Source organism: Haliotis rufescens, unplaced genomic scaffold, assembly GCF_023055435.1.
Source record: "Haliotis rufescens isolate VD_foot unplaced genomic scaffold, xgHalRufe1.0.p SCAF_124, whole genome shotgun sequence".
In the NCBI taxonomy this organism is placed as follows: domain Eukaryota; kingdom Metazoa; phylum Mollusca; class Gastropoda; order Lepetellida; family Haliotidae; genus Haliotis; species Haliotis rufescens.
Window position 1 is genome coordinate 595,145 of NW_025963807.1, and position 72,089 is coordinate 667,233.

General features: G+C 41.2%; 1 long non-coding RNA gene across 1 annotated transcript; it reads left to right on the forward strand.

Annotated features, from left to right (window-relative positions):
• Nucleotides 1–16,090: 16,090 nt before the first annotated feature.
• LOC125378550 lies at nt 16,091–41,699 on the forward strand. Its single transcript, XR_007220285.1, has 6 exons — nt 16,091–17,803; nt 20,012–20,161; nt 20,298–20,351; nt 20,630–20,712; nt 29,527–29,729; nt 39,845–41,699. It is a non-coding gene; the product is annotated as an uncharacterized LOC125378550 (long non-coding RNA).
• The last annotated feature ends 30,390 nt before the right edge of the window (nt 41,700–72,089 follow it).

Here is a 72,089-nt window from a genome sequence, read left to right on the forward strand (position 1 = left end):
CAAAACACTTCTGCAACAGTAATCTCTTGGACTAACTTGAGATCACATGTTAAACCAGTTTTGAAGTCCCTGCATTAGTTACAAGTGCATGCGAGAATTGTTTTAGCCCTTAGATTGTGTGTCGTGATAATAGTCGCACAGGCCTGCCGAGTACGCCAGTGCGTGTTGCACGTCATGTTAAAATAATTAATGGTGGCTCTGTGGCTGATAATAAAAACTATTGAAAATATGATCAACCATGACAAGGTACTGAAGTTTGCATATATCGAGTCAAAACCTGGATTTGAAAAGAATTTGCCTTTAAAATTAAAACGTATATTTAGCACCTGAATTCTCATTCCAAGAACTGACTATGCCCTAACTGGAAAACGACACATACTGCCATCATTCAGTCAAGTAAACATTGCTGAAAATTTGTTTGGACAGGAATGTAAAGTACATTGGTTCTTTTAGAATCGATCTATGGATCTATGTATGAATGTTTAAAAGATTTAATTAATTAATAACAGTGTACTCTTCAAATACCTACAAGCACAACCTGCCAATCTTTTCGCGATTTTTCAAACTTCAATCTGGTTGCCAAGCGTAAACAAACTGTGAATTATGAAGATGTTCAAAGAAAACCCATTGATGCCTACATTGTTATAAAAAACTCTGATCTAATCAGTAAATAACCTGGGGAACATGTTTTTTTTAAATTAAGAACTTTTATTGGTCGAAAAAATTGAAATAACTTGATCAACAATATGCTTCTCCTGAACAGGATTCCTTACTGTAAACGTACCTAATTCTACTGCGAATATTTAAAAATATGTGTAATATTGTGTGTATTAAAGGATAATTGGCAACTGAAATATAATACCATTTATGTTAATATTTATGTACAGTAGAACACAGATATAACGAACCAGGATATAGTGAACAAACGGATACAACGAACTGTTAAAAAATCCCCGATTTATCTCCTATATAGTATCCTATAAAATTTACGTATATAACGAACTCTCTACAGCAAACTAACGGATACAGCGAACTGATATCTGATTACCGACAAGCCCATCTATCACTAATTAGTGACGTGTATAGCGAACTGAGAAATATCACTCAGTGTCAAGTGTCACTGACAATTGGCCGTACGCAATCAGTGGCAAATCAACACAATGGCGGCGAATCAATACAATCAGCGGTGACGGATCAACCTTGTTAAATTTGCATTTGTGTTAATTTTACCTGTACATGTAATCTTGTCTGTAAAACAAACATTAAACATATACATTTTATGAGATTGTGTCAGTACACTTGCATATGCTATCATGGCGGGCAATAATAAGAGGAAAGCTATCAGTTTAGACACGAAATTGAGAATTATTAATGCTGTTGATGCTGGCAAAAAAACCAAGAAAGACCAAAGCTGACAAAACTTGCAGTGAAATTAGGCCATGAAAATTTCCTGTGTAACACTGCAATTACGTGTATTGTGTTTTGTCTTATCCAAGATGACGGACATTTCCGAGCGAAAACGGATATAACGAACTGATTTCTCTGGTCCCTCGTAGTTCGTTATATCCGTGTTCTACTGTATTTCCAGAGCTCCAGATAAGCTTTTGGTGTTATGGGTATTTTACCCATACATGTTAAAATCATTGGGTATCAGTAATTCTATCTGGGTATTCAAATTTCTGTTACCCACTAGGTTTTACACATGTGGGTATTTAAGTTAAATATTTAAAAACACTATTCATCTAGTCCCTGCAAACTGGTGTCGTGTGGGTTGAGAGCTTTATAGGACTCAAAAATACCACGATACTTCCACAAGAAAGTGTGATGACAAATGATCATGATGTAACTGTCATCGTGGAGTTTGGCAAGGTTGACGGAATGCCCGTCTATAATTTCAAAATAAGTTGCTGATTTGCTAATCGAATACGCAGGGTTACTTCACAATATTTTGATGATACGCACAAGTTTTATTTTTGTAGCGTATCTGTAATGTTCGTTGCGTATTTGATACACTTGGATTTTATTTTACTGCATATTTCTGCATTTCGTATTTTACGCAGATACGCAGCTTATCTGGAGCTCTGATTTCTGTTCATTTGTCCAAATCAGATTATTGATTGTTTAGCAGACGTGTTTGCCACGATCAGCTGTTCATTTTGTTGACTTGCTGGGACGACAATCTGACGCTCTCAGATTTCTAAGTCTTTGATAAAGTCAATGTGTGTTGAGAATTGAGTATTTTCAAGTGATAAGAATTTTGATTTAATTGCTAGAGTGACAGTTCATCATATAGTCATTAAAACTTGAATATTGTTCCAGGTTCACTCTTTTATTTTATTTATAAGCAACAATTAAGTCATTTGTTTCCAGCAGAAGGCGTCGTGTTTGCAATGTTCCGCAGCCAGAAAATGTTGACGGGTAACCGGAAGTAAATAATACTGTAGGCATTGTTTATGAGTTTCATTTGAATGATTATCTCACATTTTCAAATATTATGGACACATCTGGAAGTAAACATATCGTAGCATATTTTAAACTCAAAATTCAACTTGCTCTTTAGCCACAAGAAGTAGTTCAAAATTTGTAATTCTCGCATGGTGACCATTCTTGCAAAAGAGGGTACGTTCATGATAAATTAAAGGCGATTATCACCTAAAACATGATCGTTTATGATCTGACAATTGTATAATGTTGATGAGGAAGGGTTGCAGGTATGTCCATTTAGTTTTGTGTTTTGTTGTCATTCCAAAATCCCTTCGATATTTTGATTTGTAGGACATTGTTGGTGTTTTGATTTTCAAGCCCCGCCCCGCGAATGTCATATATGATGGAAATTTGCCTGCATGTTGAAACTTTACCTATGGTTGTTTTTTCTTGACTTCTGGTAGGATTTAAGAGATAAAAGAATTAAGATTTTTTAAGTTATCCTGCTTTACTCCTTAGTACATTTACTGCTTGTTCTTGACAGAAAGTAGAAGTTGTTCCAACTGGTTGTGTGGCTAACCCTATCACACAGCTCCCATGTGACCCTGGAAGTGATGAAGTCATGTATCACCACATTACTGCTGTCAAGCCCAGAGACAAGACCTGTTTTTTGGTCTCAGCATATGCTATTGAATCCTTTGAGTGTTTCAACACTAATTGTTATTCTTGTATATTCTTATTGCGCCTATGTTTTGTGACTCATATCTTTCATATGAATTATGCCATAGCATTATTATCTATTGCCTGGTGTGGTTTTTACCACAGTAAATATCAGGCATATTGTTGTTCCAATTGGCCATCTTGAATTCACATTGTGGTCATGTATTGTCGTGTCATGCGTTCTGTATTAATTATATTGCTTGGTATTGCAAATTAATGTCGAACCCTAGCAATATTATAGTTATTAAACTGGTGTTTTTTTGTGTTGCTGGCGTAACTTGTTATTCATAAACCTTCATGCCTGGCATAATGATTAAAGAATACACAATTATCTGAGGACGCATTTTGATAACACTCTGCTATCATTGCAGATACATGTCCAGTTGTAGCAAGTGTGATGGAACCCTCATCCTTTGTCTGATTTGCACCAGCATCTGCACCAAGACATCCAGGTGTAAAGTTTGTCTGCTCCTATTCCCTACAGCTTTCTCCAAACACCTGCAGGTATCACATAAACGGAAGACACAGCAGGCATGGAAGCGGCATCTCGGCCTCATAAGAATGTCCGACTCATCCGAGCCTACCATCCCCCACCGGCTACTACTGCCTCCCACTCAGGCGGGGTCCCTCCGATGTTCTCCTCCTCCCACCGATACAGTCCTGTCATTGTTGACGCAGGCACCGTCATCCACACTCTCATTGATATCCACATCCTCAACATCCTGGGCGATGCTTAGCATGGCGCTTCCCTCTACCTGCGTGTCACCAGCTCTCCACAGTGCTTCTGGCACATCCAGAATTTGGACACTCACCTTTCCTCCTGGTGCCTCTCCAGCTGCCTCAGATGCCCTCCATGGATCCAATATGATTTCATGTCATGCAGTCCATGTTCCAGTCCATGTCCTTGCCTCGGTTCTTAGCTCCTGTGCCGCCTTGATTGTCTGCCACGCTCTTGGCGCCTCTAGCATTATCAGCGCCTCTAGCCTCAGTGACGCCTCCGGCGTTTCAGACAGCGACCTAATAGAGGACATGCAGTATATTTGTACAGATTGGTTTGCATGCTTACTTGTAGGTCATACTGCAACCTCTGGACCAGACGCCTTTTGCTGGACATCAGCATGGCCAAGTCACTAACTACAGCAGACATTCGATGCCTACATGCGCAGTTACAGGACACCACACCTCAACTTCCCTCGATATACAAACGGGAGCGCCCAGGGGATGGAAACGATCACCTTACTTTGTACGGTACTTTCTCTCAGACCATTGAATTTTAATATATTCAGCCTGATCTACGAGATACATTGTTGAATTTATAATTCTTCCCACGACTGCTCTGTCTACTATACAGCGGAGTTACAAGGCACCTCCCTTCTTCATCACCTCGATATATACAACTACCAGGGAATGGAAATGATCACCTTACTTTGTATGGTGCGATTTTTCAGACCAAAGTTTTCCATATATTCAACCTGCATCTTCTGGATGCAGCTTCGACTTCCCCTACCCTTACGTCAGTGCCTCGGTGATCAGTTGAGGAATGGGTTTATTCCGTGTACATGGGATTTGGCATTGGTTCGCTGATGGAACACAATTTTCCACGTATTGTCATGGCACAACACAATCTTTTACGGTATCCCCCCATTTCATTTCAGTTGGTTCACGAAAGAGTCAAACATCTTAGGGAACGTATTAGGAAACGTCCCATCTGTTTGTTGATGCCCCAACATGTTGAGGTGTGCATCTAGAGGACCAGACAACCTTAGGGCTGTGGTCTGGCACACAGCACACTTGGCACGCAACAACTTGGAGGTGAAGGTGCTTAGGTGACATCACACTGGCAGAAACGTCTCTGGTACACTCAACCTGCCATCTCCACTGAAAACTTCATGGTGGTCTGGTGCCTGCACATCAGTGGATAACTCCCTCTCTCTTTCAACAGATGTTCTGGCTCTTACATCTGATTAATCAACTGTACCTCTTGTTTCAGATTCATCACTTTCCAGGTTGTCGCAACATCCTTGCGGAAGCCCTCTTCAAGCTAGACAGGGTAGCCCCACAGAATGGAAACCTCTTCCAGATGCCTTTGGTCTTGTCTGTCAACACCTAAGCAATCCAACATAGACCTGTTTGAACTCACAGAGAACATAGAACTCCCAGGTTCGAACCTTCATCTCTCCAGTGCCGGATCCGTAAGCCTGGGCAGTTGACAACTTCAGCATACCCTGGCAAGGATTAAAAGCGCACGCTTTTCCTCACGCCATTGCTCCTTCCCAGGGTCCTTCAGAAGATTAGATTGACCTGGAGCCTTGATCTGACTTTGATAGTGTCTTGGTGGCCGGCAAGAGGCTGGTTCGTTGACCTCAGAGAAATGTCCTCCACCAAACTCCCTCAAACTTCCAGACTAGGCTAACCTGCTGATCCACCCTCACAGCTGACTGCCACACCTGGCACCAGACAGGTAACATCTTCAAGCCGGGTCCATTTACAAAGAGCCTTAGGAGCCAAGGGCTGCTAAAGCCATCACCTTGGCACACAGGCCTTCAACCAGGGGCCTCTATGACGACAAGTGGTGTTCATTCGAGAGTTTCTGCAAGAAGAAACACCAGGATCCTGCCATTGCGTCACCACAATTCTTGGCGGAATATCTGCAATTCCTGCACCATAAACATCATCTGAAGTGTAGTACCATCACAACCTACCATTCTGGCAGTTGCAGAAGATCGAAAGATGACAGGTCTCCTGTCTGGGATATGAACGTGGTCCTGACATTTCTGAGAGGTGTGTCTTTTGAACCACTTCACTCAGCGTCATATGACAATCTAACCAGAAAGACCATCTTCCTTTTGTCTCTGACTTAAGCAACACGAGTGTGCGAACTACATGCTTTAGACATTGCCCGTGTCAGGTTTGAGCGCAGAGTGCATGGAACTGTTCACCTTGAGCTGTGTTGGGACTTCATTACCACGAATAAAATCCCAGGACAGCTGGATAGATCTTTCACCATCCCACCTCCATCTTCAAAAGTTGGGATTGAAGACAAACAAGAACTCCTATATCTGGTATGGGCACTGTGATGTTTCATCTGACGCTCCAAGAACCCTTGAGGAAAACGATGCTGCCTCTTCATGCTGATATCTCCAACATTGCAGGCATAAGTCAGCTGCAACACGATCGCCCTGTGGCTTTGGCCCTCATCCTTCAGGCCTATGCTGCCGTGGGACTAGATCTGTGACAACACTCATGAGATCAACGTGCCATCTTGGAAGGCTGATTATGGCGCTTAGACACCGTCTTTGCCAGCCATTGTCTGTGAGATGTCACCCTTGAAGGCGTGGAAGGCGTCCACAGTTTCAGGCCTTTGGTGGTTGCCCAGCAGGTCGCCACCACAGGTGTCACTGACGCTTTAGCGTGTCCGGGGCAAACTTTTGACATCTCCGGTGTTTGTCACCCCAGGAATAGAAGTTTACATACTGCACGCATTTGCTCGGTACATCAGTATTAGATTTTAACCCTGTTTAAGTCTTTTACTGCAATGATACATGGACATCACACATACCTAACTCTCCCTCTCCCGGCCGACAGGAATGGTCGCTCGATGCCGGACATCACTGTTGCTGATTGATGCAGTCTGTAGAGAGTCGGAAGATCACGTCTGAAGGTATGCCCTCCACGCACCATTAAGGAAGTACTGCAGGATAAGTTTAAAAATCTGGTAACATTCTTGATATTTTTAGCTCACCTGCTCCAAAGGACCAAGGTGAGCTCATGCCATACTGTGGCGTCCGTCGTCTGTCCGTCGTCCTTCATCCGTCATCCGTCATCCGTATGTCAACAGTTTATTCAAATGACTTCTTCTTCTAAACCACTAATTAAAAATTAACGAAATAAGCATCCCCAGGTGGTGGGGATTCAAAATTGTAGAAATGGTGGGGCTGAGGGGCAGGGCCAAATAGGAGTAATTGGCTTTATTACTTTAAACGACTTCTTCTCTGGACCTAAGAGATAGATATCAACCTATTTAGTTGGAAGCATACCTAGGTGGTGGGGTTTCAAAATTGTACAAATGGTGGAGCTGATCCCCAAAGGGACTGAGGGTGGGGCCAAATAGGGGTAATTTGGCTATATTGCTTTAAACGGCTTTTTCTCTGAACCTAAGAGATAGATATCAACCATATTTGGTTGGAAGCATTCTCCAGTGGTCAGGATTCAAAATTGGTACAAATGGAGGGGCTGACCACTCAAGGGGCCAAATAGGAGTAATTTGGCGTTATTGTATTAAACGACTTCTTCTCTGGAACCAACTGATAGATATCAACCATATATGGTTGGAAGCATTCTTTGGTGGTATGAATTCAAAATTGTACAAATGGAAGGGCTGATCACCCCCCAGAGCGAAATAGGGGTAATTTGGAGTTGTTGCCTTAAACGATTTCCTCTCTGGAACTAAGAGATAGATATCAACCATAATTGGTTGGAAGCATTCTCTGGTGGTCAGGATTCAAAATTAAACAAATGGTAGGGCTGATCCCCCCCAAGAGGCTGAGGGGCGGGCCAAATAGAGGTAATTTGGCATTGTTGCTTTAAACATGTTAAACGACTTCCTCTCTGGAACTAAGAGATAGATATCAACCATATTTGTTTGAAAGCATTCTCTGGTGATAAGGATTCAAAATTGAACAAATGGTCGGGCTGACCCCCCCAAGAGGCTGAGGGGTGGGGCCAAATAGAGGTAATTTGGCATTGTTGCTTTAAACGACTTCCTCTCTGGAACCTAGAGATAGATATCAACCATATTTGGTTGCAAGCATTCTCCAATGGTGGGGATTCAAATTGGAGAAATGGAGGGGCTGAACCCCACCCCCATCCCCGGGGACTGAGGGGTGGGGCTAACAAGGTAAATTCGGATTTTTGCTTTAAACGACTTTTTCTCTGGAACTAAAAGATGCACATGAACCATATTTGGTTACAAGTATTCTCAGGTGTTGGGAATTCAGAATTGTGCAAATGGAGGGTCTGACCTCCACATATACAAAACTGAATTTTGGAAAGACACATTTTGGCATTAATATACTGGCTTTGATTAAACATACCTGGTTGCACTATTCAACAGTCACACAATATATATCCTTGATTGAGTCCATGTAAGTAAACACAAATTAGTAAGTCCCCATGAGATATCTTGTACACAATGTCCATCTTGTAGGTGCCCGTGAGGCGGTTTCCGTATTGTGCAGGGTCTGCATGAAGATGGCTGTGGTCGGGTCTCTGTGGGATAGGCGTGTATACTTCTTTTCTTAGGTCATGTGCAGGAACGACATCTTGAAGGGGAAGTCTTAGCAGTGTTGCTAAGATATTTGAGCAGGGAAGGTTTGGGATCGGAGAACTTGTTCTTGATCAGATAGGTTCTTGTTCTTTCTTCAATCTTGTAAAGGCCGTTTCTTCGTTCTTGGTGATCGGCCTTCAGGAAGGTAGTATATCTAAATCCGAAACTGTAAAGGATTCCACGCTCGATGATTTGAAAATTATTTTCTGAAAACGACGGCAGCGGAGAGTGATATAACATTGATATGCCATAATAATAACAACAGAATATTGTTATTTGTCTGTCATTGAAAGAAGGACAATTTAGAATATTAAGGATTGTTGACTTTTGACTCCCCAATCTTCAGAACGGATAAAAGTAGGTACACACGTCAACTGGATGAATGTTGGGCCCATGTGATTTTGTACCATACTCACTCGCTTGTACCCAAAACAAAATTGTACCCAAAGCACTTGGTGATTTTGTACCCAAAAAAATTAAACTAAATCTGTTTGATCATATTTATTTTTTCATGTTTATTGCAAACAATGAGCTGAACGTTATGGTAAAACATTTCATCAGGTTCATAATATGACTAACCTAAATGTACGTGGTCCTTGAGTGTAGTCAAGTCCACATTGGCACAACTCAAATTGACTGATTGTGATAGGAAAGTAATAAATTTTTGTCACTGGAGAAGAGGCCAGTAAATTGGTAAACCGTAAGGTAATTGTAGATCTAGTGTTTTGACAGAAAAGTGATAATAAATTAACTTTTTTTCATACAACAAGCAATGTGTAAGTTTGAAACTACAAAACTGTAATACAAAAATATTCTGGGCACAAAAGCACATACCTGTTTGGGTACAAACTCTCAAGACATTTTACGTACAAAAAAGCACATTTCAAATGGATTTCGTAGAACAATGGGATAAAAAAAGATATCTAATCAGTGGAATTCCATTTCACATTTTAAACAAGTATTTGTTTACGTAACCAAGCTCAGGTAGACGGCTCATGTTTTGTCCTAAAAGTAGAAAAAAAATATGGACACCTCAGAAATGAGGGCTTTTAAAGTTATAATTCTATCTAACTTGTCAGATGGTTTGACGTTGGTCCATCAAAGAAAAATCCTTATGAAATTTAAAAAATAATTTATGACACTAAAAATTTCAAGCACTGATCCTAAGATTATTCAAGGACAAATGTGGGTTTTTTGTTATTGCAAATGCTTTTGTTTTTGGCATTTCTTGTTTCATGATGGCAAGGGCACTTTTATACACACCAACTGAGGAACTTGTGACACACCAGCTGATGAAGTTTGATAATGTGATTGCATATACAAGGGAAAAACAGGTTTGCAGCAGTACATGTATGCGAAAATTAACCACATAAGGTGACATAAAGTCAGGTGGCTGACAGGACAAAATACATCTGACAAAGGTAATCATGTATACAGGGAAATTTCTTTTCATTCCACCCAGAAGACTGAGACACAAAGAAATCAGGAATTTATATTCAGAAACCCATCAAAATGATCAAGAATGTCAGATCCAAAGCTGATGATGATCTGCATTTATTTTGAATTTGTGTACATTATATTGACTGAAGACGAAAACCTGTTGATCACATTTCACAATGGTTCATGTTCCTTCAGGGGACATGCATGAGTGTCACTGTCAAGCACACGAGAGCATACTGCAACAAACCTGGAAAGTCCTGCCACACTAATTGCACATTATTTCATTGGTGAGAACCCTGAAAAAATAAATATTTTAAGGTAGGATATTTCCATGTACATTTCTCCAACAGAACAGAACTGCAAGAATTGTCAATGTATGTATATGTGCCCTATTCCTTTTTCAAAAGATAACATTCTCTTATAAATATATGGCTAACTCACCAGCTTAAGTGCCACCCTGGTTCTTGTGATTAAACAAACAAAAATATCATGTTCTGTTACAAGAAATTAATTTATCGTATTCATATTACAATTATATTTAAGAATTAGTTTTTTGGAAACGAACTTCATACACAAGATTAATGTCCATATGAGTTGTGTTTGTATAGGTTCATATAAGGATCTTACCTATTTCTATATTTTTTTATGAAATACTATATATATATATCACCCACCTGCTTATATCCTATCATATTCAGCATCGCATGAATGCTATTTTGAAAAACGTTTTGTCACGCCTATTTTCGCGCACCTGTTGTGGGGTGTGATCGTTGCCGATCGACGATTTCTATGGACTTATTGCTTCACACACATAATTATTATAGTGAAAACAAAGTCATCAGCATGTACATCGCAAATACATGAATCATATCACTTTATATTCAACGTAACATGGAATGGTGATCCTCGTATATCAACAAAAAGTTCAAATAAAAGATACCGAGAAACTTGCATGTGGTGTGTTGATTCATCGTCTCCCGTTTCCGGTTCATGGGAGCATGCAAGGTCAAACGGATTAAAAAAATACGCCAATAATATCGTGAAAATCACTTTGTAATTTCATGTTAGTGGTGATTACTGATAATATGTAGTGATTTGTGTTTATTCTGTATAATACAGGCGAAATATTTCAAAATTGACTGTAATTGTTTTGTTTCGAAAGATTATCAGCAGACTACCCCTGTCTGTGACATCACATCTGGTGACCTTTGCACAAACTGAAATATTGCTGTCAGAATTTACGATCTTTATGTTCGTTTTTCTCTCGTCATATTAAACGGAAAATGACAAATGAAATAATCTTTGATTGAGAAGATCGTCAACTTTCCCCAAGGCATATACATGAAGACAGTGTAAACTTTGTTGATATTAAAATAGCAATAAGTTATGCCGAGGTCGGGCGAAGCGCGCCATGTTTGATGTTCGAACGTCTGCTAGCATCATGACACGGTACTTGTATTTTCGTATATCGTAAATATTCAACCAAAACACTTGAAATAAGGATTGGTGAATATTAATGAGTCATTTATTGTTTCCTGCAAATTTGATAACGTGACATGTTAGATTAACTCGAATGTTCGTATTTCTGCAACTGACATGGTGACCTCGAAAATTTAGTTTTTTTTCTGTTTAATGTTTTGATAATAAATTTACAGAAATGGTTCATAATTTACCATCGCGCTGTTATTTACCAATAAGAAACATCGAATTTATACTCAGTTAAAATAAAGATATCAGAGATCTGATTATTGAAATCAATTTGCACAAATTTAAAGGGGCACTGATCTAACGCAATTCCCCGGGACTGGTTGTTGCCTTTGTTATTGTTTTTTCCCAGTGAGTACCCGGATGTATAGCAGAAATCTAGACTAGTTCGCGACCTCTGCTGCGCCATTTGTAAGTGCATTAGTCACTTTTATGGGTAGTAATAAGGGCGTATGGTCACATTGATCAACAAAATGAAATACAGTTTTTGAGATAATAAGGAAATGTAGGTATCTTTGTGGGTAGCATCGGTAATGGTGACGAAGTTTTGATAAGTCACTTGCTTGGTAATTTTGCGATTTTCGTTTACACTATTTTGACTTGCAACACAAAGTAAATATTTTACCTGAGCATTGCTTTTTTTATAGTGTGTATATTGTTTTACTGTCAAATGTGTAACAAATTAATTAAACGTCTAAATATTCAGTTATTTTACAAAGTGACTGAAAAACATTTCCATCTGTATTATTATGATAACGAATTCCAAACATTTTGATGTTTAATGTCATCACCAAGAGACTGAAAATGTTACGTTGAAAAGTACATTTCTATGTTGTTTGGCTTCTAATCCTACATAATAATCTGTTGTGATGTTTGTAGGCCCTTTTGATCGTCTTAATCAATCTGGACAGATTTTTTAGAGAGAATCACATTTTACAAATTGAAGGTAATATATACACGCTTACAAAGGAAAAGACCTGTGAAAACAACGTCTATCGCGCATTGAAGAATTTCCCAACCAAGACGTAGAGAAACAAGAACGAATCGGTTCAAATGAAGGAAAACAAAATGCAAATATCATAATTACAACCTACCAAATTTATGGGTATAAATTTTAGGCAGCTTCCTTGTTCGAGGAATGTATCCGTGAATATCCACACAAAGGAACAATATCCCACTCGTCTGCAGCTGTACAAACAAACTTATTCAATGTCACGTGTCTCAGTAACAATCAAATATTTTAAAAGATATATATCGTTTCGGGATATTATAACCCGCGTTCGTTTCTCAACTGATCACTTGGATTGTTTCAGGTGTTTTACATAGGTGTCAAGTCTCAATGGTCGGCTGAGAAAGCCCACATGACAACTATTTTCATTACGTCCACGGTTCCTAAAAAATCCATTGAGTGATAGATAACAATGATCAATCAATCAACGTATTATCAGTTAACCCTTTGAACAAAGTATGTTGTTTTTACATCGGCACTTCACGCCATGATATGAGTGTAATTATTCCTTTTGGTTTAGTAAACCTAGACATGTAAACACTCGCTCTTGACATATCCTCTGTGCAAGATAACAGTGATTAATCAATCAACGTATTTTCTGTTAATCCTTTGATGACTAGGAACGATCCGTTGATTTACAAAAAAAAGTAAATCAACTGATCATTCATCTCTTGCTGGGCTGCCACGTGCATATTACATAACAAACATTTCACCTCACTTCAAACCTGGATTTAGATTGAATAATTACCCCAGACACAATAAATGCCAAATGAGAACCTTTGTCAGGTAATCTAAGTGGCGCTACCACTAATTGTACCTGTAATAAATTCATTAACTGAGCATCAAGTGAATGACGACAAATACACAAGTGTAGGGTTATACGAGAAAACGTGGATGACAACAAGGGAGTAGTAATCGTATTATCGACGCAAGCCGAAATCCGAAAATGCTTTCACTGCATGGATACTTTTTTAGTATAAACTATAACCATCTGAGGTATTTCCAAATGACGACATCCGATGAGCTCCGCTGTTCTTTTTGTCTGTTTGTTTAGGCTGAAGAAATTAATTAACATGCGCCCTTTGTCGAAATCTTTATAGATCACAGTTAACCAATCAGTGTTTATGCAAAAATGCGTAAAACAAACATTGCCTCCAGCCTCCAAGTTTATTTAGCTGTCATTGCAGACGGTAGCCCAGTCTCTGGTCACGCTCAGTTGCGTTGCGTATCATCCGGGTACTCACGGGGAAAAAAAAAAATAACAAAGGCAACAACCAGTCCGGGGAATTGCGTTAGATCAGTGCCCCTTTAACGATTTAAAAAGGTTCCTAACATGAAACGTAAACCACCTTCAATAACGTAATTCAGGCAAGATCACGAACATTATAAAATTTTGTGTTCGTTTTGGTCTTAACCTTGGTATGATTGAAAACATCAGGATTTTTTTACATAGTAATGTGTATTTTTCCAGAGACCATATAATAGATCAGTAATGTATCAGTTACATGCCAGACCGTAGCACTGATGGTTTATGATAAACTGTTGGTGAAGGCCTTCCCTCTATTATATAGTCTCTGATTTTTCTATCAGGAATAAATGTTCAAAATATTTCTTTAATTGGCCCTTGTATAATGAAGCACCAACTGTTTGAAATCACCCACCCTCTTTACAGCGCCTTATGCTAAAATTAATCCAGCAGGCAGGGCTAAGAAGTGTGAAAACAATTCAGCAGGCTAAAGGTTAAATAGCTTCACATTCAGTTGATGGTAACTGATTTTTTCAACAGTGTTTCTTCGCAGTTTCCTGGACATACTTATTACTGTTACTAGAACAAAATATGTCTCTCATCCGCTCAAATCTACATTTATGTTTGTTTCATTTTTATAAATTGCTTGAAATACTGTGAAGTTATTTCCCCGTTTAGGGTTTTTGTAGTTTTCTCTCTAATCAAATGAACAACTGTAAAATATCTCATTCACTTATTAAAGACAACTTTCTCTTAAAAACAAGCCATCATCTGAGTATCATAAAAGTCTGTGTGATGCTGCCTCCGTTACAGGGTGAGTAATCGCAATAAACATGACCATAATCGCGATAAACGTAACCATTTAAAAAACGTATGATGTCCGAAAACCTATGACGATGATGTACATATACATGTAATGTAATTAGGTTTTCATAATTTGTCATCACATATTAACAAATCATAGCCTTGGTCTCACATTAGTTTGGTTACAAGACCGGCTTTGTAATGAACTCTCATCAATCAATAATGTGAGTATGCAAGGTTACATAAATCACATTCCACTTAAATAATTACGTTCCATTCGCCACCATCATTATGTAATGTGTTGATCATCAGCAATGAATATCTGTTGTGCGCTCTTTCCTAGAACGCGGGGTCGGGATCTTGGACCCTGATATATTGAGGAATCACTAATATATATATATCTGGTGTACTAGGGTGGTCCGTTCAGGCTTACCTTCGTGTAAGTGTCGCCTGATTTTGGTTCTTTCCCGTGCTTCGTGCGTGTGTTGTTCTATGCACCATTTTGTTTTGCCACATTGTCATGTTTCAGTATGCCTATCTTAGCTCTTGTTCATATACATTTCTGTTCTAGGACTTAACTAAGTGCCAGATTGGATGGGGGACTGGTTGACTTCGGTTGCTTTCTCCCTGGTTCTGGATGTTGATAAAAGGGACACAATTTGGTTCTCCCCTACATCCATCCCATGGATGCCATGCTCACAGATTCCATATTGGCTTTGGATGACGAATTCTCCAAACTTTCACTCACTCCAGCTTTTAAGGTGCCTTGTTACAGAAAGCTTTTCCCATACATGCTTTCGAGACCGCGATTTGCCTTTGTTGAGACTGAGATTCGGCAGTCGCTCAAGCCTTTATCTGCATTGACCTCTTCAGCAAGAGCCATTGATCAGGATCACTTACATACTACGATGTCATTTCAACAACCTCAATCGACAATCTATGTAATCCTCTCCAGGTGGCCTTGACAGAGATCACCACCAGGCGCCTCGGTTATCTTGCTATAATGGATTGGAATTCTTAAAGTTCAAGGGGCAACTCCTACATGAGCCTTGGTTTGCATCCTCGCTCTTCAATGGTGCTATCTCTAAAACACATGTCTCCAGCTCTGCCTGTGATGAAATGGCACTTAAAGCACTTGAGCACATCTCTATCAATCCAAATCTAAACCATCTAAAACCTCTTCCTTTTGTGGCAAAAGTAAAGACCGTACAAAGCCACAAGGTATTTACCAACCTCGCCGTCGCTTGGGATCTCCCACCCGAGTCGTCCCAGTCATAGACACACCTGTAGGTTTGGAGATTGGGCAGGTTTGGGGCCAGTTGGACAATTCTTCAATATCCTTTTTATCACCAACTTCCTTCGTCAGGGGTACCTCCCTCATAGCAGACCCAACATTAACCTCTTATCCAATGGCAGATGCCCAGCTCCTCGTCAGGCTCAGCTCTTGCTCAAGACCATTCCCCTTCTGGTGCACAAGCAGGCAGTCGAGACTGTTTTCCGATCCAGTGGCGCATCCAGGCTACCGGTAGAGCAGGACATGCTTACCCTTTTTGCGAACATCTTGTGTCATCACTTATTTTCAGTGGTCTGTTCATATAATTTCCACAGCTTTTTGCCCTTTACGCCAAGTGGAATCTGTTTCTGCAGAAATTCTAGGCTGGTGATTCTCTTGCATTGACAATTTATATTCTACTCTCCAGTGTTACTGGTGCCCAAGAAGGATTCATCCAAATTCCTAATGATCCACAATCTCGCCTTCTTCAACGGGCATTACCTGGAACATCCTCATTACTTTCAACTGACTGCTCATGACCAAATTCAATGCCAACGATTTCCAGATCAGTCTCAACCTCAAAGACGCTTATCTTACCAGGGTTCTGCAGAAGATCAAAAACACACCAAATCTATCATTGATTTTGATTGCGCCTTGGTGGCCAGCACGAAATTGTTTCGTGGATCTCCGAGACCTTGCCAGTCACGACCCTCTCGAGCTAACCCAGTTGGCCACTTCTACTGGTGCATTCCCAGTCAGTTGCCGCACCCAGCTCCAGACATGTTTTGTCCTCACACTTGGTACATCTCCACTGGGCCCTAGGTGCCAAAGGCAACTCAGCCAGAACGGTGAAGGCTATTGCCTTAGCAATTTGATCTTCGACACATACTCTGTATGATGACAAGTGGTGTTCTTTTGAATCCTTCTGTAAAAAGACACAGAACCATATGTCGGCGTCACTGCAATTTATGGCCGAATTCTATCTCCGCAACAAACGTCACCTCAAGGGTAGTACCATAACATCTCTGGTTGCCCTCAATTCTGTGCTGGCAGTTCCTACAGATGGCAGAAAGACCAAGATCCTGGAATTTCATTCACTATTGTGGTTGTTTTTTCTGGAGGATCAACGTGCCAAGTTTTGTCCCCCAGCCTGGGATTTCAACATGGTATTGAAGTCGCTCCATACCGCTCCCTTTGAATCACTCAATTGTTCATTTTTCTTCAATGTTACCAAAAAGGCATGAGCTTGGCTTCAGATACGGCGGCTCAAGTCAGCGAGTTACATGCCCTTGACATTTCCTTAGTATGGTTCGAGTGCAGAGCTCATGGTCCTGTCCATCTTGGGCTGTGCTGAGATTTCATTGCTAAGAATCAACACCCAGGACAGCCGGACAGATCTTTCACCGTTCCTCCCTTATCATCGATAGTGGGTTCCGAGGAAGAGGGTGAACTACTTCTGTGCCCAGTTTGAGCCTCAAGGGTTTTTTCGTCCGTCGATCCAAGACAACGTGAATCTTGAAAATGACTGTTCATTCAGGTCTTGCCTCCATCCCATATGGAAGTTAGTTGTAACACTATTTCATTGTGGTTGCGCTCCATTATCCTGCAGGCTTACGATCTAGCCGGTATAGACACGTTTGGAGCCAACAACCCCCGTTGGATTCGAGCCCTTGCTTCTGTGGGAGGGTGTATGCCACACAACTGGTTGGTACAACAATTTCTGTAGCCAGGACCTCACATCTCCATCTTCCTTGTCAAGAACAGCAGTAAAAGCATTAAGGTAGTAATGCAGGATAAGTATCTTAATGTAAACAGTATTTACATTTTACTCAAATGAACACATGAATGAAACACACGTCGAATTAAAAAATTATGTATATATAAAGGCAGTGTGATTTGTATGTTTAGGTGGATCGATGTTCATGATGTCAATCACTGGATTGTCTCGTCCAGACTTGATTATTTACATACAGCCATCATATAGCTGGAGTATTGCTGAGGGCGGTGTTAAACAACAAACAATTAAACACCCAAACTTGGAGTTTGCACGGGTAGCATCTTGGGACCACACTGAAGGTGACAAACAAAAATGAAAATGTTATTTTCTATAATGATGTTCTCATTGTTTGTGTGCTTGTGAATGTTATATAAATAATCATTAAGCAATATAAGTACAGTTCTGGACATTCGATGTATGGTGAATGTATAAATTAAAGTTACTAACAACTTTATCTAATGTATTCTGTATGTAAAGAGAACAGATAAAACAAACAAACAACATAAAATAGAATTAATAGATGCATAAATTGGTGACAGATGTATTATAAATTAAAAAGGTAAGTGTACCCGCAAAAATCACTTTCGTATTTGAAACAAAACACAATTTTAGAATTAGTTAATATCAATGTTTGGAAATATATGCTCATTTTTCTCACAGTGAAAGTAGGAAGCTCACAATAAGTGTGAAAATGTTATGCTGTTATGAGGCCTTCGTTTTCAGAGCTAAACAGGCCTGTTATCCCCCTTAGATTGTGCCATAATTGGTGCCAATTTGGCTGGGATCCTGTCTAGTCTCAACGCAAATGATATTAAGTACCAGTTTATGGTGAGACATGGCATCCGATACATTGTCAGATTCCGAAGATCGAAGTTCCCTTCACCCATCAAAAAATCATAAAACCATACACTTATGAACCAAGACAAGGCAGTTTCGCGGTATTGAAACATTGAACGTGAAGTGGAAACAAGAGAAGACCCACATAACCAGTTTTGTCACCCGACTCGACATCTCCACAATCACCAGTAACACCGTGGTAAGAATAACACTTCGATATGTGTGTACCTATATGCTCATTATTATATTTTCAGAAGCGAAAACGTAATATTCTAAGAGAAATTTGTCACGCCTGGTAGCCTGCATGCTTCGTTAGCTGGCCTCATTACCCTGCCCCACCCTGTTACGAACCCTTTCGCCGGTATCGGCAGTGTCGTCAATCTAAGCTTGCTCTATCATATATTAGGTATAACTATGGCAACCACCTTTAGGCTACAATTCAAGGCTACTTGGCAATGTCAAGAAACAAATACGTTGTGACACCAAGATTAGACATGCATTGCCAGCTGATTGCAAGAGCTTTGAGTGACACGAAAATGGAGTACGTACCAGTATGTTTCTAAAGTCGATTGACCAGTGGAAACATACAGGGAAAAAGAGATTCTTTTTGATTTGACTTATATTTAATAGTCCTATATCACTGGTTATTGGTTTGTTCTGAGAACCATTCAAAGAAAATGCAATGCAGCTTGGCAGAGAAACTATTAGCAATCCAGCATTCGGCCAGACTTTTACAAAATGTTTGCAATGTTTACAAACTTTAAAAAATAGAAATGTTAAGAACATTGGGTTGTTTAATTGAGTTGACCAGCAATATGTAAAATGTTCACAAAAGCTCATTTACTGTCACTATCTAACATACTAGTGGTGAACTGGTGCCTTTTGATAGTTTGGGATTTAATTTTTTTTTATTTTTCGAGTTTCCATTTCAATGACTGATTTAGACTGAAAATGGGGGTAGTCCTCATTTCTGGAGCAGATCTTGAAAACCTTTCCATGTTTCTTCACCAAACTTGGCACATAATATCATCTCGCAGTATTGAATACATTTCCTTTCTTGTTGGTAAGTTCTGCATTGCTTGTGTGAATGTTCCTCCAAAGTGTCATGGACATGGTTGTTGCATTCACTGACTAACTTCATGCAGAAACACAAGTCATTATAAGTACAACAGTGTAACCGATCTTAACCCTACTCAATTGTATAAACACTGCCTCCTATCCTGTATATATTCTTGTCAACCATACTCTGTACTTCACTTGCTTGATAACAGTGTTAGAACCTACACCGAAATCATTGATCCTAATTGTAATAAAGAAGTTGTTCGTCCATATGTCTCATCCTTACTCATTACAAATTCAGTTACATATTCTATCATAAACTGCAGATGGCAAAACAACACCAGTAATAACTTTTTTTAGTGCTGCAATTAGGCCATTTACAAAAAGGCCCAGTGAACATAGTTCACAGGAGCTAATGCATTGCACACAACCTGACATGTCATATTGGCGGGGGATGTGAGTATTTCATGCTTGTTTTGAGTTGTCACTGAACATGCTTAATATGCTTCCTAATTCTGTCATATATGTTCTTAGAAATAATTAAATCATTGTGGTGATTAGGGTCAATCATGTAAATTAAGTTATATAATATATTAATAATAATGTTACAGGTGCACTTGTTACTGTGTGGGTATGCAGTCCGTGGCAGAGGAGTGCTGTCTGGATGTCCATCAGTAACAAGCTTGATACATGAACATCTGACTGCAACAGCTGCATCACCACTCACCTTGGCCTCCATGAGGTCTCCCCAAGCCAATACAGTACGTAGGCCTAATGCGATGATTTTGTTTACACCAGTGGACCGATTAAGATGAACCAGAGCTCAAATTTGATATGAAATATTCCCTGAAATCTTTGAATAAATTTTTTGCAAAATGAATGTAATGAATTTTCCAGGAATCAAATACTCAAGAAAAGTGGAAACCTTAGAACCCCACAATCAAGGAAAGGGTAAATCATATTATTCCACAATATTTCAATAAGTATTTAAACCAATAGTAGTAATAAACACACCATGTCAACATGAAAGAAAACCATTCAATGTTTTTGTTATCACTGAATTATTAATATGGTTTATTTAAGAGAAATCATGCTTATTTCATCATTATAAGTTGCTTCTTAAAAATGGATCCCTCCAGATTAAATGCCAAAAATACATATTTAAATGGTATGATATTTTTGTGATGTTTGGTTTTGTGAGACGAATAAATGCCACTTTTTCATTTCAGAATCTGTCTACACCTTGTAAATATTGTTCACTTTGGGGATTTGGAAGAATCAGAGGAAAGTTATTTCATCTTGAGTTGTCCAGGTGATTTGTGAATGATTTCCATCTGATGTATGTACTGTTTTTTCTATATGCTCACTAAAATAAACCTTTTTCATTGAATTCTTGTCTTATGGTCTCTGACAACAATCGGCTTTTGCTGTTTCTTTTCATAAGTTTCTGCAATAAAGGATGGCTGATGAGGGAGGTGTTGGCAACAACTGAGGCCAGGGGAAAGCTTCTGGAGAAAATAGCACAAGCACTGGCTAAATTGCTCAGTGGTAGATTGTCAGTGCATTGGTTGATTATTTCATGAAAATAAACATAATTTGCACACAATGAAAATGGATCTCAACATCAGGAATTTCTTCTGCCACCAGTGGGGCAGGATAATGCTCACCTTTTTGCAAACACCAGGTATCATCACAATATGATAGTGATTCATAAACATGTGTATGATATAGTCAGCATCATATAATTGACTCTGTTTTTGAAAGAGATTTCTTATGAATATGGAAAGGGTTTTGTTGCTTTTATTTTCTTTCATATGATCATTTAGGGACCTGAAAAATAAAACATTTTGTTTTTAATTTGTCTAAATATCATGTACACAGACTGAGTAATTGTAAAAGTAGGTGGTAATGGTCAACAGCTGTGTCAGGCATGTCATGCTTACTTTCAGCCTCACTGGGTGCCTGAATACAAATGTCATCAGTTTACAAAGTACTAATTGTATCAGATTTGTTCTTATGTATGTCATCCACACGATGCTTTTATATGTCATCCACACTACACTTTTACATCAAAAGACAATGACATTACAATATAGAATACAACAGATATACAAAATAGTTCAAAACAGAAATTCCTTGTATATAGTGTTTACATTGTGTGATTATTTATTGTCAAAATAGTATTTTATTACCTCATACTATGTTTCTGGTGTACACTGGGCAGCGACTGTACACCCATGATGTTCTGAGGCTCTTCCAGGTACCTGTAGCTTCTAGGCATCAGTGTCTGGTATGACTTGCTTCAACACTACAAATTTGAAAGATACAACATACAAACATGGACACTTCTGTCATCTATATCTTTCACTATCACAAAATAAAACATGGTAACATTATTAATTTCATATATCAATGTACAATAACTTGTACATGTGTGTAAATTGCATTAAAAATGAAATATGAGGACCAACCTTTTGATATTCTAGGGTGGTGGGTGGGCTGGGATTTTGTACAGAGACTGGATATTTTGTCAGCTACAAACCAGCAAAACTAGATATCTTTTTAAATAAAAAGTATATATAAACCTAAATACATTGTAAACAAAATAAACAACATGTTGCAACGATGTATTTTTGTGGCTTTTTGCGTCTGAAGCATAATAATTATACATGATTATTTAAAGAATGTCAATGAGTTTAAATCATATAAATTTTTTAACTTATCCTGCATTACTCCTTAATGCATTTACTGCTGTTTTCTGACAGAGATGAACTGTGTGAGATCCAGCTGCTGAAGAAAAGTTGTTCCAACCAGTAGAGGCAGCGCCCTCACACAGTCGGCGCGTGACCTGGAACTCATGACTTCACATCAAAACACATAACTGCTTTATCACCTCCACGGAAGGACGTACTTTGTATCCCTTGTGGAAAATAAAGCTTGTTGTTTCTATACTTTGCATGTTTCTGCATTCAGCGTATGCTGCTATATTGTTACCTGTTTATGGTCTGTTACCTTTGGGGTCTTCCCATTCGTAATTTGTAATGTTTATCGCCCGTTTGTGGCTTTAGTCACAGTAATTTACGGGCGTACTGTTGTCTTTTTCCGGCCATTTTTTCAATTCACCACATGACAACGTATTTTCATCTTCCACGTTTTGAATTCTTTATTTGGCTTGGGTAATGCACAAAATTTATTTATTTATATTTTGGCGTGCTTAAAGCTTTGCTTTTTCACTACCTCTTAGTGTAATTGTTCGCTCTCATAAACTTAGAATAAAAAGGTTTTTTTTGAGTTACATTATGCTTCCTGTACTTTGTGCTTTTGCCACATTGTTATGTTTTTGCTTAAAATGTTAATTTTTATATTTTTGTTTGTGCAATGATCAACATAGCCTTTCACCTATTATTAACATTAATGTCTACACAACAGATGTATATATTTGTCACCTACGTAAGTTTTTTCCCCTTTATTTCCAGTTGTCATTTATCATTCAGAATTGTCCGTGAACGATCACATTTCTTCTCTGTATCAAGTTATTGTTTTCTATTCCAGAATGCAATATTTTTTTCTACAGAGCATGCTCAGTACTATGGATGTGACGTCATTTTGTTTATCTATATTAACAAGAAGAGCCTCAGTGTCGTTTAGCTTGTTTCCATTGTTCTCTCAGCTCTCATTACGAATCACCGTCATCCAAGGAAATCTACAACAATCCTTTGCCATCCTGTCGTGTTATGCGGTATAACTGTTTGTATTTATCGTAACAATGGCTGACAGACGATCTAAAGCCAGATCTCAATCAACACGAAGGGTTAACCAGGATACGACCTCTGACCTGAATGAAAACAACAATGGGATGATGGTGGCAAAGCATCTAGCCCAGCTTCCTCTCACAGGAATGTAAACAGAAGCTCCCCATATTTGACAGCAGCTGATATTCAACAATGTCTGACAGACATGGGTGTCAATGTGCCCACTTCCTGGTCCAGACGGACATTAAGGCAGCTCTACAAAAAATCTGAGGGTGATGACGGGAACCTAGGATCTCTCAACCAGCCCACTACCACAGGTTGTTCGTGGCAAGAGTGGCAGCCTTTTCTGAGGAAGGCACCGGCATTAGGTGGGACATACCCGATCAGAGACTATGGACAAGAGTTTCATCTGGCCTCCGATCTCGTGCTTGTAATGTTTGCCATAGCATTACCCACAACACAGAATTGTGTCCCAATGTGGCAGACCCCAACAGATGACCACTTATAAGACCTTGGACTCATAACAACAACAGATCAATCAACAATCATCAGACCTACTCAAGGGGACGTCCACGTGTTATGAATCAGAGACGAGAAGTGTGTAACAATTTTAATGATTTTGGATGTACTCGGCACAACTGCCCATTCTTACATGTTTGTACGAAGTGTCAAGGCACTTCACATCGACAATCCAAATGCCATTGCCACGGCAGTAGCAAAGACAAGAACTGACTACCAGCCCCAGCGACGTCCCAATATCCATTACCACCAATCAATGTTACAAACTTGCAACTTGAACTTTCTTCTCATCCAGACAGGAATTTGTAAATTTTCTGATTCACGGCTTAGAGGATGTATTTTTCCCCATACTAAATTCTTTTCCCCAAGACACTGTTGAATGTAGAAACAACCTGTTGGCACGCAAGGCCCCAGATGTCGTCACTAAGGCAGTGGAAACAGAAGTCACAAGGGGTTATGTGATTGGACCCTTCGGGACACCACCATACAGCGTGTATAGAGTCCGTCCTCTAGGTGTCGCTGAAGGGAAATATTAAAAAAAGAAGAGACTCGTTCTGGACCTATTAGCACCTCATGACAGCGAGTCAGTCCCTAGTATCAATGAACTTATCGATAAAGAGACCTGCTCTCTCCAATATGTGACTATTGACCATGCAATTCGCATTATTAAAACCCAAGGGCAAACACCTTCAAGCAAATTCAGTTGAACCCTACCTGTTGGCCATATTTTGGATTCAAGTGGCTTGATGAGTATTATATCTATACCAGTCGTGCCTTTGGATCTTTGAAAAAGAAAGGGTACCAAGAGAGAACTGTTGTCACTATTGGGACATTTGAATTACACCTGCCGTGTTATTCTGCCTGGGAGGTCATTTGTGTCATACCTCATCCAACTCTCCACAACAGTGACTAATCACGTCAGCTTATCAAAGGAATGTCGGACCGATCTCACCATGTGGAACAAGTTCCTCACAAGCTGGAATGGCATTTCTCTTTTCCATGACAAGTTCAAGAGATTTCAAACCCTGGTTCCACAAGCAGACGTATCACCACATCAGTGCCCACCCAGCTCTCAGGTCATGTGGACTACTACCTCAATCACCTGTGGTCAGCAGCCATCAGCCAAGGTACCAGATCTGCCTACAATACTGGCTTTAACTGCTACATGAACTTCCTCCTGAAGTTTGGTCTTTTCTGCACCCTATCAAGATTCATATTGCCCCCAGATAACGAGAGCTATCTTCAGTATTTCATCGCTCATTGTTTTGGCGTTTGGCATGCTGCAACTGAAACATAACACAGCCAAATCATATCTAGCAGGCATAGCTTCACTTACCTGCAAGCTGGAGTGACAACTCTGTTTGACGAGGCCAGTTCTGGAGCCTTAAACAGACTGCAAGCCTTGATGAGGGGATACATGAAACTGACAGGCAACTTCTTACAGGAAACGCCTTCCTATCACCTATCCTTTATTAAGTAATATCGTGTACCAACTACATGCAGGTGTTTTTGGACCTTATGATGACTTTGTGATGGAATGTATGTGTGTGACAGCCTTCTTTGGCTTCCTTCGATGTGGAGAATTCACCTGCTCTACAAAGTTCGATCACCGAGTTCATATTAGTATGAGCGACACTGAATTTGATCATTATAAGAGAAAATGTGTCCTCATGCTGAAAGCTTCTAAGACCGATCCCTTCCGGAAAGGAGTATCCATTTCCCTGTTTGGCAACAGTACTGTTATTTGTCCATATACTTGCTTGAAGAGACTTCATCACATTCGCACACAGTGCCGAGCCAAGCCTTCAGATCCATTGTTTGTCAAATGCAACCTTGCACCCATCAGCAGAGTTTCTTTCCTGTCCTGGCTGAGCATAGCCTTAGCTAGGACAGGTCTTGATTCCAAAGAGTACTCTGGACATTCTTTCAGAATTGGTGCAGCTACTACGGCTGCCAGTGTGTGTATAGAAGACAACCTCATTAAGACTATGGGCTGTTGGAGTTCAGATTGTTTTACTCGATATATACGGACTCCAGAAGCCACTCTGAGCCAAGCCCAGAGATCGTTGTGTAGAATGTAGACTTGTCATTACTACGGACTCTCGTGTTACTGTGTTACTTTATGCAATCTGTTTATAGCCTACTAGCCCTTAAAGTATAGGAGTCAGCATTCCACTAATTTTTAGGATTATGTGTCATGCCTTTATGTTTGTGTACCATGGTGACTATCTTGTGTTTATACTTTGACTGTAGTCTACTCGATGCCGGACATTATGCTTATAACGCTGTGATGATCATGTGCAGGCTTAGGCCCGTATCCCTCGTACAGACTTTACAGGATTTACGTTGAGACCCTTCATCACACGGCTTCACAAGTCATTCCATGCCCTGCATACTGCATAGGAATGGCTTGTGGCCCACAGAGTACCTTTCTTCCAAATTTTCAGTCCAGGGCCGGCACGGTCTCAGGACTCGTTCATTACCCGTAGGGTAACTATCATTCACTCACTCAGGTTGGCACGGCCCTTACCTTTTCATTTATACCCGCAGGGTTTTTCATTCATACCCGCAGGGTATGTCCTTTTATGTAGCAACCAAGTAGAGGTGGAATTAAGACTGTTTCACCAGATACATCAGAACACCAGAAGAGACATTAAGGAAAGCCCAATGAGCATTATGCTATGAGTGACTCTTTCTTTCACTAGAGGCTTGACCAATGTGTGTGTTGTGACTTCCTGACACTGTTCAATATTGTTCTGTGACATTACCTGGATAATATAACTCATTGGACAGTGTTGGATTCAGTTTTTAATGTATTATATTCAACATTATCGTCTTATATCACTCATTTTATACTTTTCTTATCACTTTGGGGGCTCTCAGTTTTTACCTGGTTTTGGGCTTTGCAAGTTAATCATTCTGTAAACTATCATTATATGGCTTGCGGCCCCCAAAGTATTTTCATTTTCACTCATACCCCCAGGTTATCACCCTTTCTAATGACCCGCAGGGTCTCTAAATTACATTGCCTGCAGGGCAACCTGTGTTTTTTGGAAAGCGCATATTAATGTTCAATAAATCTTTTTTTACACTATGAATCATAAACAACTCTTATTCTTATATTTTTTTAAACTTTGAAGCGTGCAACGTTGATCGTGTTAGGTAGACAGAGCATGTGTACTGTTTTGTTTCTCATCTACCACCTACATCTCAACCTCGGTTAAACCGCTGATCATCTATAACGCTCATAAATTATTTGCACCCCGAAGGTAGCGTTGTAGTAGGGGATCACTGTACCAGTATTGGTTTGAAGATCCTCTTATTGATATTGTCGATCATTTCCTCATCTTGCTAAGTTCTATCCTGCGGTGGGATTGATAGCTTTGACAAAGCGTAAAATGAGATGCAAAGCAAATGAGGCCAAGGTCATTAGAGTGTATGGGTGTTTGCTTGTAGAGCTAATTGACTGGTGACCGCTTCCGGATTGTTAAAAAGTTGTGGTTGAAAAGGTTACCCTACTTCAAACTACGTTGTCATCATAGTACGATGTCCTATGCGAAACCACACAATGTATATTATACCCGATGGCATAACGTTGTGTCCTAAAAGTACTCATGGAAATGAAAAAAACCTCTTTTGATGGATTTAATAATCGACACAAAGCATAACGTAGATGTAAATACGAAATAACAAAACAACTGGAAAAGTACTAGTCTGGATTTGCTAGTTTTATCTCAGTGCTCCATACAAAATGTACTTTACAGGAGGTTATTTGTAGGCACTTTCAACATTCAAAAGTAAAACTAAGTCCAAATTGACATGTCAGAAACAGGCTATAGGCATTATGCAAATTAGCCTTGGAAAAAAAGTTCTCAAAACAACAACAAAAATAACAGCTATGTTTATGTACATAATAATAATGACATGTAAGTTGTTGTTTGAGAAGGGAATATGTTACTTTTACGTTCTGATATTTTGACGATGATTCACTATCCCACAATGCCACTCACAAATCACTAACCACTGACAAATCACATGCACATGGGTTTCAAGCACCTGTTTTCACCTGTCGTCAAGGTGTCATAGGTCATGGACATTCACCTTGATCTACTAACACCTAGTTATGCTCAGTTTCACAATAGTCTGTTTTGTTCATATTTTTACACACTTTTACATGTAAAAAGACATAAAAACCTTTGATACGCTGTATTTGTCCCAAGGCCCAATTAGTACTAACTGATTTATTTAAATATTTATATATTTTGTATATTAACTGCATTTATTTAAACTCTGAGATCGAAAAAACAGGTTTTTTTCATTTCCGTGAGTACTTTAGTAGCGTAAAGGGGTTTTCTCACTCATAGTGCAGTGATCCATCCCTAAAATCACAAGTTTGTCTTCTCACGTGAATGTGTGACAATCTTAGTGATTGAAGCATGTTTAGCACCAGCTTCCTCGTGTAAATCTCATGGTTATAAGACAAAGACAGGCTGGGGTAATCTGCGACCAACCATCCAACCATGGGATAAATGCATAGAGTGATGTAAGATAAGTTTAAAAAATTGTAAATTTTACAGTAAATTGTATATTTATAACAAGTATCCTTAGTCACACGAACTATGCCTGGTGCAAGACCTCATTGACAGGGTGTTCACCATGATGATGCAAGGGGTGTTTGGGCGAATGAAGCTTAGAAGCTGGCAACTTTGTTTTGGGACGTTTCCACACAAAGATCGGAAGAAGAAGGATGAGATTCATAGAGTGAGATAGGATAAGTATTATGAATATACAATTTACTGTAAAATTTACACTATCCTGGGGATATTATAAGATCTTTGTTTATGAGATTTAACCTGACTGGAGATAAATAGGATGACGTCACTGGAGGTTTATAAGTTGACAGCACATATGCTACTTGTTGAACAAAATTTTTGATGCCCTTTTTAACAAAACAAAGGTAGCCTCTTTTTGTTTGACCACGAGTGTGACGTCAAACATTATTTCAATGAAAGTATTTTGTTAGTTGTCCGAGAGTGGAGCGGGGATTTGTAGACTCACAGCTGACCATAGAGGTTCTCTCTGTAAATGGGAGTCTGGATCAGAAAAGGGTTAGAGTTAAGAGTTGATAAGAAGTACGATCAGACTCTTCTATGCATTACCTAGGTATGTGTTGTGCTTAAACAAGTCAGGCTACAGAAAATATCAGAGGACTTCTTGTGTGTAATAGTTAAGAATTCCATCAACAAAAAATCTGGCGTACTTTAAGAGAGCTACGACATCCTCGAAACCAAGGAGTTCAGAGAATCGGTGGCTCTAGGTAGAAGGGCATCGTACCCGACACCTAGGATTACATTATAACCAGTACATTTAGCTGTTCTTCAGGTGCTCCTCATCAGTCCACTAAATATCATCAACTAATTTCACTACCATTGACGAATGGAGGCTTTAGAACCATTATTCCTGTCTCTTCCATAAATTAGCACTTTTGATCGGGAATTCTAATACTTTTTACACCTATGATAGTATGAGGTATCTTTATTCAGAGGAAATGATTAAAGAAGATGTGTGTTGGTTTAAATATGATTTGTAACCAATCAGAAGTGCATTGGTAAAGTTTTCAAATCAATTGATTCATAGCTCCATGCAGTGACATGCATCAGCTGTTGTTATTAGTGAATTTATGAGGGGATATGATCACCACAGCTACCAGATTCTGTTTTGGTTTGATCAGTGCTGCTCGGTAAACCATGTACCATTAATGATCATTCAGTAATTGGAAAAACTCTTTGATTAGTTGCTATTGTCCCACTAAATTGCAAATTTCTTCCATGTGTCAAGGGTTTATTCTTTTACAGCAACTCCTCTACATGGCATAGTGGCTGTAACGACAATGGAAAAATATGAAAACCTTGGTTTAGTTGGAGAAGGGAGCTATGGAATGGTTCTTAAATGTCGTCACAAAGAAAGTGGGCAACTTGTTGCCATCAAGAAGTTCTTGGAAAGTGAAGATGATAAAATGGTGAAGAAGATTGCACTCAGAGAAGTGCGCATGTTAAAAGTAAGTATGGTACACGCTTGTGCTCCTAAGTAATGACCTAATCAGGTAAGGCTAACAAAAATATATTTTTGGTTCTCAGGCACCGCCACATCATCACAAAGTCCGCCGCACGTTTTGTTTTTGTCCATTTTAAATAAAAAGAAAAATCCTTAAATATTCCGCATCTCGAACACATGACGCCAACAGTGAAATGCTACTTTACTTACAAACAATGCGATCCAATATAACTTTAAGTTACTTCCCTTTTCATATGCACTGCTTTACTGCGCATCTCATGTGTTATGGTCATGGCGGCAAAAGGAGTTTGTGTGTTTGTTTTGCTGTTTGCAAATTTGGTCAATGAAAACATGAATTTTGCAATAAAACATTACTAGACATGATGATTTACAAATTCAATGGATATTTGTGTACTGTATGCAGGACAATGTTTCATACGGAGAGGTTAAAATTTACAATTACATGTGTATTTGTCTTTTAAAATAAGCGGGAAATCGATGCTAATTCATATACCCCCATATATAAAGCGAATCGGAATGAAAAAAAGCCGCCTGCCCGCACAATATTTTCAAAAGCTATTGCCTGAGAGCCAATTTTTTTTTTCAGCCTAAGCCATTTAGCAGCCCCATGTAAGGTCTTGTCAGAACTTGTCTCATACTTCTGCCACAATTTGTTTTTGAAACCATACAGTGCTTGGAAGTTTCAGGGATATCATATCAATTGTATACCCTTTATTGCAGTTAGAATTCTTTTTCTATACAGTTATCTGTCATTCTTTAGCATGAGTAAATTAAGAAGATCAGAGCCTGCAAAAACAATTAGAAGAATTTATTAATTGCAGGGCCCCGATAAAAAGACACCGTAAAAGTGGAGGTAAATTTTCTCAAAATTGCATTTTCCTGCAGATCATTAAGCTGTCCGCTTTGTATTTCCTCAATTTTGAGCTGCTGCAATTTGTTTTCTCAACCAGGTACTTATGACAGTATTTGTTTTTGGAATTTGACAAGAACTTGTATCTTAGTCCAGGGTCTCTATCCCACATCAACTTTTGGGTGACATTCATATAAGCTACGGGTCACTGGCGGTCAAAGTATGAAACATGGTTCAAATTTCACAAAATTTTGTTTTGATTCATGAAAAATCAAAGCATTGTCATTCACTCATCGAATAACTTATAGTTTTATAAAGTAAGTACTGGAAGTGTGATATGGTGATTTCATATGTGTAAGCACTGACAAAAGTTTTCATGGAATTACTGATCCCCAGGTTCACAATCTTACTGTCGCATATACATCAGGTGGAAATGGTTAAAGAATCACAATGTACACAACAAGACGGAACAACTTTCCTATGATTCTTCCCCAATTTCTGCCAAATCCAGGTTGTGAACAACTTGTATGCCAGGGGTCGATAGATTCTGAAATGTAAAATGCAGATAGATCCATATAGATGAAGCAACTTCATATACTATATACATATACAACTATATACATACATTTGACATAGGTTTTGAGAACTTTTAAAAATATATGTAATGCTACCATGTTGATAATTCAATAATGAAAAATAACTGTTTTCAAATTTTATCACATTGACATGGTCACTGTTGGTTTGCATACAAATTGAAATACAGTGGACTCATTTCAATATCAATAATGTACTCAAATAACCTTACAAGTTGTTCAAATAACCTGTCCTGTCAATATATATTGGTGGTTCTAGAGATTTTTTTCACTTGTCAGAATTGTTCTTTTACACGACAGATTGGCAACAATTTGAAAGATTGTCTTGAATAAAACAACTGAAGATTTATATTATTGATGAGTGATGATTCAAGTGTTCCTAAAAAAATTGTAATTGGATATTACATAAATCTGCAGGAATGTACTTTTTGAACATGTGTGTTTTAATTACAGATCCATTGTTGTCTGGAAATAAACCAAAAATGAATGATAAATGAAATGAAACTGATTTCAAACACTAAACACATCATTATAGTCGTCTGTTTCAAATCGGGCCAAAATAGCCAAGGAAGAAGATCACTCCAAAGACGAGTAAGAGGAAATCTAGACTTTGTTCAGCTTCAGACAATCCATACCCCGCAACCAGACCAGACGCTTTGGTTCACTCAGATGCAGATCCATGTTGCATGTGTAGATCATGTCAGTCATTGTCAAATCAGTCTCATATTGGGAGCCATAATGGAAGGTTTTCGGGTTCAGGGCGTCATGACTGCATGAGTCTGGGACCTGTGACTCAGCTGATGTTTGGAAGGCCATGTTTAACCGGACATGGACCCAGGGGAGAGTGAGGGATACTTCTACTCCAATGGTTCGTCAGCCATGAACCTAGATGAGAGGCAACCAAGTGATTATGAACCAGGACACTTGTTTCCTGAACTTATTGAGGAACTCTTACCGTCTCATGCCAGATTTTTAAAACTCAACATGCCAACTGATTAGCAGATTTCAAATTTTTAAACTTATCCTATCTCAATCTATGCATTTCTTCTTATTCTTCGATCCTGGTGTGGAAACATCCTTAAACAAAGTTTCCAGCTTCAAAAACACAATCACCCCAACACATCCCATACATCACAAGTCACCTCTGTGATCATGGGTCACACACCACTGTAATCCCATGCGACACGACCCCTGTGATCAGATCACCTGACATATCCAGCAGCCTCATTCTCAATTCTATGGCCTGTTGTCAAGACCTCTCTTGAACAGAGAATTGTTTATTTTGCTTTTTTTAACAAGTTAAATCCAAGAAAACGACGTATTTGTTGTGATTGTCATGGGGTATATGAGATTGCAACACTGAACAGTGTGCTAACTTGTCTGAATCGGATTTCAAAATTTACCTTCACAAGTGTTCTAAACGGTCGGCTGATCGTTGGTTCAAGGCATCTAAGGATTCCGAGCACAGTCTTTCCTCCGCGAAGAAACACAAGCGACTTGTGTTATCTCATGTGACTGTGCCTTCATCTTCTTGCAAGAAAAAAGGAAATAAATCTACTAAATCGGCAACAGTTACATCGCTTTCTGTTGAGGAAGATTTGCTATCGTTTTTGAATGCTGACGTTCCCGCCTTTGAACGGACAAAGGAATATGGGCCTCTTCCGAGCAACGGACATGGTGACATCTTCTGTTGTGGAGAAGATAGTTGATAGGAGGGGAAGTGTGCAACGGATAGTCAACATGAGCTAAATCCTTATCCTCCACAATAGCAAAAAATGTAGAACGCTTGGAGCGATATTGTGGATGTGGCCATCCAAATCTGGGGCCAATGAAATGCAGGACATACCATAGGTTCCAGTGTCTGAGTAGATGAAACGAAGGGGTTGTAACTTGCCCCTACGGCGGCGGAAGGAAGCAAAAGATCCAGATTCGGAACGGAATCTAGATCCCTGACGACGTTGATCCCAAGGAGACCGAGGATGAACCAGAGAAGCACGATGATCTGATGTGATATGATGGTCTCCAGCACTATAGTCCTGATAATTACAAGTAGAAGAGGCAGAACATGGATGGGTCCGGGAGCTACGACGAACATCACCCCTCCGATGTTCCCTTGAATGTCGTCGATCTAAAGAGCAGTGGAAGAATGATGATATTGTGATTGATGATGATCTGTGTGTCAGGCAGTTGAACTCGTACGAACGGTCTATTTCACGATCGGATGACATATCAATGTATCGATGTATCGATGTATCGATGTGTTGATCTGTTGAGATAGCGTTGATGAACAGGAGAGTACCAATAATGGATAAGCACAGTGATCTGACGAGCCGCCGGTCCATTGACCAGTTGATCTGTCGATCCCTTGATAGCTCACGATACAATGAAGGATGACGATACTGTATTGGAAGCTCCGTCGTCTGTCAGTGAACACTGGTTCCTCTTTTTAGATTTTCGTTCACATGGGCTATCGCCATTTTAAGGCACCCCTCTGCTGGCTGTTTAGACTTTCCCAATGTTTGGTCAAGGGAGACACCCATCTTCAAAATATGGGGGGAAGGCTCAGAGGACAGTACAGTCCGGTGGTCAGTTGAAAGCGGGATGACTGTAGGAGACAGTGAGCTGTCACATGCAAGTAGCGTGGTCCGTTCAAAGGCGGGAACGTCAGCATTCAAAAACGATAGCAAATCTTCCTCAACAGAAAGCGATGTAACTGTTGCCGATTTAGTAGATTTATTTCCTTTTTTCTTGCAAGAAGATGAAGGCACAGTCACATGAGATAACACAAGTCGCTTGTGTTTCTTCGCGGAGGAAAGACTGTGCTCGGAATCCTTAGACGCCTTGAACCAACGATCAGCCGACCGTTTAGAACACTTGTGAAGGTAAATTTTGAAATCCGATTCAGACAAGTTAGCACACTGTTCAGTGTTGCAATCTCATATACCTCATGACAATCACAACAAATACGTCGTTTTCTTGGATTTAACTTGTTAAAAAAAGCAAAATGAACAATTCTTTGTTCAAGAGAGGTCTTGACAACAGGCCATAGAATTGAGAATGAGGCTGCTGGATATGTCAGGTGATCTGATCACAGGGGTCGTGTCGCATGGGATTACAGTGGTGTGTGACCCATGATCACAGAGGTGACTTGTGATGTATGGGATGTGTTGGGGTGATTGTGTTTTTGAAGCTGGAAACTTTGTTTAAGGATGTTTCCACACCAGGATCGAAGAATAAGAAGAAATGCATAGATTGAGATAGGATAAGTTTAAAAATTTGAAATCTGCTAATCAGTTGGCATGTTGAGTTTTAAAAATCTGGCATGAGACGGTAAGAGTTCCTCAATAAGTTCAGGAAACAAGTGTCCTGGTTCATAATCACTTGGTTGCCTCTCATCTAGGTTCATGGCTGACGAACCATTGGAGTAGAAGTATCCCTCACTCTCCCCTGGGTCCATGTCCGGTTAAACATGGCCTTCCAAACATCAGCTGAGTCACAGGTCCCAGACTCATGCAGTCATGACGCCCTGAACCCGAAAACCTTCCATTATGGCTCCCAATATGAGACTGATTTGACAATGACTGACATGATCTACACATGCAACATGGATCTGCATCTGAGTGAACCAAAGCGTCTGGTCTGGTTGCGGGGTATGGATTGTCTGAAGCTGAACAAAGTCTAGATTTCCTCTTACTCGTCTTTGGAGTGATCTTCTTCCTTGGCTATTTTGGCCCGATTTGAAACAGACGACTATAATGATGTGTTTAGTGTTTGAAATCAGTTTCATTTCATTTATCATTCGTTTTTGGTTTATTTCCAGACAACAATGGATCTGTAATTAAAACACACATGTTCAAAAAGTACATTCCTGCAGATTTATGTAATATCCAATTACAAACCATTCCTTTGTCCACGACAACTTTCAGACTGTAATGTACCTCTTGTCCCATTGTATGGGTTCCCTTACTACCTTATGTAGCCGCGGTATACTCCAGTAGTGCCCTTGGGAGGACCATTTTAAGGCAGGATTGTATCAACTCCCTTGGTCTTCTCCCTTCCTGTTCGCCAATACGATTCACACTGTCGCGCAGGACGTCGCTAAGGACACCCAGCTGCAAGTTTCCGTTGACCTCCTCAAACTCCATATTGAGGATCAGCAGCTCCTTCATTGTCAATCTCAGTACGTCCCAGCCCAGAAGGAAGTGCGTGAGGCCTTCAGCAATTGATGTGGTTCCTTTTGTGGCAAGGGCTTTCGTGGATGTGGCAACCGTGGGACCAGATCCACCTCTTCAAGGACTGTGTCCTTCACTACTGGATTGCCCTCGGGTGAGTCAACCAAGCTGGTTGACTTTTCCTACAATTGACTTGGCTCAGAATTGGCACGACTGGGTCCTTCCGCCCTCAGCCACCCCGCTGTTCCACTCCTGTAGGTGGAAGACTTTTTTTGCAGCCAACTGGACTCTGCTGGATGACCCCTTTGTGACAAAGATTTTTACCGATGGGTACAGACCCCTGTTAATGTCTCCACCTCCGGTCACTCTTTATCCAAGGTCTACGCTGCCTGTCAGATGGTTGTGAAACATACAATAGAATGTCTTGGTCCCGCCCTTTCTGTTCCAAGGACAGTGGCAAGATGTGGTTGATCTTCAACATGAAGGACTTCAACTCTCAATACCTGGAGCCTCCGCCACACTTCCGCATGATTTCCGTCTCCTTACTACACACAATCATTCATCCAGGCAACTTCATGGTCAGCCTCGACCTTCAGGACGCCTATCTCTTTGCCCCCATTCACCGCAATCATTGTCGATACCTTCGCTTGTGCTCTCGTTTGGAATTTCTATGGCCCCATGGTTATTCACACGTCTCATGAAACCAGTCACTCGGTTCCTGCATTGCCGAGGCATTGTTTTCGAGGCTCACATAGACGACTGTATCCAGGCTCATGCCATCTCAGCAATGCTGGTGACACATCTAGAATTTACAAGGAAGCAACTTCATCAACTAGGCTGGTTGATCAATGTGTCCAAGTCGGAGATGACTCAGTGTCTCCAATTTATCGGTGCCCTTTTCAACACTCAGGGGGGAAAGGTGTTTGTTCCCCCAGACAGGTGGGCAAAGATACAGTGATATGTACCATTGGCTCTCAGACAGCTGTTACTTCTCCGGCAGTGGCAAGAACTCCTTGGACTTTTGATGTCAGCACATGCCCTCTCCTTGCAGGGTCAATTACACCTATGACCACTTCATTGCCATCCCGCCCTTCCTCATGAAGGATGACTGTGAGATCCAGATTTGCCTCCTGTTGACCCTCCACCATCACCTTCCGTAGTGGCTTCAACGGAGTCTCCTTGCTGCCCTTTGCACAGGAATACCACCTCCTCGTTGACGCCTCCACAGTCGGTTGGGGCGCTCACCTTTACAATCAACATACTGCGGGACGTTGGTCAAGTGCCGACAGGAGCTTACATATCAACAATCTAGAGTTCAAAGCTGTCATTCTCGCCATCACTCATTGGGCGGATCTTCTTCAATCATCACCAGTCATAATCCAATCAGACAATGCGTCCGTCGTCTGGTACATCAACAAGATGGGGTCAACCAAATCTGCCTCCCCCCTCAGAACGACATTCCAGTTCTTCACCCTCGTTGACTCCCTTCACATCCAGGTTAGGGCCAGACAAATTCCAGGGATCCAGAATGTGAGAGTGGATGCATTATCCTGCCCCAATTAACAATCCCCGACAGAATGGCGACTCCACCCTCAAGTCTTTCGCTGGATCTGCCACCTTTTTTTAACTCCAGGCCTTGGCCTATTTGCAACACGCTTTAAAAACCAGTTGCCGAGATTCATATCTCCCATACCAGTCTCCCGCTGACTCATATCCTCTGACTGGCCTCCTTCCTCGGATCCTGCAGAAGGTGATGACCACCAAATATCCTCAACTTCTTTTGTTAGCGCCATTTTGCCCAGTGAGAAGTTGGTTCACCGAAAAAAAGTTCACATGATATGAACATTTTTGTGTGAAAATGATCGTGTAAACTTTTGCCGGAACTACATTCCGGGGTTTGCCCCAATTCTTGATAGGTGTTTACGATCAACTCGTTTTTCTAGTTTCTTTTTAATCCCTGCATTTATCAGCAATATAATTCATTGAGTATTTTTACCTTGTCTTTCATTTCATCTGACTTATAAATAAATAAATGCTTTGGTTCTGGTGTTTGATGCCTTGTCTTTCATTTCACCTGACTTATAAAAAAGTAAATGCTTTGATTCTGGTGTTTGATGTTGTCTAGCTACTACATGAAACAAAATGGATTGTCTTTACGGTGATTTGGATATGGAATGGCTATCTTTCAATGCTAATAATGCAAGTGAAGAAAGTTAAACCTGTAAAATTACCGAGGTGAACAAAATTGATTTATTGAGCGATATTGACTTTGATGCCTTATTTTCAGAAATGACAGGAATCTAGCAACAATGAGTGAGTGAGTGAGTTGAGTTTAATGCCCCTTTTAACAGTATTCCAGTTATATCACGGCGTGCTAGCAACAATGAAAACAATGTCATACCCTACTCAGATGTGGCCACTGAAACAGAGCAAAAGCGACTGCTCCTGATCAATCCCAAACTAAAACCTGATTCAATATCGTATCAAGAGAAAAAAATAGAAGATTTTGAGAAACCATAAAACATAAAAAGGTAAGGAAAGAAACTTAATAAAACTTGCCTACCTGTTTTACCGTTTGCTCATCGGAGAAGAGGAAATATCCGTAGACGGAATACGAAATCTACTATTCCGGTTTCTGAGTTGGCCGAAATTCTCTGTGCATTCTAGGCCGAGAAGCGGTGGCACATGAGGAGTGATGGGGCACAGTAATGAAGCTGGCATCAGGTCATACAGTAGGTCCATCTCAGGTGACAAGAAACACTAGCTAAGCAAAGTATAACAGCACACGCGACACATCCCAAACTCTAAAAATAACACGCCCTGACGTTAAAAATTAACACAAAACACACAAGTTTCAGAGAACTCGGTTCAGTCCCCACCAGTCCATTCCGCATCATCCGAATTGGTTTGCGATTATCCAAACACAAGGAACACATTCATAAATCGGTGATATTTCCAATTTGCTAGTGCCATGAGAGGGTTCACACGTCAGGGTGTTTTCCATAACTGCTCCATAAACATCATTTTCAACAGCAGTAAGTATAAATTTCATCCTCATGCTCCAGTTCTACTCGAAATATGTAAATATTAATCCGCACTTGAAGGTTGACCTCGCCTCGGTGCATCGAGGTCATGTTTATGTTTTTGTTCACCTTCCTGTAACCTATTTTCAAGATTTGATTCATCCCAAATATTGTTTGTAAATTTGATACAATGTAATTCTTTTCTGTGGAAGACAAACATGTTTTTATTGTAAATGTAGGGATATGCCCTTGTGATGTGCTTCATTCCGATTCACCTTATGGACAGGGGTATATGTGATATTCTTTAAGGATGATTTGTAGCACTTGAACTAGCCCTAGGCTGTTGCTGCCTCCGTCGAATAAATAATGAAGAACGACATTCTGTGTTCCGTCTTGTATTTATTGTCATACAAACATGGGTGGTACATCCGGTAAAACAAGGGGTCCCGACGGCTAGGTCGCCAAGGGAGAGTACTCTAATACGTTATACACCATCACAGCCGCTAATGGCATAATGCAGTATGATAACAGTACAGTATATAAATTAGCATTGATTTTTAAGGCTTGTACAGGGGGGTTGCCTTATAGGCAGGATTGCTTTATAGAAGGCGATATATGGTAAGACAAAAAGTGTACACTTCCTCTTTGAGCTGGCTAGAGATACGAGACTTTCTGTGTTAAAGCTGTGTTGTATTGGCTATGTGTTTTCCCAAAAGGGATGTTGTTGACCAGAAGTATCATAACTTTGTTATTAAGGTAGCTAGAAGCATTATGTTTAGGATGGGGAAAGTTTGAGGCATTTGGGAAATGGCCTTGATTGGACTGTTTCTGCTTTGCATGTAATGCAAACACATTTCTGGTTGCATGTGATATCCTCCATGTTGCCCTGGCCGAGGACTGCATTTGTAGTCTTTGGTGCTCACTTTGTGGGTTCAAATCCGCCTGGCGACACGTTTTCTTTGAGAAAATTGTTTTGTAATCAAGGTGAATGTAAGGTGTAAAATAGTAGTTCCGTCATAGCCAAGTGGTGTTAAACTTACAATTTAGGTAGTTAATGCCTGGTCAAAGATAAAGTAGCCATGGTTTACAAGTTTGTTTTTAAGGTAGCTACAGGCATGGAACTCTCTAGATAACACTTGTACTGCACTCAGCTTAACTTTCTGAAAATGGAAGTGATGTAATGAAATCAGAAGTGTTTATAACTTAGTTATAAGGTAACTTGAGGGTAGCAATTATATTGCAATGGACATGCTGGATCATTGTAAGGCATTAGGCATCAAAGATTAATACAGATCAATATTGGTTTGGTCGACTGTCACCTGATTTGATTTGATTTGATTTGATAAATGAACATTTATAAAAGTAAATATTTATGTCTTGTTTGCTATCAAGAAGGAAGAACTATTGTTCAATCTGATCTGTACGTGTTCTGCAGAAGACATTTATGTTTGTATTTTCAGCAACTTCGCCATGATCATCTAGTGAATCTTATAGAAGTGTTCCGGAGAAAGAAAAGACTCTACCTTGTTTTTGAATTTGTTGATCATACAGTTCTTGATGAACTGGAAAAATGCCCAAATGGACTTGATGAAAATACTGTTCGCAAAATTTTATTCCAAGTTCTGAAAGGAATCGAATTTTGCCACACACATAATGTAAGTATAGAAAGAACATTTTGTAGGTACATTAGAACATATTTTTAGCTCACCAGACTGAAAGTCAAGTGAGCTTATGTTGTGTGAACTGTTCATCATTGTGGTTGTCTGTCCGTTGTAATTCCCTTGGTTTGAAAAACAGATATAGCAATCATATCTGTTCATCCATCTGTCTGTCCGCCGTCTGTTGTCTGTTTCCAGAGCAGAACTCCTGAACTGTCGAATATGTCTTGTTTCAACTTGCTGTACAGATCAGTCTGGTGGTGAACAAGTGCCTTTTTATATATTTCAGATTTTTATTTTTTATAACTTTTTATTATATCCGGCATTACTACCTTAATGCTTCTACTGCTGTTCTTTTGTCTTAGGAGGCGAAGCTGTGAGAGGTCCTGGCTACAGAAATTGATGTACCCACCAGTTGTGTGGCTTCCTTCCTCTTACAGCTACCATGTGACCAGAAGTGGCGAGCTCATGTATAATCACATCACTAGTCATCGGACTGACAAACCAGAATGGATCCTTTGCCTATCACGTTGACAATCCCTAAGTACAGTGCAATCATCACTAATGGAGCAGTGCCTCTCCTCCCCACCATCATCTATTGCTTTCACGCCCACTGTGTCCCCATCTACGATCACCTCTTTGTCCCTGACACGTCCAGTGTTGCTGCCTCACATGCCTCCGGGTTTTGGCCCATTCCCTACACTGTATTTGGATTCGCCTGGGTTCATTGTATGCAATCCATGTACCTGTCATCTGTGGCTTAGGCTTCCAGATCCAGATCCTCTCACTCCAGATGTGGGTTCCATAGTCGTTCCCTGCTTCGTCGACAGTACAACTATCATTCTGACTCTTCGACGAGCTCAGTTGGCTTGTCCTTCGAGGTGACGGTGCTTAGACATGCACCTGGGACTTAACCAAGTGCCAGATTGAGTGGTGGACTGAGTGACGCGGTTGCTCCCTCCCTGGGTCCAAGTGTGGATAATAGGGAAACAAATTGGTTTTCATCTACATCCATCCGGATCCCATGCTCACAGATTTGATATCGGCTTTGGATGATATTTCTCCAAACTGTCCCTCACTCCGGCTTATAAGGTGCGTTCGAAGCCGCAGACAATGCTCATACTCTGGACGATCATTAACATCACATGACAGGTTCTTCTAGGCCGACCCATCTGCGTATGCCCCATACTCGGCTCACATTTGTTGAGGCGGAAATTCAGCGGTCACTCAAGCCCTTATCTGTCTTGGACTCATCTGCCAGAGTCATTGATCAGGATCTTACAGAGGACAATCCTAATAGAGTTGTTCATTTACGGACTATAATGTCATTTAAAAAACGTCAAATCAACCATCTACGTAATCATCTCTGGGTGGCCTTGGGGGAGATTACCACCACCTTGTACCTCGGTTATCTCACCGAGTCATGTGGTTATACGAGACCTCGGCACCTGGAGAGGAAGGAAGCCACACAACTGGTGGGTACAACAATTTCCGTCTCCTGAGTCAAAAGAACAGCAGTTGTTACTAATTTCTCTTGGTTGGACTTACCGTATTCAACATAATAAATGCTCAGGACTCTCTCAAAATTAGAAATAGGGGGCTCTTATTAGAATATAATTTGGTGAGAAAAAAAGAGAGTTGAAAGATTTAAATTTCATGGTTTATGCTGACAGCCTGAAATGATACAAAAGAAAAATCTGTGTGTATTATACACGACAGATATATTTTCAAGAATTTAATTGCCCACAATTAAGGGTGCATATAAAATTGGGATTGTTCACTAGCCAATATATTAGCAAATATCACCGTGGGCGATTATTAGAGCGGGGTGCTTATTATGTCGAATACGGTATACTGAAAATGAGGGTAGTGGTCGTTTCCGGAGCAGAACTTATTCTGGATGAAACTTGATACACAGATCAGACTAGTGGTGAATTTATGCCTTTTGATGATTTGATATATTGATATTTTCTTTACTTGACTGAAGGTAGCCAATAGACTTCTTTTAATATTTATGCATGACCCCAAGGTCAAACTCCAAAATGAGGTTTTACCCGCATGGCGGCAAAGCAAACACTCGGAAGTGATTTATCGCTTGTCTCGCATGTGTCGTTCAGCTTCGTCGAGAATTTTGTTCAAAGCCAATCTAAGAGCGTACTGAGTTCCCAGTTCCCAAGAGATTCCAGTATAACAGCGATGGGCTCATCAACAGTAATAAAAGTAGGTATATTGTGATTTTACACTAAATAACAGGTCACCTTTCATGTCATTTATGCTGTTGTTTTTAACTGATTTCTATGGGCGTAACATGAATTGGCTAAGACAGACATAATGACTGATTTTCAACCCTTTAAATATGTGCAAGCCCTATATTATATTTTCTTTTCATAGTTGAATATGTGTATATGGTAATTATTATATTTCCAGCATTGTGCGATGGATTCCTGTGTCCTGACTCAATCAATGGGGAAGAACGAAACCTCACATAACTTAGTGGTAAGGAATATTTCGTATGCATGTTAAATTAATCAAATTAATGGGTTTGAATTGATGGGTATGAGATTACATTAAACTGCTACAATAATTCTGGGTAACTGACCATGCAGATTATCCTGTAAATGTGAATTATATAAGATATTTTTTGAAAAGTCAAAGTGTCACGGCACAATGTTTTAAGTGTTTAATAGTGGAACACTTATTAAACTGCATTCATACAATTGACATCTGTATGTATTTCTTCACAACTTCAATGTATTTTCAGATTTTTTTTACTAAAGATTCTGGAGTGAGGGTTTCTGCAACAAACTGTTCGTGTGCCATCATACAGAGCCAGTGCTTTGGACATCAGTTTAAATACAATATGTGTACATTGTGTGATAAAATATTTGCGTCTCAAACGATTTGACACTTTTATCTCTCACAGGCACTTTTAGAACAATCGCAAAGGAAACTAGATTCAAGCAACTGTCCACAGCTGATTGATGGTTTTGCAAATTCTGAACTCTCAAAGATGCTATGATTTGTATTTCTCCTATTTATTCAGCTGAAAACTGACCACAGTTAAATAGGAAAGGGGGAATATTGAGACTACTTCTTGTGTGCAAAGTAGTAGCAATAGTAAGGCCTTGGTCTGCCCTCACACTATCACCAGGTTGAACAAGTGCAAGAAAAATACCAAACAGCTTAGTCATCTCAACATCAGACATACCACCTGTAGACAAACTTGATACAAATTCCACAGCATCATGAGGGGCTACACCAATCAGGCTTTAGAGTGCATGGGCAGCTAGTTTTGTAATGAGTATAAAACATTAAGTTGAGGACAAAGGCAGATGGGATTTGAATTTTTATTTCAGTGCAGTCAACAGCATGGTCCTGGGTATCATTATAGTGATTTTTCACTTATCCTGAAATACTCCTTAATGCATATTACTGCTTGTTTCTTGACAGAGAAAAGGGCTGTGTGAGGGTCTTTGCTTGAAGAAGTTGCTCCAACTAGCTGAGAGGCCAGCCCATCACGCAGCTCCCACGTGACCAAGGGAAGTGACGTCATGGATCCTCACATTACTCTTGTCACTTGATGAGAGAAGACCTGTTCTTTTTTGCTGTAACATAAAACTGATTCAAACGCTCACGTGTTTGCTATCTGAGTTGATTTTGTTTTGTCTTTGTGTTCTGCCTACGGTTTGTATTTTGTACATTCTATGTTTGATAAACATGTGCATAACTTTATTAGACACTTACTGGCGTTTTCTCAAAAGAAAACATAAGGCCAGGTGTCTTGTTGCTCCAAGTAGCCATCTTGAATATTTTGCGTGCGTAGCCAGCAGTTTGTGAACTGGTTTGTGTTCTATATTCTTTTGCTTGGTACCCCACGATTAGCATATCCTCGCAAGTATTGTTTGTTTTGTTGTATGTTGTCTTACGTTTGTCGTAATATTTGTTTCATAAACCCACACAGTGGGATAAACAAATTATAGCATACGTTATCGGGCTGGGACGCATTGTGATTTTACACTGCAGATATCATGCCCTCCTGCTCAAAGTGCCGGCGTAATATGTCGGCGTGGGAGCCCCACCCCCTGTGCCTTAATTGTACATCTCAATGCCTCCAGGGTCACCGATGTAAGACTGTTTACTGCTTTCACCCACAGCTTTCAGTACCTCAGTGTGTGTGAAAAACGCAGAACACAGCAGGCCAGGAAACACCGGCGCATGATGTCAGACTACTCCGAGGTTTCGCATTCTAGGTTACACACAACCAAATGTTTTCCCATAGACTTCTATAGTAACGTTATATTTTTTTAGAAAATAACTCAGCATTCAACAGCTATTACCTGTATGTGTGTGCACAGTTTGGCCTTAGAGCAGCAATAAAAACATAAAAAATGACTAGCTCAGCCAGCTCCTTTTCCGAGTACAGGAAGCTAAACACACCACCTCCAGTTTCGCACCAAATGTCACCTCCTTGAAAATAGCTGTGGTCACATTCAGCATAAGTCATCATGTTGAAAAAGACAGTACTAAATATAGAAAAACATGGTCAGTTTTAATAACTGGATGGATGTACATTTGAAAGACATAAAAATCTTACAGAATATCCTCCAATCATTGCCTGCAGATATCTCTCGACCTACGAAAACCGCACTGTCCCAATTGGTTCTGATTTGGTGTAGTAGAACCTCTAGATCGGCTATCTCAGATGACCACCCCCTGACCTCAACTGCTACCTTGATGTCGGACCCAATGGTTGTAGTCTCTACCCAGAGCACTTTGACAACCACGACAGCGTCTATCTTTACGGCGGTGACCACAGTGACGCCCGGCGTGGCGCTCATATACCAGACGGTGCCTATACTATCCCCCGGACAGACACTCGTCTCCCACAGGCGCCCCCGCCTACGGCACAGACGCTCGGTCTCCCACAGGCGCCCCTACCTACGGCACTGACACCCATGATAGACGCCTCCCTCCTCCAATACATTCAGTACTCACAGGCCAGACAGCCGTCGACGCCAGGGCCTTTATTGACGCCTCTACAAGCGCCACCGCAGACGCCTCTACTAGCACCTTTACAGATAGTGCCTATCCTTAAACAGCGCTGATACAGACGCCAGTGCCTCGTCGGACGCCTATACAGATGCCTTTACAAAAGCACTGTCTACATCGTCCATAAAGGCGTCTATCCTGGCGTCTCGGGTTGCGCCTATCCTTGCGCCTCTCCCAAGTGCACCTCTACAGACGCAAACCCAGGACAACTGCCCAGACAGAGGATTAGCTATTCCTTGATGTGCTTGTGGCTACCTGCTCTCATTCTACAGGCCTATGAGATCGTCAGCTCCCCAGGGCCAACTACCTACGGAGACCAGAGCGATCGCTGGACACTTGATTGGCGTCCATACAACGGCACTCCAACATGGACACTTGATTGGCGTCCATACAACGGCGCTCCAACACTTCCCAAGGTCCTGGAAGCGCCTAACCTCGTGGTGACGGTTCTGTGGAAATCTCCCACCAATTCTCCTCGTCTATCAACGTTGGTTGAATGTTTCCTCGGAGAAAGCGAACGGACTCTTCCAAGATGTTCCTACCCACGGCGTCTGGTAGTTATTATCTGCACCACAGTTGACAATCACAACCCCATGACCGATTCCCATCGTTCCCAACACTGGACCAGTCGTCACTCTTATCATGGGCATCAACTTGCCCCAACACCGGCAACGTCACAGTTCCTACTCAGAACTCGGACACACCACTGGTCTGTCAACCACAGGGTTCACAGGGGATTGGCCGGTGTGGAGCTTGAACTAGTCCACTCAGCAAACGGGGTTACAGTTTACTGCGCAGGACGACATACATGTCACGTGTCAAGAACTACGACTGTAAACATCGTTGGCCGTAATCAGCTGCATGTCAACCGACCTTATGGGATTCCTGCAGTGTATTTGTACAGACTGGCTTGCATGATTGCTTATGCGTAACACTGCATCCACTCGACCTGACGCCTGTCGCTGTAGATCAATGACTCAATCCCGTGTCTCAGCCTTCGCCCGAGATGAGACAGCTCTCAAGACCCTGGCAAGGGTGTAACAACCAGCCTTTTGCTGAGGCGTCCCAGTCTGGCTCACACCAGGTGCGACGCAACACCCTCCAGCCCTAGTGGCGCGGCACCACCTCAACCTCTCGGGGTAGAGGAAAAGGCGGGGCATCTGGCGCATAACAGTCCCGTCGTGGCCAATCCAACGGAGGTAACGCCGACCACAGGGACTTCCAGTGAATAGCCAGACAAGCACGACTGGGACTTGCACCCCCAGCTGTCCAAGTTGTCGACACTCCAGTACGTGGGAGATTGGGTCGTTGCTGGCAGAATTGTGAGATCCTGGGGGACCCATATGTCACCAACATCATCCGACATGGGAAGAAGCTGGTGCTTATAGACGACCGGCCGCTACATGGGTACAAGCTGGCGCCGCTCACGTCTTTGCCCATAGTCACCTACCCCCATACTCAACAAACGCTACCTGGCGCGTCCACCTTATTCAGGATGACCACCTCAGGCTGCTGTGCTTCCGGATCCAGGCGCAGGATGTATTCATCAGCCTAACTATCGAGGACGCCTATCGACATGTCTCTATACATCCCGACAACCGGGTCCATTACCAATGGGTGGTTCCCCCATTTGGAATTTCTTTGGCACCATGGCTACTCACACACACTGTCGTATGGTGCCTTCGGAACCAAGGAATGACTCACTCGACTTCGCTCCTTCAACAGAGGTTCCGATTTTTTCACCTGGTGGATCATCTGGGGATTCAGTTCCCGGTCCATCCCGAGCTGCCGAAACATCCTAGCGGATGCCCTCTCTCGGCCAGGCAAAGTGGCTTCCACAGAGTGGAAACTTCACCCAGATGCCTTTGCTCTTGTTTGTCGAGACCACGGTCTCCCCAACATAGACCTATTCGCCACCAGCCAGAACTACCAGATCCACGACCTACATATCTCCGGTGCCGGATCCACTGGCTTGGGCAGTCAACACTTTCAGTGTCCCCTGGGAAGGACTAAAAGCGTACACTTTTCTGCCACCTGTACTCCTTCCCAAAGTCGTCAAGAAGATCGATCAGACTTTGGTCGCGCCCTGGTGGCCAGCGAGGGCTTGGTTTGTCGTCCTCTGAGAGCTGTCCGACGTCAACCCACTTGGAGGCCAAATCTGCTGATCCACCCTCACAGCAGACAGCACACCCAGGACCAGACAGGTTATGTCTTCACGTCTGGTCCATTTACAGAGAGCACTGAACGCCAAAGGCTACTCGGCCAGAGCGTCTAGGGCCATCACGATGGCACATGCTCAACCACCAGGAGCCTTTATGATGACAAGTGGCAATCCTTCGAGAGCTTTTGCAGGGGCAAGCACCTAGACCCCACATCTGCATCGCCTCAATTCCTGGCGGAGTTCATGCTCCATCTGCGTCACAAGTGTAAGCTCAAGGGCAGTACCATCATGACCTACCTTGTGGAGCTCAACTCCGTCCTGGCAGTTTGGGAAGATCGGCGCAAGACGTAAATCCGGGAACTACAGGCTTTGCTCCGCTCATTCAGGCTGGAAGACGAAATCTCGTACACCAGCTTGGGGCTTGAACGTCATTCACACCTCGCTGAGAGATGCACCTTTCGAGCCACTCGAAACTCCGTCATTCTACAACCTGACGAAAAAGTCTTCCTACTGGCGCTCGCCACAGAAGCCCATGTCAGTGAGCTACACGCCCTAGACGTCACACTGGTCCGCTTTGAGCAGGGAGCACACGGAGCCGTGTATCTGGGCCTGTGCCTTAGACTTCATTGCAAAGAATCAGCTCCCAGTCCAGCCCGATAGATCATTCCTCATCCTCCCTCTTTCATCGATTGTGGGCCCGGAAGATGAACTAGAGCTCCGTCTATGTCCGGTTAGAGCGCTTTGTTGCTACATCCGATGATCCAAGGAACGCCGTAGACACCAACAACGCCTCTTTGTACCGGTATCTGCGACCTTGCAAGTGGAAGTCAGCGGCAACATGATCGCCCTCTGGCTACAAGCCATCATCCTCCAGGCCTACGAGGCAGCGGGATTGGACCCCCCAAGCTCCAACAACCCGCATGAGATCCGGGCGGTCGCCTCCACCATGGCGCTACACAGCAACTGCTCTCTATATGCACCATCATGGAGGGATGTTTCTGGCGATCCAACAAGGTCTTCGCCAGTCACTACCTGCGAGATGTCGCATTGGAGGATATGCAAGGCACGCACAGCTTTGGTCCGTTAGTAGTGGCCCAGCAGGTCACCACTACTACACGTCATTGACCACGCTTCCAAATCCAGAGCCAGCCTTTCGACCTCCCCTGGCGTAAGCCCTGGACTAGAAGGTTCATGCCTCATTTGCATACGGCAAGGTGCTCCAGTCTCAACCTAACCTGAGCGTTATTGTCAGGCTGGGCAGTACCAGGACACAACGCATACCTGACTCTTCCCTTCCATGTAATGGTCATCCAGGCCGACCACAGCCGAAGACGGGCTGACGGAAACGGAGTTTCCTATACATGGAGTGGTCACCCGATGCCGACCACACAGAAGAGGACGGGCTGAGGGAATTGGAGGTTCCCATACTTGGAATGGTCACCAGAAGCCGACCACACAGCCAAGGAATGGCTAGGGAACAGAGTCTGGAAATAAAAGATGAAAGTCCACATCTGAAGGTATGCCCACCTCCGGTTCCGTCCGATAAAGATTCATTAAGGAGTAATGCAGGATAAGTAAAAAATCTAGAAAAATCCCTGATATTTTTTATATTTGTATACTTATCCTGCATTACTGCATCTAAAGGGACCCGCCCATCGCAGATCTACCTCCCCACGATGCCTTCCGATGTTTCGGACTACAGAGTAATTTGAGGATCTTCGACGTCACTTCCCTTGGTCACGTGGGAACTGTGAGATGGGCTGGCCTCTCAGCTAGTTGGAGCAACTTCTTGAAGCAAAGACCCTCACACAGCTCTTTTCTCTGTCAAGAAACAAGCAGTAATATGCATTAAGGAGTAATGCAGGATAAGTATACAAATATAAAAAATATCTAGGATTTTACTAGGATTGTTGTAAATTCTTACACTATGACGTTCTGGGATATAGGATCAAGGGAGCTTCCTTGGTGTTGTGGCCACAGTCCATGCAAATATGGATGGAATTGTCCCTGATTTCAGTATTCTTTTCACTGGGGTGTACTTGTTTACAATACACAAATCTAGGACTGAAATATAAAATATTCAATTCATTTAAGTCCCGAAATATTTTTCAAATTATGAATTAAGCCGTAAAAATGAAACCAATATAAAAGCATAAATTAAAACAACTGAAAGTGTTTTATAAATTATATATTTATGTTTGTATTTGCATTCATATTAGTCTTATTTGAGTAGTCCATTTATTTCCAATCTAGAGATACTTAAATTCTGACCATAATAAATGTAATTGTTTGAAAGTTGATATGTAATCATTTTGTGACTTACATTAGTATAGATATAAATTTCCAGGGTGCCGTTGTACAAAACAACCTTAGACCTAAGACTGCTGTAAGTCTATGTTAAGGTATGGGAGTTACGATCACCTATAAGCTAATATCGCTTTGTAACGACACCCAGGATATATATATCCTGAACTAAAGCTGCAAGCAGCAATGGCGGGCTCCTCGCTGGACGAAATTGGGGTGTGTCCCAAATATTAATCAAATATTACTACCAAGCAGTGTTACTTTTAGCATGCAACCATGAACAAAAGATAATGTACATATGTCCGACTAACTTCATGTCAACTTTCAATAGTTTCGGTGGAGAACCTTACAAGATATGATCTTTAAAGTAAAATTTCGGTGCAAAATATCATCAAAATCAAAATCCAATAGGACCGTCACTAAGAAAGGTATCCAAAAACGGCTAACAAAGTTTGATGTGTTATGTATGAAAATAATTCTCAGAAAGTTTGAAATCATTTCATGCAGTGGGTTGAGAGGAGATAGGATTTGAAGACATATACACAAAAAACCCTGTGAAAACCTTGAATCCAATATGGCTGCCAAACCACGTGACCAATGACCACAGTCAAAGAACAAAAAATGTCACGCACCCAAAGCAGCTGACACATGCAACACAGTAATCAAACAAGCAGTTGCGGATCAATAAGGTGAAATATATCTTTAAAAAATACTTGTTTTTCAGTTATCTGCCCTTGGCCATTGGGGCTATGGCCTTGGGATTTTGGCAGAATCTAGTATTCAACAGTCTTCATACACATACAAAATCTGAACAAAATCGAGCCAGTGGTTTTTCTGCTAGCTCTGGTACAAAAATCGGCGGAATAATAATAATATCAAATCGAACGATAGCACTAGTTCTCTTCAGCCTTTCGGCTTGGTGACTCTTTAACAGGCTGTCACGTCTTTGTCATTTGAGCTTCAGTCAAACGGATTAGCATTCTGACTTCGTCAGGATCCCGGGTTTTTGTCGCATTGCTTAGATAAAGTGCCGAACCTGTTTCCAACCTCATCCATGTTCGAATCACCAAATAGTTTGGTTGTACCGACACCGTCAAACTTAAAGAAAAGCTTGCGAGACATCGCCGCTACGACTTTGACACGCTTGCGAGACATCACCACATGGGTCCCGGTGAGTTCTTAACCCATTTAGGACCTCAAATCCTTATGTTCAAATCCTCAAAGGGTTTGCTTGTACCGACTCCGTCAAACGTAAGGAAATGCTTGCGAGACATCACCACATGGGTCCCAGTGAGTTCTTAACCCATTTCTGACCTCGAATCCTCATGTTCGAATCCTCAAAGGGTTTGCTTGTACCAATTCATTCAAAAGATAGTCACCGTTTGCAGGACATCACCGCTATGAAATGGGCATGTGCCAGAGTTAACCAGAAACCCTTTTACCACCCAGACAATGTTCGAATCCCGATAATCGCCTCTTAAGACAAGCATGAGTTGCTGAAGACCAATTCCCTAAATCTTCAAGGGTAGTAATACATAATGCAGAAGACACTTGACAGTGAGAGGGAGTTAATCCTAGGTTTTCTGAGCCATTTATTCAGTATTTCGGTGAAAAAATCTTCAAAATCAAAATCCAATATAGGTGCAACTAAAAAAGATATCCAAAATCGGTTAAGACAATTTGTTGTGTTTTGTATGGAGATACTTCTCAGAAAGTTTGAATGCATTTCATGCAGGGGACTCAGAAGAATAGGGATTTGAAGACAGGTACCCATACAAAACTGTAAAAACCTTGAATCCAATATGGATATCTAAAATCGCTTAAGACAATTTGTAGTGTTGTGTATGGAGACAATTCTGAGAAAGTTTGAATGCATTTCATGCAGGGGATTCAGAGGAGTAGGGATTTGAAGACAGGTACCCCAAAACACCTGTGAAAACCTTGAATCCAATATGGCTGCCAAACCAAGTAACCAATGACCAAAGTCAAAGAACAAATAAAGTCAAGCACCTAAAGCAGCAGACACATGCAAGTTTTGAAAGTAATTGGACAAGCGGTTTTGGAGCAATAGGGAAAAGTATAGCTTCAAAAATTACTTGTTTTTCAGTTATCTGCCCTTGGTCTTTGAGCCTACGCCCTTGGGAATTTTTCGTACCTAGAACTCAACTGTCTTCATACACATACAAAATTTCAACTAAATCGAGGCAGTGGTTATTTTGCTAGCTCTGGTACAAAAATCGGCGGAATAATAATAATAAAATATAGCTGCAAAGCAGCAATGGCGGGCTCCAAGCTACACTGTGCACAAACGTCCATGTTCGAATCCTTAAAGGGTTTCTTTGTACCAAATCTGTCACATGTAGGCACAACTTGCAGGGGAACGCCACTACGAAATTGGCGTGTGCTAAGTCTGTTCTAAATACATGTACGACATCAAACATGATTGAATCCTCAAAGGGTTTGTTTGTACCAACTCTGTCAAAAGATAGTCACCGTTTGCAGGACATTGGTGTTTCCAGGGCTGTCCCAAATTTTAATCAAATATTGCCACCAAGTGTTGTTACTTTTTCCATGCACCCAAGAACAGAAAATAAGATGCATATGATACACTAACTTCATGTAAACTTGCAATAGTTTCTGTCAACAAGCTAACAAGATATGATCGTTAAAGTAAAATTTCGGTAGTTTTTTTTATCAAAATCCAAATCCAATACAACCGCAACTAAAATAGATATCCCAAAACGGCTATTTGAGTTTGCTGTGTTGTGTGTGGAGACAATTCTCAGAAAGTTTGGAAGTATTTCATGCAGTGGATTCAGAGGAGATAGTGTTTGAAGACAGGTGCTCAAAAAACACTGTGAAAACCTTAAATCCAATATGGCTGCCAAACCATGTGACCAATGACCAAAGTCAAAGAACAAAAAATGTCAAGCAGTCAAGCAGCAGATACATGCAAGTTTTCAAAGTAATCTAATAAGCGGTTGCGGAGCAATAGGGCAAAATACATCTTTTAAAAAGTCTTGTTTTTTAATTTACTTCCCTTGGCCTTTGGGCTTACGGCCTTGGGTTTTTGGCGGGCACTAGTACCCAACGGTCTTCATACACATACCAAATTTGAACAAAATCGAACCAGTGGTTATTTTGCTAGCTCTGGTACAAAAATCGGCAGAATAATAATAATATTAAATCAAACGATAACACTGGGGCTCTTCAGGCTTTCGGCTTGGTGACTCTTTAACAGGCTGTAACTTCTTTGTCAGTTGGGCTCCAGTCAAACGGATAAGCGTTCTGCGTTCGTCCGGGCCCCGGGTTCCTGTCGCATTGCTGAGATAAAGTGCTAAACTTGTTTCCGACCTCGTTCATATTCGAATCCTCAAAGGGTTTACCTGTACCAACGCTGCAAATGTATGGAACCTCTTGTGAGACGTCACCACTACTAAATTGACATGTGCCTGGGTGTCCCATGATGTTTAAACCAATTTCCAACTTCGACCATGTTCGAATCCTCAAATGGTTTGCTTGTACCAACGCCATCAAATGTAATGAACCGCTTGTGAGACATCACCACACGTGGCCCAGTGTGTTCTTAACCCATGTTTGACTTCGACCATGTTCGAATCCCCAAATGATTTGGATGTACCAACGCCGTTAAATGTAATAAACGGCTTGTGAGACATCATGACATGTCTCCCAGTGTATTCTTAACCCATGTTTGACTTCGACCATGTTCGAATCCGTACATGGTTTGCTTGTACCAACTCCGTCAAAAGATAGTCACTGTTTGCAGGACATTGCCGCTACCAAATTGGCGTGTGCCACAGTTTCCCAAAGTAGACTAAATGCCGACCTCCATATTCTAATCCGCAAATGGTTTGCAGATGGTTTGCTTTTAACAACACTGTCAAAAATAAGGTACCGTAGCAATTGGCAATTGAGAAATGAAGAATCAAGTCAGCGAGTCTGACCACCCTCTTGAGACAAGCATCGGTTGAAAAAGGCCAATTCAAACTCTGGTCGTCAAGGGTAGTGCACATAATATTGAACAAGGCTCAGGAGAACACTAGGGTATCTGCAAAGCCAGTGAATGGGGGTTTATAGTAGATTTATGAGGCGTTTCCTTCAGTATTTGTACTTGGCTTAAAAAAATTATCAAAATCAAAATCCAATATGGCCGCAACTAAAAAAGATATCGAAAAACGGCTATGCTAATTTGTTGTGTTCTGTATGGAGACAATTCTCAGAAAGTTTGAAATCATTTCATGCAGTGGATTCAGAGGAGATAGTGTTTGAAGACAGGTGCCCAAAAAACACTGTGAAAACCTTGAATCCAATATGGCTGCCAAACCACGTGACCAATGACCAAAGACAAAGAACAAAAATTATCAAGCAACTGAAGCAGTAGATACATGCAAGGTTTGAAAGTAAACGGACAAACGGTTGTGGAGCAGCAGGGCAAAATATATCGTCCAAAAATACTTGTTTTTCAGTTATCTGCCCTTGGCCTTTGGCCTTTGGCCTACGGCCTTGGCTTTTTGGCGGGCACTAGTACCCAACGGTCTTCAAACACACACAAAATTTGAACAAAATCGAGCCAGTGGTTATTTTGCTAGGGCAGGTACAAAAATCGGCGGAATAATAAATAATAATAAATAATAATAATAAATATAGCTGCAAGCAGCGATGTCGGGCTCCCGCTGGTTAGAATTGTAGAAGCGGATCCTGTTCTATTCATAGATGTACTTTTGCAAAATTGCACTTTGGTTATACAGAGTACTAAAAACCATTGAAACTGAGTTCTTAATTAAACTAATTTATTACCATTAAGGCATTTTCACCTGTTGTTATATAAAAGCATTCGGATATGCGGAAGGATATGTGCTATACTGTGTACGAGTATAAGATGATCTGGATTATCAATAGGATATTTCACCGGTCCGTTTTGACCAAGAAAAAAATTCCCATTTTGGCTCTGGGTATGTTCAGGATGGAAGATACCAGCATGCAGGGGTGTTGGTGACTTGTTATTGTAATTGGCAGGACATGGATCTTGACATTTGACACGTGCTAAGGGATGAGATGGCTTGGGACATTATCTAACAGTAACAACACATGTCGGTGACCTCTTGTCATCTTCTTGTTGAAGCAATTCAAGCAATCAGCAAAGAAAACCCCAAGTCTTCCAAGCTTTTGTTATCAAAGTTTCAAAGAAAATTAGCTGTAAACGCAATAGAGATCATAACACTTAAGTAAGTAAAGAAAGGGACTGGTTTCTAAACGATAATGATATTGGTAAATAATACTTCCTTAGGTTGGCATTATATCAGGGATGTCTCAGAAACAAAATGGAATTTTCAATAATGAACAGGTTCGCATTATAAAAAGGTAATTTGATAGTGCGGAAATCCGTTCTTAGAAACCACGTGGTGTTACTTTGATACCAATGATTCAAGGTCATGGTCATTCATAATTGGCGCCCTATGAAGCTTCAAAAGTGTGGACCTTCTAAAACAGGTCATTTTTCCTGTTTACTTACAAGTCACTACCGGTATCAGGAAGGATATGTGCATTACTGTGTATCATTATAATATAGCCTTTATTAACTATGTGACATGTAACTTGTCCGTTTTGACTGAGAAAAACAGTCCATTTTGGCACAGGTCCAGTTTGGCATTATTAAGGGTGGTAACTCTATTCGTCCCGTTGGCAACTGGAGCCTTCATTACCCGCCACTACAACAGTATCAACATCTGTAGCCGAGTATTATACTGCTCTCCTATCTTCTATTTTACCTATTATCAGTGCCGGCCGAAAGAATAAGTGTTTGTGCGTTTAACACAATCTACCGGGAGCTTAATTAGCGCGTCTCGCAAAATGCTACCGTGGCTCACGCTCCAATATGCACTCGACTGACCCATCCTCGGTCAAGCTAACGCGCTGTGCGGTCAATAAACATGCATTCCGCAATTCTGTGTTTCCTTAACTTTATTGACAGTGTGTATTGTGAATTCGCGCCAATGCAGATATGAGCTTCCACGTGGACCACTAACGAACAAAAAATACGATGTTGATATAGATCCATTTGAAAACATTAATGCTCTCCCTACATCATGTCGTACAAGGTATCTGGTTCTGTTATATGTTTTACACACATCTGGATTTATCGTCCATACGTGCATGTACGTGAAACTGCTCGCTTCCTGCTGGCAGAGAGTACAACATATAGCGCGAAGAAAATCTACACAGAAACAGACTATAGAAATCGCTACCGTCGAAACATGAAGTGAACCTGTCTGTTGTAGTAAGAAAATTATGACAAGTACGTTTAAAAGATAGTACATTAATCGGAGAGTTCAGCGAGATCAAACTTTCAATCACAAACCTACCATAAATCCCTCAGTCTGAGCAGCAATTATGAAGGAGGTAACACCTCGGGCGGGATGTAGGTCATGTTTTGACTGAAGCACCCAACGCGCGCCTCTCGGACGACCCCGCTTATAGCTGTCTCGCCATACCATTACCGTGCACGTGGGTCACGTTCCAATATGCACCCGACCGACCGACCAAGCCGCATGGGACTGAGGTACGCTAACACACTGTGAGGCCAATAAACATGTATGCGCAGTTCTTTGCTTAACTCTGTTGACAATGTGTATTGTGAATTCGCGCCAATTGAAGCAGATATGAGCTTTGACATAACAAAACATACGATGTCGATATTTACACCAAGCTACACTGTTTTCTATGCAGAACCGTTGAACATGCGAGCGCAAACGTAAATGTATTTCTATAATCCGTTTCTGCTTGCGTTGTCCATCAGCTGTTTTAACACTGTATCTCATTGACCCTGATAACTGATTTCTGTGGTCCATAGCCTAAAACTATACACAAAGCTCACGTACTACAGACTGTAGTTTGTTATATAAATAAACCCATACCACTGGTCTATCGACAATAATGTAGCATACAGCGCAAAGAGGACACAGTATTGCTGTCGATTTAAGTGTAGTGAACGGGACTTATTTGTCATTTTACTGCTGCTTCTGTCAGTGTCTTTTTCCCTAAAAAATGTTTGAAGAGTTCGTAAAAGACCTTTGTCACCCCCACTAAATGACATTTTCAAAACATGTGAAATAAGAGTTTGATGTGTGTAGGATTTGTGATTTGTGACTGCATTTCAATATCGAATTGCACATGTAAATACCAAAGAGTGCCTAGTCTGGCAGTTGTTGAATGATCTGGTTAGGAGCAATATGTTGAAAGATGTTGTTATACATAAATTATGCATAATTTCTCTCCCCGTCGTCTTATTTCCTATGTCGCTACACTTGGGCATGGTAACAGACATCCCCATTCTACATACACACACGAAATCTGGCCGAAATCGAACCTATTTTAGCCAAGTTACGGGTGTTTAGAGTTGTGCTATTTGGCAAGTTTATGGACCTGGGCCCAAGAGTGCCATTTTCAAAAGGCTGTAGCTCCATTGTCCGTTGAGCTACAGACAAACGGTTTGGTGTTCTGGAATCGCCAGGACAAGGGCTATCAGGTCAACATATCACAAACGTATATTTTCTTTGAAGTTGTTAGTATGGTACTTGGAGCCCAAGTATGGAGAGTTTGGAAGCTTTTGAGCTGGTAGTTTGAGCTGAGGAGATTTTGGGAGTCAAGTACTGAGAAATCTGCTAAAAAACAGTGCAAAAACACTTAATCCGATCTGGAGGCCAAAAGGAAGCAATTTCGCTACATTAGATGTGTAGAGAATTTCTTGGCCATCTGATTCCGCACCAGCTCAAGAATTTTGGAAGTCTTTGGAGCTTTCGTGGCGGAGATATTAGCTGTTGAAATTGCGATTTTTAAAGTTCTTTTGAGTTATCTGCCCTTAGTCTTTGAGTCTAGAGTCTTTAGATTTTTGTGGATATAACTTCAGTAGCTAAGCTATCTTTGTGGAAATTTTGAAGAGATTCTGATCAGTAGTTTTGGAGTTAGGATTGGAACAAAATACGCCGGAATAATAATAATAAATAATAATAATAATAAATCTAACAATAACAAGAGGGCTCTTGCCAAGATGGCAGGGAGCCCTAATAAGAAATCCTTATTTTTGCGATTTTGGCACTTTTGACCCCGGGATCGGGTAGCTGGCCTAAAACCATTTAAAAAAATTCAAGGTCACCAAGGTCACGGGGTCAAGGTCATTTAGGTGGTCCGTTAAACGAAAATGTACTTTTTGGGGCGAGCTCTCACGCGACTGTTATTGCATGTATGGAAAATAAGAAGTAAGAAAATTATGACAAGTACGTTTAAAAGATAGTACATTAATCGGAGAGTTCAGCGATATCAAACTTTCAATCACAAACCTACCGTTAATCCCACAGTCTGAACAGCATTTATGAAGGAGGTAACACTTCGGGCGAGATGTAGGTCATGTTTTGACTGAAGCACCCCACACGCGCGCCTCTCGGACGACCCCGCTTATAGCTGTCTCGCCATGCCATTACCGTGCACGTGGATCACGTTCCAATATGCACCCGACCGACTGACCCAGCCGCATGGGACTGAGGTAAGCTGACACGCTGTGAGGCCAATAAACATGTATGCGCAGTTCTTTGCTTGACAATGTGTATTGTGAATTCGCGTCAGTTGATGCAGATATGAGCTTAGTCATAACAAAACATGCGATGTTGATATTTACACAAAGTTTCTATACAGAACCGTTAAACGTACGAGCGCAAACGTAAATCTATTTCTATAGTCCGTTTCTGCTTGCGTTCTCCATCAGCTGTTTTAACACTGTATCTCATTGACCCTGATAACTGATTTCTGTAGTCCACAGCCGAAAACTATACACAAAGCTCACGTACTGCAGACTGTACTTTGTTATATAAATAAACCTATACCGACAATAATGTAGCGTATAGCGCCAAGAGAACGGAATCGTATGCACGAGTATTGCTGGCGATTGAAGTGCAGTGAACGGGACTTATTTGTCATTTTACTGCTGCTTCTTTCAGTGTCTTTTACTTTAAAAAATGTTTGAAGAGTTCGTAAAAGACCTTTGTCACCCCCACTAAATGACATTTTCAAAACATGTGAAATAAGAGTTTGATGTATGTAGGATTTGTGACTGCATTTCAATATCGAATTGCACATGTAAATACTAAAGATTGCCTAGTCTGTCAGTTATAAAATGATATGGTTAGGAGCAATATGTTGAAAGATGTTGTTATACATAAATTATGCATAATTTCTCTCTCCGTAGTCTTATTTTCTATGTCGCTACACTTGGGCGTGGTAACAGACATCCCCATTCTACATACACACACGAAATTTGGCCGAAATCGGACCAATTTTAGCCAAGTTACGGGTGTAAAAGAGTGCCATTTTTAACACTCTGTAGTTTCGTTGTCTGTTGAGCTACAGAGAAACGGTTTGGTGTTCTGGAATCGCCAGGACAAGGACTATCAGGAAATTTGACATAAAAACATGTTTTCTTTGAAGTTGTTAGTATGGTACTTGGAGCCAAAGTATGGAGAGTTTGGAAGCTATTGAGCTGGTAGTTTGAGCTGAGGAGATTTTGGGAGTCAAGTACTGAGAAATCTGCTAAAAAACAGTGCAAAAACACTTAATCCGATCTGGAGGCCAAACGAAGCAATTTCGCTACATTAGATGTGTAGAGAATTTGTTGGCCATCTGATTCCGCACCAGCTCAAGAATTTTGGAAGTCTTTGGAGCTTTCGTGGTGGAGATATTAGCTGTTGAAATTGCGATTTTTAAAGTTGTTTTGAGTTATCTGCCCTTAGTCTTTGAGTCTAGAGTCTTGAGATGTTTGTGGTATCTGCTTCAGGACCTAAGCTATCTTTGTGGAAATTTTCAAGAGATTCTGAGCAGTAGTTTTGGAGTTAGGATTGGAACAAAATACGCCGGAATAATAATAATAAATAAATATAGCTGCGGGCAGCGATGTCGGGCTCTATGGTTTCGAGAATTACTGAGTCATTCGGTTTGAGCCTACTCGAATCCGCTTTATAATACAGTGCATAAGAGTATTGTATAATGTAATTAATAATTTGATATTTTACTGACTTCTTCTTTGATAGGCATTTAGAAGTTGGAGTACTAAGTGAGGATAAGAATTTATGGATGAACAACTTCTTTATTACAATTAAGAGTGACGTTTCGGTTTAGGTTCTATCACCACTTTACTTACTTACTTACTTTGGAGATTTAACGTGCTTTCCGACTGATGCGTATTTCGCACACGGGCCCCTGGCCAGGCCATTTAATGTGTTTCCGAAAGGGGCGAAAGTGGTCTGTGCAACCCAAGAGGGGGGTTTTAGGGGTTGCTTATATAGAATTTGGGAATTTTGAGATTTGAAATAGATGCCGATGGGATTGGGGAGGAGAACTAAGGGAGCTGGGTATGGTGGATGTTTGTTTGTTTATGTGATTTTGATTTGGTAGGTTATTGTGTTTTTAGATGCGTTTTCTTAGTTCCGTTTTTATTAAGAATACGCCTAAGGCCTTGAAGTTTTCTAGTTTATTTTGTGGGTTTAGTATTGCTTCTAGAGTTGTTTAGATTGAGGGTGGTTTGTAATGCGGTTCGATGTGTTAGGTAGTGTGTGCAGTGGATGAGTGCGTGTTCTGGGGTTTCTAGTTGTTTGCAGTGTGGGCAGCTACCTGTTGTGTGTTTTTAAAAAAATTTAGGTGGTTATTTAGGTTGGTGTGTCCTGTTTGGAGTTTAGTGATTACTCTGTCGATTTTTTTGGATGGATGGAGAATTTTTGGTTTGGTTAGTGGTTTGCTGAGCACTTTTTTGATTTGGCTATTTGAGTTTAGATATAGGTTATGCCATTTTTTTGTGATTTTTTGCTTGTTTACACTTTTAATTTCTGATTTTGAGATGGGTAAGTTTAAGCTTATTTCTGGGATTTTGAGGGATAGTTTAGCTGCTTTATCGGCGTTTTCATTGCCGTATATTCCTACGTGGGCGGGTATCCACAAGAAGGTTATTTGTTTGCTTGCCTTAGTTAGGTCGTTGGAGCTTTTAAGCATTTGATTTATTAATTTAGGTCGGTTTTTGGAATTTTTGTTTTGGAGGGCTTGCAGTCCCTTAGGGAGTCGGTAAGTATAAGGATTTTTTTGTGGTTTTTGGATTCTTGATTGGAGGGCTGAGGCCATGCCCATTAGTTCTGCCGTGAATATTGATTGGTTGTTTGGGAGTCGGAAGGATTGTGTGGTTTTAGTTGGTTGTGTGGTATGGACTCCGAAACCTGTGTGTTTGGAGGTCGGATCTGAGGATCCGTCCGTGTAAATCTGACACCAATTTGGCCAATTTTCGTGTATGTATGCTAGTGTGGTAGTTTTAGCTATGTTTGGGTCGGTTTGTTTATTTATTTGGCTAGCTAGTGTTGTGTCTATTTTAGGTATTTTAAGTTTAGGGGTGAAGATATTTGATTGTTTGCAGTTTTGTTTAAGATTTTTAATTTGGTGTTCATTTAGGTAGTTTGTTATTCTTTGGGATATTGGGGTAAGTAAGGGGTGTTTACGAGCTAGAGCTTGGTTTTTGGGGCTGACGTTTTGGTTTATTAAGTTTTGGATGAGAGGGTTTGATTGGGACGCGGCCCAGAAATTTAAGCTTAGCTGTTCCCTGCGTAGACTTAGTGGCATTTCTCCTGTTAAGGCCTGAAGTGAGGTGTAGGAGGTGCCATGTTGGGTGCGTGTAATTAGTTTGAGAGCCTGATATTGTATTGAGTCAAGTTTTTTAGATAGAGAGTTGTTTAGGGTGTTGTATATGGCGCAGCCGTAGTCTAGTTTTGATCTAATTAGTGATATGTAGAGAGAGAGGAGAGTATCTTTGGATGCTCCCCAGTTATAGCCAGTTAGGCATCTTAGGGTGTTTAGGTCTTTACTGCATTTAGTTGTTAGGTTTTGGATGTGAGCATCCCAGGTGAGATGTTCATCGAAAATAAGTCCTAAGAATTTGGTTTGTTTTTGAAATTTGATTGTTTGGTTGTTTAGCTGGAGGATTGGGGAGGCGGGTTTCATGTTTTTATGTTTGAATACTATTCCTGTTGTTTTTTTCTGAGTTAAGGGAGGAGCCCCATCACCGTTCTATCACCGTTATCAAGCAAGTGATATACAGAGTGTGGTTGACAAGTATCTATACAAGTAGGAGGCAATGTTTATGCAGTAGAGTAAATGTTGTTTTACTGGAGTAGAGAACCCTGTCTGGCGCTCGGCATTAAGGGGCTAAAACAAGGACTGGTCGGCTCGGAGTCAGTATACTGTGTCTGAGTGGGGTATTCATGTTAAACTGCGGCATGGTATCTCAGTGAGCTAGCACTATATATCGGCATCAGTCCGGACTAGTACAAGCAGCCCCACACACATACATGCACGTCGCTATATAAATGCAATAATCTTGGACGCGACGTTAAACCCCATTTCACCTCACCTCATATGCCATTAGTCCGTTTTGACAAAATTGGCGGGAGCCAGAGCTTTCTTGGTTGTTCTCTACCCATTCCAGCCCTTGCTCATATTCGAATCCTCAAATGGATTCTTTATACCAATGCCGTCAAATAAAGACGCCGCTACATAATTGACGTGTACAAGGGTGTCCCAGGGCATAGAGCCCTAATAATAAATCGAAAGATTACAATAGGACAATATGATTACAATAAATATCTAGACGATCCCACTCTACATACACACACAAAATTTGGTCGAAATCGGACTAGTAGTTTCCGAGTTACAAGTGTTCAAAGGTCTGCTATTCAGAGGTCTGCTGTACGGCAGCTTGTGGCAGGGTGACAGGCAGGGTGGCAGGGTGGCAGGGTGGCAGGGTGGCAGGGGGTCAAATAGTCCGGAAGCATAGCTCCCTTGTCCATTGAGCTACAGTCAAACGAATTAGTGTTCTGACTTCGCCAGGACCCCGGGTTTCTGTCGCATTGCTTAGATAAAGTGCTGAATCTGTTTCCGGCCTCGTCCAAGTTCGAATCCTCAATTGGTTTGGTTGTACCGACGCCGTCAAAAGTAAGGAAACGCTTGCAAGACATCGCCTCTACGATCCCACTCTACATACACACACAAAATTTGGTCAAAATCGGACCAGTAGTTTCCGAGTTACAAGTGTTTAAAGGTCTGCTATTCAGAGGTCTGTTGTACGGCAGCTTGTGGCAGGGTGACAGGCCGGGTGGCAGGGGGGTCAAATAGTCCGGGAGCGTAGCTCCCTTGTCCATTGAGCTACAGTCAAACGGATGAGTGTTCTGACTTGGCCAGGACCCTGGGTTTCTGTCGCATTGCATAGATAAAGTACTGACACTGTTTCCGCCCTCGTCAATGTTCGAATCCCCAATTGGTTTGGTTGTACCGATGCCGTCTAAAGTAAGGAAACGCTTGTGAGACAACGCCTCTATGACATTGACGTGTCCCAGAACGTCCCGGGATGTCCTGAACCCATTTAACACGCCGTCCATGTTTGAATCTGCATATGGTTTGCATGTACCAACGCCTTCAAAAGTAAGGAAACGCTTGCGAGACATTGCCTCTATGACAGTGATGTGTCCCAGAACGTCCCGGGATGTTCTACACCAATTTCTGACGCCGTCCATGTTCGAAGACACTGTGAAAACCCTGAATCCAAAATGGCTGCCAAACCATGTGGCCAATGGCCAAAGTTAAAGAACAAAAGATGTCAAGCATCTAAAGCAGCAGGCACACGTAGAGTGTGAAAGTAATCGGAGTAACGGTTTCAGAGCAGCGGGACAAAATACATTTCACGCCATTAGTAAGTGAGTGAGTATGGTTTTACGCCGCTTTTAGCAATATTCCAGCAATATCACGGTGGTGAACCTGAAATTGGTTTCACACATTGTACCCATGTCAGGAATTGACAGGTTTTCGGCCTGACGAGCGAACGCTTTAACCACAAGGCTACCCGCCCGCCCCTCATACCAATAAATCATTTAGTCCCAGTCAATTTGAATCCACTTTATAAATGCAGTGCACATGAGTATGTTATAGTGTAATTTATTACTTCATATGTCATCAGTCCGTTTTGACAAAATTGGCGGGAGCCAGAGCATTCTTGGGTGATCTGAACCCATTCCAGTTCTTGTTCATATTTGAATCCTCAAATGGATTCTTTGTACCAATGCCGTCAAATATAAACGCTGCTACGTAATTGACGTGTACAAGGGTTTCCCGGGGCATAGAGCCCTAATAATAAATCAAACAATTACAATAGGACAATATGATTACCATCATAATCTTGACGATCCCACTCTTCATACACACGCGAAATTTGGTCGAAATCGGACCAGTAGTTTCCGAGTAACAAGTGTTCGAAGGTCTGCTAATCAGAGGTCTGCTGTACGGCAGCTTGTGGCAGGGTGACAGGCAGGGTGGCAGGCCGGGTGGAAGGGGGTCAAATAGTCCGGGAGCATAGCTCCCTTGTCCATTGAGCTACAGTGAAACGGATGAGTGTTCTGACTTGGCCAGGACCCTGGGTTTCTGTCGCATTGCATAGATAAAGTACTGACACTGTTTCCGACCTCGTCAATGTTCGAATCCCCAATTGGTTTGGTTGTACCGATGCTGTCTAAAGTAAGGAAACGCTTGTGAGACATCGCCTCTACGACATTGACGTGTCCCAGAACGTCCCGGGATGTCCTGAACCCATTTTACACGCCGTCCATGTTTGAATCTGCATATGGTTTGCATGTACCAACGCCTTCAAAAGTAAGGAAACGCTTGCGAGACATTGCCTCTACGACAGTGATGTGTCCCAGAACGTCCCGGGATGTTCTACACCAATTTCTGACGCCGTCCATGTTCGAAGACACTGTGAAAACCCTGAATCCAAAATGGCTGCCAAACCACGTGGCCAATGGCCAAAGTTAAAGAACAAAAGATGTCAAGCATCTGAAGCAGCAGGCACACGTAGAGTGTGAAAGTAATCGGAGTAACGGTTTCAGAGCAGCGGGACAAAATACATCTCACGCCACTAGTGAGTGAGTGAGTATGGTTTTACGCCGCTTTTAGCAATATTCCAGCAATATCACAGCGGGGGACACCAGAAATGGGTTTCACACATTGTACCCATGTCAGGAATCGAACCCGGGTTTTCGGTGTGACGAGCGAATGCTTTAACCACAAGGCTACCCGGCCGCCCCTCATACCAATAAATCATTTAGTTCCAGTCATTTGAATCCACTTTATAATGCAGTGCACATGAGTATGCTATAGTGTAATTTATTACTTCATATGTCATTAGTCCGTTTTGACAAAATTGGCGGGAGCCAGAGCATTCTTGGGTGTTCTGAACCCATTCCAGTCCTTGTTCATATTCGAATCCTCAAATGGATTCTTTGTACCAATGCCGTCAAATAAAGACGCTGCTGCGCAATTGACGTGTACAAGGGTGTCCCGGGGCATAGAGCCCTAATAATAAATCGAACGATTACAATAGGACAATATGATTGCAATAATAATCTAGACGATCCCACTCTACATACACACACAAAATTTGGTCAAAATCGGACCAGTAGTTTCCGAGTTACAAGTGTTCAAAGGTCTGCTATTCAGAGGTCTGCTGTACGGCAGCTTGTGGCAGGGTGACAGGCAGGGTGACAGGCAGGGTTGCAGGCCGGGTGGCAGGGGGGTCAAATAGTCCGGGAGCATAGCTCCCTTGTCCATTGAGCTACAGTCAAACGAATTAGTGTTCTGACTTCGCCAGGACCCCGGGTTTCCGTCGCATTGCATAGATAAAGTGCTGAACCTGTTTCCGACCTCATCCATGTTCGAATCCCCAATTGGTTTGGTTGTACCGATGCCGTCAAAAGTAAGGAAACGCTTGCAAGACATAGCCTCTTCGACATTGACGTGTCCCAGAACGTCCCGGGATGTTCTACACCAATTTCAGACGCCGTCCATGTTCGAATCCGCAAATGGTTTGCTTGTACCAACGCCGTCACATGCAAGGAACCGCTTGCGAGACATCACCACATGTGTCCCAGTGAATTTTTAACTCACGTTTGACTTTGACCATGTTCGAATCCTCTATTGGTTTGCTTGTAACAACGCCATCAAATGTAAGGAACTGCTTGTGAGACATCACCACAACGAAATTGACATGTGCCTGTGTGTCCCATAGTGTTTTAACCAATTTCCTACATCGATCGTGTTCGAATCCTCAAATGGTTTGCTTGTACCAACTCCGCCACAAGACAGACACCGCTTGCAGAACATTGTCGCTACACAATTGGCGTGTGCCGGAGTGTCAGAGGGCTACTTAACTCATTTCCGACCTCGACCATGTTTGAATCCTTATATGGTTTGCTTGAACCAACGCGTCTAATTTAAGCAGCACTTGCGGGACATCGCCGCTACGAAATTGATGGCTCTGGGGTATACCCTTTATCTTCTAAACCCATTTCTGACTTCGACCATGTTTAAATCCTAAACTGGTTTGCTTGTACCAACTCCGTCAAATGTAGGCAGCGGTTGCGGACATTGCCGCTATGACATTCGAATGTGCCGGGTGTCAAAGGCTGTTCTAAACCTATCTACGACCTCGAATCCTCATGTTCGAATCCACAAAGGGTTTGCTTGTACCAACTCAGTCAAAAGATAGTCACCGTTTGCAGGACGTCATCGCTCCGAAATTGAGCGTGCCAGAGTGAATCAGAGTGTTCTAAATCCATTTCAGACCTAGACCATGTTCGAATCCTCAAATGGTTTGTTTGTACCAACGTCGTAAAACATAGTAACTGCAGGCAGGTTGGACATGGCCGCAAGAAATTGGCCTGTTCTGGGGGTGTCGGGGGGCACAGGTGGCCCAGCCGGCAAAAGTAAGCATTTGGCAACTGGGAAATAAATTAGCAAGTCAGGGAGCCTGACCACCCAATCCTGATAATCGCCTATCAAGACAAGCATGGGCTGCTGAAGACCAATTCTAACCATCATCTTCAAGAGTAGTCTACAGTCAAAGGGAAATAATTCTACCTAGATTTTACGAGGCTTCATTCTTAGTATTTTTGAAATAAATAATCACATATTACCACCAAGCAGTGTTACTTTTAGCATGCAACCAAGAACACAACATGAAGTACATATGTGAAACTAACTTCATGCAAACTTTCAATAGTTTCTTTAAAGAACTTTACAAGATATGATCTTTAAAGTAAAATTTCGGTGATGAAAATCAAAATCAAATTTGGCCGCAACTATCAAAGATGGCCAATGACAGCTATTAAAATATTGATTTGTTGTGTATGGAGACAATTCTCAGAAAGTTTGGAAGCATTTGATCAAGCGGATTCAGAGTTCCATGCTTTTGAAGACATGTACCCCCAAAACACTGGGAAAACCTTGAATTCAATATGGCTGCCAACCACGTGACCAATGGCCAAAGTCAAAGAACAAAAAATGGCAGGCACCTAAAGCAGCAGACACATGCCAATTTTGAAAGTAATCGGACAAGCGGTTTGGGAGCAATAGGCCAACATAAATGTTAAAAAAAATCTTGTTTTTTGGTTATCTGCCCTTGGTCTTTGGGCCTACGGCATTGGGATTTTTGTGGTATCTGCCTTAGGACATTGGGAATCTTGGTGCCAATTTTGAAGAGATTCTGAGCTGTAGTTCTTGAGTTATGATTGGAACAAAAAACGCCGGAATAATAATAATAATAAATATAGCTGCAAGCAGCGATGTCGGGCTCCCGCTGGGTAAGAATTGTGGAAGCGGATCCTGTTCTATTCATAGATGTACTTTTGTAAAATTGCACTTTGGTTATACAGAGTACTAAAAACCATTGAAACTGAGTTCTTAATAAAACTAATTGATTACCATTAAGGCATTTTCTCCTGTTGTTATATAAAAGCATTCGGATATGCGGAAGGATATGTGCTATACTGTGCACGACTATAATATGATCTGGATTATCAATAGGATATTTCACCTGTCCGTTTTGACCAAGAAAAAAATTCCCATTTTGGCCCTGTACCTGTTAAGTATGGAAGATACCAGCATGCAGAGGTGTTGGTGACTTGTTATTGTAATATGCAGGAAATGGATGTTGTCATTTGACCCGTGCTCAGGGATGAGATGGCTTAGACCATTATCTAACAGTAACAACACATGTCGGTCACCTCTTGGCATCTCCTTGTTGAAGCAACTCAACCAATCAGCTAAGAAAACCCCAAGTCTTACAAGCGTTTGTGATCAAAGTTTAAAAGAAGATTAGCTGTAAACACAATGGAGATCAATGCACTTAAGTAGGTTGAGAAAGGGACTGGTTTCTAAACCATAATGATATGGGTAAATAATACTCCTTAAAGTTGGCATTATATCTGGGATCTTTCAGGAAAAATTGGAATTATCAAAAATGAACAGGTTCGTATTATTAAAAGGTAATTTGATAGTGCGGAAATCCGTTCCAAGGAAAATAAGGCATTTTATAAAAAGAAAACCAAACATGTTGTACAACGATCCTTTTAGACAAGGAGCAACTGAACGGATCTAGTGTACAAGTACGGGAAACTGTGCACTTTCCACTGGCAGAATGTATTACAAACAGCGTGAAGAGAATCTATACAGAAACAGACTATAGAAGTCGCTACTATTGAAAGGAAGTGAACATATAAATGGTCTGTTATTACTTGAAATTGTGGTAATACAATTAAGACAAGTACCAGTCAATTAAACGGAGAGTTCAGCGATATTAAATCACAAACGTACAAAATGCGTGCTTTCTGCTAGCAGAGACTACTGAAAACAGCGTGAAGAAAATCCATAAAGAAACAGACTATAGAAATCGCTGCTATCGAAACATGAAGACAAGTACCAGTCAATTAAACGGAGAGTTCAGCGATATTAAATCACAAACGTACAAAATGCGTGCTTTCTGCTAGCAGAGACTACTGAAAACAGCGTGAAGAAAATCCATAAAGAAACAGACTATAGAAATCGCTGCTATCGAAACATGAAGTTAACATATCACCCGTCGGTTACTATACTTGGAAGTTGCGGTAATACAATTATGACAAGTACGAGTAAATTGGAGAGTTCAGGAATATCAAACTCTCAATCACAAACCTACCGTAAATCCCACAGTCCGAAAAAGATTTATGAAGGAGGTGTCCTCTGGGGGGGTCCTGTTTTGACCGGAGGAGCCCACACGTGGCTCTCAGATGACCCCGCTGACAGCAGCTTATGTAATCCGCTATCGCGCTATCACTGCCTCGCGCAACCATTACCGTGCACGTGGATCACGTTCCAATATGCAACCGACCGACCCAGCCGCATGGGACTGAGGTAAGCTGACACGCTGTGAGGCCAATAAACATGTATGCGCAGTTCTTGGCTTAACTCTGTTGACAATGTGTGCGCGCCAATTGATGTAGATATGAGCTTTGACATAACAAAACATGCGATGTTGATATTTACACCAAGTTTCTATACAGAACCGTTGAACGTACGAGCGGAAACGTAAATGTATTTCTATAGTCCGTTTCTGCTTGCGTTGTCCATCAGCTGTTTTAACACTGTATCTCATTGACCCTGATAACTGATTTCTGTGGTCCATAGCCTAAAACTATACACAAAGCTCACGTACTACAGACTGTAGCTACAGACTGTAGTTTGTTATATAAATAAACCTACACCGACAATAATGTAGCGTATAGCTCCAAGAGAACGGAATCGTATGCACGAGTATTGCTGTCGATTGAAGTGCAGTGAACGGGACTTATTTGTCATTCTATGGCTGCTTCTTTCAGTGTCTTTTACTTTAAAAAAATGTTTGAAGAGTTCGTAAAGCACCCATGTCATCCCCACTAAATGACATTTTCAGAACATGTGAAATAAGAGTTTGATGTATGTAGGATTTGTGATTTGTGACTGCATTTCAATATCGAATTGCACATGTAAATACTAAACATTGCCTAGTCTGCCAGTTACAGAATGATCTGGTTAGGAACAAGATGTTGAAAGATGTTGTTATACATAAATTATGCATCATTTCTCTCCCGTTGTCTTATTTCCTATGTCACTACAATTGGTCGTGATAACAGACATCACCACTCAATATACATATACAAAATCTGGTCGAAATCGGACGAGTAGTTTCGGAGTTACGGGTATTTAGAGTTGTGCTATTTGGCAAGTTTGAAGTTTATGGACCTGGGCCAAAGAGTGCCGTTTTCAAAAGGCTGTAGCTCCGTTGTCCATGGAGCTACAGACAAACGGTTTGGTGTTCTGGAATCGCCAGGACAAGGGCTATCACGGCAATATATGACATACGTATATTTTTTGCGAAGTTGTTAGTATGGTACTTGGAGCCAAAGTCTGGAGAGTTTGGAAGCTTTTGAGCTGGTAGTTTGAGCTGAGGAGATTTGGGGAGTCAAGTACTGAGAAATCTGCTAAAAAACAGTGCCAAAACACTTAATCCGATCTGGAGGCCAAACGAAGCAATTTCGCTACATTGGATGTGTAGAGATTTTGTTTGGCATCTGATTCCGGATCTGTTCAGGAATTTTGGATGTCTTTGGAGCTTTCGTGGCGGAGTTATGAGCTGTTGAAATTGCGATTTTTAAAGTTGTTTTGAGTTATCTGCCCTTAGTCTTTGAGTCTAGAGTCTTGAGATTTTTGTGGTATCTGCTTCAGGACCTAAGCTATCTTTGTGGAAATTTTGAAGAGATTCTGAGCAGTAGTTTTGGAGTTCGGATTGGAACAAAAATCGGCGGAATAATAATAAATAATAATAATAATAATAAATATAGCTGCGAGCAGCGATGTCGGGCTCCTGCTGGTTAGGATTGTAGAAGCGGATCCTGTTCTATTCATAGAAGTACTTTTGCAAAATTGCACAGAGTTCTTAATGGCCCTAATCTATTACCATTAAGGCATTTTCTCCTGTTGTTATATAAGTGCATTCCGATATGAGGAAGGATATGTGCCATACTGTGTACGACTATAATAGGATCTGGATTATCAATAGGATATTTCACCTGTCCGTTTTGACCAAGAAAAAAATTCCCATTTTGGCCCTGTACCTGTAAGTATGGAAGATACCAGCATGCAGAGGTGTTGGTGACTTGTTATTGTAATATGCAGGAAATGGATGTTGTCATTTGACCTGTGCTCAGGGATGAGATGTGCACATGTAAATACTAAAGATTGCCTAGTCTGCCAGTTATAGAATGATCTGGCTAGGAGCAATATGTTGAAAGATGTTGTTATACATAAATTATGCATAATTTCTCTCCCCGTCGTCTTATTTCCTATGCCACTACAATTGGTCGTGATAACAGACATCCCCACTCAATATACATATACAAAATCTGGTCGAAATCGGACAAGTAGTTTCGGAGTTACGGGTATTTAGAGTTCAGCTACGGGTATTTAGAATTCAGCTATTTGGCAAGTTTGAAGTTTATGGACCTGGGCCAAAGAGTGCCGTTTTCAAAAGGCTGTAGCTCCGTTGTCCATTGAGCTACAGTCAAACGGTTTGGTGTTCTGGAATCGCCAGGACAAGGGCTATCAGGTCAACATATCACATACGTATGTTTACTGCGAAGTTGTTAGTATGGTACTTGGAGCCAAAGTGTGGAGAGTTTGGAAGCTTTTGAGCTGGTAGTTTGAGCTGAGCAGATTTTGGGAGTCAAGTACTGAGATATCTGGTAAAAAACAGTGCCAAAACACTTAATCCAATATGGAGGCCAAACGAAGCAATTTGGCTACATTGGATGTGTAGAGATTTTGTTTGGCATCTGATTCCGGATCTGTTCAGGAATTTTGGAAGTCTTTGGAGCTTTCGTGGCGGAGTTATGAGCTGTTGAAATTGCGATTTTTAAAGTTGTTTTGAGTTATCTGCCCTTAGTCTTTGAGTCTAGAGTCTTGAGATTTTTGTGGTATCTGCTTCAGGATCTAAGGTATCTTTGTGGAAATTTTGAAGAGATTCTGAGCAGTAGTTTTGGAGGTAGGATTGGAACAAAAAACGCCGGAATAATAATAATAATAATAATAATAATAATAAAGAATAATAATAATAATAATAATAAATCGAACAATTACAATAGGGCTCTTGCCTTGTAGGCAGGGAGCCCTAATAAGAAATCGTTATTTTTGCGATTTTGGCACTTTTGACCCCGGGATCGGGTAGCTGGACTAAAACCATTTAAAAAAATTCAAGGTCACCAAGGTCACGGGGTCAAGGTCATTTAGGTGGTCCGTAAAACGAAAATGTCCTTTTTTTGGCGAGCTCTCACGCGACTGTTATTGCATGTATGGTGGAAGTGATTAGTAATTATGCATTACCCCGACCAGTTCTAGCATATGTATAGGTAAATTTTGATGATATGCATGTCCGCCGTCCGTCCGCGCGTCTGTCCACCAAAACTCTGTTTTGTCATTTTCTCACGAACTATCTAACTTACAAAGCTGAAACTTTGCAAACATCTTCCCATGGTCTGTATCTAATAGTGCTGTGAATATCACTGCATTCCGTTGTCAAGTTTGGTTTCCATGGCA